A 70,493-nucleotide genomic window follows, 5' to 3' on the forward strand; every position below is an offset into this window, starting at 1 on the left:
ACCCAGTTAGAGCTGACGGGAGTCAGGACCTGCCGAGTCGGGGTGGCAAGCACCCCCCTGAATCTGAGGGACCCGGGATCAGAGGGAGAGCACAGACACGGGATGCTCTCCCACAGGCAGGAGTGAGCACTCACAGGGCTGGGGCTGGGGTGAATCTCGTGGGCTGGTGCGTGAAGGGGGTGCATGGCAAGTTCTGAGAAGTTGGAACTGGGGGAGTCCACACGTCCCCTCTCTGCTGGTAGTGTGGCTGCGTGGCAGGGGTGAAGGAGAGCTGAGCATTTGGGTGCCAGAGACCCCTGATTCATCAGTGCGGTGGCTCTCGGGCTGCAGCCCGGGAAATGCCGGCGGGGGGGGCCTGCGGGGGACAGTGTGGCTTTGTCCTGACGTCGTCTGTGCTCGGGGGACGCTGCTGCCCACTGAGCCTCGTGATCTAAGCCGAGCCTTATGATCTAAGCGATATACTTACCTGGCAGGAAGCGGCCAGGGTGGTGGAGAGTTCAGAGTTTGTGCAGGGGAGGGAGGGCTGGGGACCAGGAAGGACCCTCGAGGAAGAGAAGCTATGCTCACAGTGCACGGCCTTCAAGGACAGGACTGCCCACCGGGTGGAGATTGCGGGGAGCAGTTGGGCTGGGGGAGGACCTTCTAAGGAAGGAGCGTCCTTAAACTGGAACGGGGGGGCTTCAAAAGGCCCAGCCACGGAGGTGCCAGGCAGCCCCAGGGAGCCCACGCTGGGGGTGTTCTGGGGGCGTGCGGGCAGCGGGCACGGGTGGGGCGGGCAGGGGGCCGCCAGGGGCCCAGGGCTGCTGAGCAATGACACCGTCCGTGCTTGTCTATGGTGCTGCCTCGCGTGTTCGGCCGCGCAGGGCTGGCACCTGCACACTGGGCCACAGGGGATCCGTCGGGAGAAGACCAAGTGTCCCGGGAGCCGGAGTGGCCTCGGTGCCGGGCTGGACGGCAGAGAAGGGGATTTGGGATTGATCTGGGCTCAGGAGTGACTGGTTCTGTAGGAAAAGGAGGGGCTGGAGGCCTGTCCAGGGGGAAGAACGAAGGCAGAGGTTCGCATGGGCCGCGTGCTGCTAACCGGGCAGAGGGCGCACCGCTGGCCCCGGAATCTGTCTCTGGAGGTCGTGTGCGGCCGAAACGCACAGGCCCTGAGCCCCAGGTGAGGCCCCGAAGGGCGACAGGAGCACGGACGGGGTGAGCTGTGGCCGAGTCAGTGAGATCACAGAGGGCGGGAGGGTGTGAACGGGTTTGAGAGCTCTTGTGATGGCTTTACCAACGTACAACTTGCCGACCATAAAACCCGGCGTTTTCACCGCACCCGCTGAGCCGCGGTCACGCACGTGGGGGTCGTGCACCGTCACCGCAGCTCGGCTTCAGGACATTCGGCTGCAGCAAAAGGACCCCTGCGGTCTAGCCCCACCAGCAGCCCCCAAAGCCACCACTGCTGTCTGTCTCTACCGACTTGCCTTTTCTGGAAGTCCCGATAAACAGAATCGCACCCTAGCTGATCTGGGCCCGGCTTCAGCATGATGCTTTCAGGGTTCCTCTGTGACATGTCACTGGTTTGTTATCTGTCATTGCTGAACAGTGACGGGTTGGATGATGTGCCACATTTCACCTGTCTGTGCACGGGCGTTTGCATGTTTCCCGTCTGGGGTGATTGTGAACACCGGGGCCGTGAACGTTCGTGTACAAGTCCGTGTGCACATATGTAGGAGCGTGTAAACTGGGCTTCGATGAGCAAAGGGCATTAGAGGGGGAGAGGGTCTATGGCGGGGGGGCTTGGGGCAGCGTGAGGACACTGTGGTCGGGTGGTCGAGGGACTCGGACGTGGCCAGGTATCTGGTGGCCCCAGGGAACCGAGATGGGGAGCGTCGGCTGGCGTCGGGGGAGGCTGCTGAAAGGGTGTGGGCGGTGAGCGTGGTCCCTGGACACGAGGGACAGGCCACGGGAGACAGGGACAGCTTTGTGTCCAGGACCGAGTGGGCACGACAAAGGTTCCAGTCTGGCACTGGGTCTGAGACAGGAAAAGAAGAGAGAGATCCTGCTCCGTGGAAAACCTCTCGGGGAGCTACGGCTAAAATTAGAAAACATTAAAATTGAATTAGCGGTAACTCAGTGGCTTATCCTAACTAAAATTAGTCCTGATGCCTGTGCATGGGCACTCTTTATCTCTTTAAAATTTTCTTTTTACATATTACACTTGAATACTCAGAAGTAACTATAAAATGCAAAATACAATCAACCTGCAAGATTGAACAGAATGAAATTCGCAAGGGGCCCTGATCCTGACACCTAGATAGTAAAGGACTAAACATTCTAAATGAGCCCAGAAAAACGCCTGTCACGTCAAATCCATTAATTCCAACAGTCTAATATATATACTTAATTGAAAGAGTGAAGCCATCTGTCCAAAAGGCTTCTTGGTGACACTTCAATTAGATGTCTCAGCTCTGCTGTGCGGAGAGCCAGATCCTAGAGTTGAGGTCCTCGTAGCAGATTTGGAAACTAGGAAAGTGAGACAAACACATTTCCTGCGGTGTCTTTGAGAGGAGAAAGGGGGTCAGTGTGCCTCCGTGTGGGAGGTCACAGCAGCCCCCGCAGGAGGACAAGGGGGCTGCAGACGTGACCGTGCACACCTGTGCGTGCAGGTGCCAACATTTAAGGAACAGGTTTTCTTTTAAAAATTATTTTAGGGGCCCCTGGTGGCTCAGCCAGTTGGGTGTCCGACTTTGGCTCAGGTCATGATCTCACAGCTCATGAGTTCAAGCCCTGCGTCGGGTTCTGTGCTGACCGCTCGGAGCCTGGAGCCTACTTCCGATTCTGTTCCTCCTCTCTCTCTACTCCTCCCCCGATCGTGCTCTGTCTCTCGAAAATAAATAAACATTAAAAAATTTTTAAAAATATTTTAATTGTGCTAAAAAACACATAATATGAAATTTTCCATCTTAACCATCGTTAAGTGTAGAGCCCATTCATGTTAAGTACATTCACAGTGTTGTGCAACCGCCTCCAGAATTTTTCATCTCACAAAGCTAAAACTCTGTCCCCAGGACCGAACAACTCCCCGTCCCCCTCCCCAGCCCCCGCACCCACCCTCCACTCTCTGCCTCTATGATCCGGGACACCCCAGATGCTTCATGCAAGTGGAATCATACTGTAGTTGTCCTTTTGTGACTGTCTTTTTTTTTAAATTTTTAAATATTTATTTCTGAGAGAGAGGGAGAGAGAGACAGAGTGTGAGCAGGGGAGGGGCAAAGAGAGAGGGAGGGAGACACAAGATCCGAAGCAGCCTCCAGGCTCTGAGTTGTCAGCACAGAGCCCTATGTGGGACGAACTCACGAACTGAGAGATCATGACCTGAGCCGAGATCAAGAGTCGGACGTTTAACGGACTGAGCCACCCACGTGCCATGTAGTAGATTTTAAATCACGTAATAACCTATATCAAGACAGACCCCTAAAATTAAACTCTCATTCAGAACAAGTTTTTTAAAGCCACTGAAGTGAGCCAAACTCTCTATTTCTCTTGCTTATAAAATACAATTGAGATAGAGTGGTAAAATGGGAGAAATGATGCTCTCGGGCTTTGGAGGTTCTCCTCTCGGTTTCCACACTCTCTCGCGGCAGAACTGGGGCTAAAGCAGTTTACCTTTTTGAGCTCAGTTTCCTCATCTGTAGAAAGGAAGCGTTTGGAACAGGGAGCATTTGGAGCCCTATTCAGCTGCACACATAGCATGGGAATCACTTCCAATCAGATGAATGAATGAACAATGTCGAACTTGTACGTTGCGGATGATTACGAGTTATTCAGAACTACTGAAAAAAAGCTAGGCACAGTCGGAACTTGGCTGTTCGGGAGAGCAGAAGGCAAACGTGGGACGGGAAAAAGGACTCTGTCACGTAGGCCACCTCCCTGCGACCATCTCCGTGAGTCCTGGTGTGATGTGCAGCCTTGCAGGGGAAGCCCCAGCGTGAGCGGGGGCCGGAAATCGGAGTCCCCGTGAGAGAGTGGGTGATGCCTGAGCAACGCTCCTGACATTCTATGAAGTTATATAGTTCTAGACCAAATTGGTACTCAAGGAGTATTTTCCTTCCCAAGCTTGGCGTTGGAAAATTCTACCGGCCAGTTGCGCTGTTCCATTTGTGCAAATAATCCATTTGCCTTTCGCCAGGGGCATTGACGTCCATTTTGTTTTCGGTCATTTGTTGGACTATTTATCATCCTTTGGGTTTGGGATGGTGGCAATAGCTCACAACTGTTCTCCATCCAGTATATCAAGATGACGTAGTTGTCCAACAGCACAGGCCCGGCGTGGGCTGGGAATGAGTGATAAGAGGCGGCGGACGGGAGCTGAGCTAGTCCAATGTTGGATAATCAACCCACCATACCATACTTACGTAATATCTTGTTTCTGAAAAACTGAGCAGAAAGAAAAAAAAAAATCTGTGATAGGTCAGCTATTTTGAGCAAAGTCCTTTTTTATTTTTCATGGATCTAAAATAATCTGTTTTCCCATTTTGCTGGAAATGAATTTGCCTTTGACATGATTGCCTGACTAATGAATACAGAATGAAAGTCCCGAGGACGTTCTGTGGAATTAGGCTAAAAAGATTAACTTCCTACATGACGTCTGGGTCTGTATTCTTCCTTATTAGAAATTAATTACAGTCGCTTTTTGTTTTTTAGGATGCTGGAGGCAGTAACTGAATATAAATAAGGAAAACAAAAGGGAAATAAAGCAAAAACAAAGAGAAAAAAAGCAGATGATCATTTAATATGCAGACTGAATTTAAGCAAATTACTGTCTAGTCACAGATTTTCTGTATGGATAGATTTATGGGGAATATAATTAACTGAGTGAACAGACACATAACGTCTCCATTTATTTCTCAAATACCAGGCTGAATGTGAATCGGCAACGTACCAACTTACTCTTGACATCCAAACAATTTGGAAGTAATTGACTCTTTGGATAATAAGGTCCTTTGGGGTTTTTCTGTTTCCCCAAAGATGTCTTAATAAACATCAATTAGCATTGCATACATAGGTCTACAGCTGTAGATGAAAATAATCTTTATTAGTTCTTCTGTTTGTTGGAATTTGGGGTAAATTGAGTTGGCTGCACCCATGGCGTAAGCAAACACAGGTGTGCCCTCTCCTAATGGGACTTGTTATATTTTAATTATGTTGGCCTCTCCCAGTTAAAAATAAGTCTCATCACAAATTTTACCTTCTCCAATGAGGTTTCCTAGCTAATCCTGCTCACGCTACCAGCTTTTCCTGTGGACTGCTCACAACGCTTGTTAGTCTCATGTGGGTCTCTTGTGCTGCCCTAAAGTCGTGCCCTAAAGGTTTCGTGTAAGGTTGATCTCACCAGCAAAGGCTAAGTCCCTTCTCGGGGCCCTCACGTTCCAGGCAGGTGGTAAGTGCTGAGTAGCACGCTTCCTGAGTTTATAAAAACTCAGCCTCCTCAGGCGGCCTCGCTTGGTGTGCCCTCCCCCAGCAGTCAGGGCAGCGGGCTGGCCTCTCTCACGAGGAGACCCCGGCACATGGCGACGACGGGGTTCCTGGGGCAAGGCCAGATCGAGAATTCCCAGGCTTCAGAGTCCCCAGTAATCTCCCGCCCTTTGACCGGGTTGCTTTGTAGGGAAATGGATTGTAGCAAGTTCCTCATTTTCTGGCAAGAATTGATAATGTTGATGTTGTTGGTTTTGTGCCTCAGGTGTAGAGCTTGAACTTGTTGTGCCCTTCAGTCCACACTTCAGGCACACTGTCATGTTGACCTGCCCAGGGCCCCGCTCTTATCCCTCTATCTGCTTCTATCTCTCTCTCTCTCTATTATCTATCATCTATCTCGATCATGTATCTATCATGTATCTATCTATCATCTGTTTATTATCTATTTACTATCTATTTATCTATCATCTAACCCTATCTATCTATCTATCTATCTATCTCCAAGATCTATCTGTCTATCTAGCTATATCGATCAAGTATCTCCTCTTAGTTTCCTGGCCTCACATCTGTCCCCTGCTCCCCACGTGAGGAATATTTATGTTTACTTTGAAGGAACCTACTTCTTTTGCAATCCTTGTTCCAGAAGGCGGATCTTTTCATATTTACTGAAAGCTTCCCAGAAAGGCTTGCATGTTTACAATGATTTTATGCTGCGTTTACCTTATGCAGGAGCTTAGGTGCCGACTTCACCCCCAGGTCGGGTGCAGAGCGTGTGGAGGGGGTGAGTGCTCACCCGCGACCGGCCGGGGGCACTGGTCTTGAGGAGGCTGTATGGAGAGCAAGCTGTCTGCTTCCCCTGTTCCAGGGACAAGGTCTGCTGGGCCATCTGGGGGTCACGATCACTTTGTAATCGTTCCGTCTTTCTGCCCCTGTCCCAGCCCTTTCCAAATCTCTCTGGTTCCTGAACTTCTCCGCATAGACTCTCCCAGTTATTTCCTTGGAGAACTAACGTGTTGAGGAAAGACACCATGTGGTCTGGCGGCCGTCCGGGGGCCCGGGGGGCCACGGGCCTTGTAGCAGCCCTCCCCTCTCCTGGCTGTGCAGATCATCCGCAGAGAGGCTTTTCACAAAGGTTTTAATCGCAGTTTTATTTAACTCAACATATCAAGGATATTATCACGCTAAAATGTGTTCAACGTAATAATTATTGAGATGGTTTATATATATTCTTTCCCAGCACTAAGTCAGGTTTGGGTTGGGTCCCCGCTCGCTCTGTTCCCACTGCGACCCGTGTCTGTCCTTCTTCCATCATTCTGCGTTCTTCTGGAGATCAGGGACTCCCCTCTTCCCATGTCCCTCATGCACAGCCCAGCGTAGACAGTAGGCACTCAACACATACTTGCTGCATGAGGAAGAGGTGCTACGGCCTGAGATACAAGCCGTCATACAGAGCAGAGGAAAACAGCGTGTCCTCGGTGTCCTCAGAATGACGAAGGAGAAGACTGAACACAGCACAGCAGGAAGGCAGAGCGAGGGTGCGGTCTTAGAAGTGGGTGGCTCACCGGAAAGATAGTAACGTTGCAACACGACAGTCGTGACATCTCGGCATCCAGGTTGCCAAGTCGGAGGTGGAAGGGACCGGGGCACAGGTGTCTGCCACGCCTTGTGGGGGAGGGGGCAGGAGGGACAGATTCCCGCTTCACCGTCCTGGGCTACTCTGCATTTAAATGCTTCTTTGCTGCCTTGCTTGGGGTGACGGCATGCATCAAGCGTCCACTGCCCAAGGCCACCTTGGCCCACAGACAGCGTTGGGTGTCTGGATGCCTGAGTCCCACTCCTAGGGACCCAGACTCAGAACATCTGGGGTGGGGCTCTCAGGCGATTCTGATGCCAAGCTCAGGTGGAGACGTGATGTGCAGTGTCCTAAGGAGGGCCTGGGAGAAAGTGAGCCCCGGTTCCTAATTACATATGTGTGCCTGGACTTAAGGCTAAAAATAAAACCCAGAGCCAGATGCACAAGAAAATCTCCCTCGCTGCCTAGGCATCTGCTCAAACTCATCAGCCGTCTTGCTCGTCACATCATCTGAATCTTTCTTGACAGTTTGAAAACCAGGTTTCCTTCGGGGGCCGTACAGCTGCCCTCCCGGCAAATGCAGCCATTCCCGCCTGCGGAGCGCTCCCTGTGGTCAGACGCCTCGCTGCTCAGGTGGTTGTGGCCGTCACCTTGTGACTTGTTTTGCACAGAATCTCAGCCGAGGGCACTACCTGGCAGGTGGAGGGGCTGGGACTCAGGCCAGGTGCACTTTTCCCGGTTTCTCCGGTGGCGGGGGTAGGCTACTGCGGCATTCGAGGCCCCGAGACTCCGGGCCTGGACATCGGGGCGGACACACAGCCTCCTTAGAGAGCGGAGTGAGCCCAGGGCTTGTGTGGATTCATGCTCTTGCCAAGATCATGAAAGCGTCAGCACGTTATTTTGCGGTAAGCGATTTGGCCGCCATTTTTCTACTACTTAGTGTTAATGCCCAGAACACAGTTCCTGGAACCCAACCACCAGCGTCTCCTCTATTATCTGAGACAGAACCAGACGATATGTGCTAAAATCCTTCAATGGGGACCGACCACGGTCTGGGAGTAACCTCAGCACCACCTCTAGTGCATAATAGACACGTGCATTTCCTGGGGGGTTGTGGCTCGTCCCCTCTGTCCTGAAGGCCTCATCACCTGCGTTGGGTCAGGACCGTTTGTGGGGAGGCAAAGGTGTCGCTCCATTCCCCTCCCCCTCCATCCAGTTCCCAAGGACACTTAGGAAAAAGCCTGGCCGGCCTGGACTTTGCCCCATGTGAGGCTTCACCATGGGGCTGTCTCCACAGAAGATGGAAAAATGGACAGTCAGTCCAGCATCCCCAAGACAACCCTGGGCACTGGGAGCAGAGACAGAGGCCTGCTAGGCTCTGGGTCCCTAGAGGGAGGAGATGGGGTGAGTTACCACTTGTCAGTGAGGGCTGATGACAGGTTCATGGGCAGTGCCATCAGCCTCCACAGGAGGGGTGCCGTCCCTGCAGGAGGGATGGATGGAGCCTTGCAGGAGGGACTCAGTCCTTGTAGGAGGGATGCAGTCCTTGCAGCAGGGACTCAGTCCTTGTAGGAGGGACTCAGTCCATGTAGGAGGGACTCAGTCCTTGTAGGAGGGACTCAGTCCTTGCAGGAGGGATGCAGTCCTTGTTGGAAGGATGTGGTCCTTGTAGGAGGGACTCAGTCCTTGTAGGAGGGATGTAGTCCTTGCAAGAGGGACTCAGTCCTTGCAGGAGGGATGCAGTCCTTGTTGGAGGGATGTGGTCCTTGCAGGAGGGACACGGTCCTTGTAAGAGGGACTTGGTCCTTGTGGGAGGGATGTAGTCCTTGCAGGAGAGACTCCGTCTTTGCAGGAGGGACACAGTCCTTGCAGGAGAGGCTCAGTCCTTGTAGGAGGGACTTAGGCCTTGTAGGAGGGACGTGGTCCTTGTAGGAGGGACTTGGTCCTTATAGGAGGGATGCAGTCCTTGCAAGAGAGACTGAGTCCATGTAGGAGGGACTTAGGCCTTGTCGGAGGGACATGGTCCTTGCAGGAGGGACTCGGTCCTTGCAGGAGGGATGCAGTCCTTGTAGGAGGGATGTGGTCCTTGCAGGAGGGACATGGTCCTTGTAAGAGGGACTTGGTCCTTGTGGGAGAGATGTGGTCCTTGCAGGAGAGACTCCGTCTTTGCAGGAGGGACACAGTCCTTGCAGGAGAGACTCGGTCCTTGTAGGAGGGACTTAGGCCTTGTAGGAGGGACGTGGTCCTTGTAGGAGGGACGCGGTCCTTGTAGGAAAGACTCAGTCCTTGCAAGAGAGACTGAGTCCATGTAGGAGGGTATCAGTCCTTGTAGGAAGGACATAATATCCACAGGAGGGACTCAGTCCTTGTAAGTGGGACCCAGTCCTTGTAGGAGGGACACAGTCCCTGTAGGAGGGCCTCAGTCCTTGTAGTAGGGATTCAGTACCCACAGGAGGGACTCAATCCTGGTAGGAGGGAGGCAGTCTTTGCAGGACAGACTCAGTCCTTGTAGGAGGGGCTCAGTCCTTGCAGAAGGATGCCGTCCACGTAGCATCCCGAAGAGGATGTGAAATAACTCGTCCCAAAAGGCAGTGCGGTGATGCAGACAACAAATAAAGGGTGTCTCTCCTGGGGGAGTAAGTTTGGTTGGTGAGTCAGGCAGGGCAGCAGAAGGGGACAGAGACATGCGGACCCAGAGCAGAGGAATCAGAAGTGGATCATGCAGATGTTGGTCTGAGTTGCTTCCATTGCGTGTGTGCCGCCCTCTAGAAAAGATGGGCTGCGGAGAGGGGGCCTTCCGGGGTGCTGTCAGGGTCCCAGTGTGTGGCCCTTGCCTCCAGTCATCCTTTGGGTACGGTTGGCATGCTCCCCACCCACCCGGAGTGTGCTCGGGTAGTTTCTCTCTCCACCATTGTGCTCTCGTCCCCCAGCCACAGCCCAGGGACACGCCAGGGGCAGCCTGCTGGAGGGGAGGCATGCGAGGCAGGGCTGAGCCTCCGGGTCATCCTTCTGGCACATCCCCTCGTGGCCATCCGCCAGCCAACCCCAACCTAGTCAACAGAAGCCCCTGAGCCACCCCAGTAGGTGAGTTCAGCTCGACCTTGAGACCCATAAGCTGAAGCAAAGTTTCTCATTGCATTTAGCCCTTGATTTTGTGGTGCCAAATTATTGCAGCAAAGGCTACCTGATGCAAAGGGGCCTCCTTCTCTGTCTGGAATTTCAATCCTGGAGACTCTAAGTGTTTTTAAGTATGTTTTCTTTTTTTAGAGGGAGAGAGAGAGAGAGCAGGGAGAGGGACAGAAGGGGAGAGAGAGAGAGAGAGCAGGGAGAGGGACAGAGGGGGAGAGAGAGAGAGAGAGCAGGGAGAGGGACAGAGCGGGGGAAAGAGAGAGAATCCCAAGGAGGCTCCATGCTCAACAAGGAGCCTGACCCGGGGCTCGAACTCATGACCCTGAGATCATGACCTGAGCTGAAATCAAGAGTCAGATACTCAACCACCCAGGTGCCCCTACGTGTTTTTAAGTATTAAAATCCCTGGTGTCTGGATGGGGCAAAATGTCCTTCCCTCCTTAATGGGCACCGTCATTTTCTTGCGTCTGTAACCCACCAGCACATCCCAGCTGCAAGAAGCATCTTTTGGGGAAGCTGGATTGGGCAGAGGCAGCGCTTGGAAAGGGCACAGGACGGGGGTGTGGGGACAAGTCTCAGGTGCAGCTTGCTGTCTTGTTTTGGCTTGTGTTCATTCCCGGAAACAGGGGGCTGGTCTATATGACCACGAGGTCTCAGCAGCAGTAGAGAGGGGCCTTGAAAAGTTAATTTTCGGTTCTTTCAAAGGATCGATGCTGTTACACATCAACAACATCCTGCCGCAATGGACGAGACGCACAGACCTCTGCAGATGCGCTTAGAGTCTCGAGAAATGTGGCCTGACCCTCGGGGTATCCCCGTGCCCCTAGTTCTCCAACAGAATACGATTGGGAGCAGGAATCTGTGAATTGCCCCAAATCTAGGCTTGGGTAGCACTTAGCCCGGTGCCCGGCACGTAAGGGGGTGTGGAGCGAGCGCTGACCGCACGCGTACCTGCCCTGCTCTCGTTCTTCCTTGTCACCCTTCGGCCTGAAGTGTGGCTTGACAGTGGGTTCCATGGTCTGTGCCCTGCGGTCATTGGAATTTTGTTTTGTGGCAGAATGCGTTTATCCACTCCAGGCACTTACGGAGCGCCGGGCCATTGCTTGTCCCTGGGAATGCCACGTGGCCAGGTAGGGCCCCGCGTGGGGAGCCGGGTCTGGTGGACGAGAGACGGGGAGACAGAGGCTCACCTTACCGCGGGGCTCGGGCTGTGAGGACAGTGTCCACCATGCACCCCACGGGTGCATGGGAGCCATCAGCGATCCGGGGACTCGGGGCTCCCAAGGCACGGCGTCTATGGGGGTCTCGAGGGATGAGGCTGAGTCGGGGAGCTTGGGGAGGGCAAGCTTCACGTGGGGGAGGGAGGGGACGGCCAGGAACGGCCGGGCGAGTTGGTCCAGATGGTGAAGTTCTCCCTACCGTGTCGACAAGTTTGGTCTCCGTCCAGCCCTCATGGAGCAAGAGTGTCTACACGAGAGAGCGATTAACTGACGGGATGGCTTTTGGGGGGTCTTTACCCACAAGGGACCTTTGTGCTTTCGTGTGTCCTGGGCCTCTGGTCACCGGAGAACAGGGACTGACCAGGTCTTCCAGGAACAAGCTGCCGCCGGAAGCCGAGAAGGGGCGTGGGGCTGCTGCGGAGGCAGAGGAGAGGGCAGGAGACGCGGGGCCAGGCACGCGTGGGGGGCTCGAGGGAAGCTGGGGAACCCGGGGCTGCAGAAGAGGGGGCCGCCCACAGCAGGTCCGCTTGGTACGGTCTCTTCTCGGAGAAGCCTCCTCCCGGTGAGTTTAGCGGGAAGAACACCTCTCCAAATCCGAAGCGAGGAGAATGGTCCTAGGTCCACACTGTTGGAGATGCCAGAGGCATTTGGGAGCAGGGAAAGCGCACGGGGCGTCCCGTTGACTTTTCCACAAAACCCACCAAGTGGGGGCCTGGGCCAGAGGTCTCCAGGACTCAGCGTGCCCCCCACCTCCCCTTTGGGGGGGTTTCCTCCTTCCAGAATGTCAGTGATCACCCATCACGCCTTCGGTAACGAGAACATCGCTCCCCCTCAGACGATCTGCTTATTCATTTAGGGTCTGTCCTTGTTACGAAAACCCTCTGTAGGATTCAAATTGATTATCTAGTTCTAATAGATCATGGGCTTCCCGGAACCAATAGAGATGTTGTTTGTGACTACCAATAATTATTTTCTTATTAGTGTAATTAAAGATCTCATTCTTTCCTATCTAGTAGCGAGGGGAAGTAAACCTTCCAATTATCTACACTTTTGAGCTCTTTTTTTTTTCCCTTCAAAATATCTCTAATTATCACTCTTGCTACAAGTATAATCAACTTGCATAAATGAGATTCTATTCTTAGCCGTGGGTTAGCTATCCCCATCTTTTTTCTAGCACTTTGTATGTTATGGTGACAAATCCTAAGCTAACACATCTATCCGACATGCAGCCCGAACTGGAAGGACCGCAGAATTCGACACGGGTCTAAACACGGGAGAGCAAAGAGGAGTTACTCTGCCACGTGCCCGGCCCTGCTCCCCTGTCCGGCTACTACTGGCCTTATGCTGATTATCCGGACGCGGCCGTGTTTCTCCGTCTGCTCCTTGCCCATCCCAGCGATTGTCCTGTTTGAGAACCTGGAACTTGTCATCTGTCCCTCCAATTCACCCAACGCCAAGCGTGTGCTGGGCTCTGTCTCCGGGGTCTTGGGTGCTGGAAAGGGGGGGGTGGTGGATGGTCTTCCCTCTCACTCACAGGGGCTTATGAGAGAAAGCGTCTGTCCAAACACGGGCCGTGCAGAACCGAGTGCTTAGGAATCACGGATGGAAACGGGCTGCCGGGGCTGGGGAGGATCTGGGGGGCTAGGCTGGGCGGGGCCACGGGAGGAGGAATGATCTCGGTCCCCGGCACACGTGGGCCCCCTCCGTCCCTCCCGACACTTGCAGCCCTGGGTCCCAGCTCATCCCCAACACCACCGACCACGACCGCAGGGTGTTTGCCGAGTTCATGGCTCTTCCTTCTGCACGAGAGGAGAACTAAACCCGAGCAGCCTAGAAGTCCTCTAGCACTAGAAGTTTCAGGACACTGCCACTGGCGTTGTGTGGCCAGGGCTGGTCTGAAGGACGATGGCCAGTCTTCCAAATAGAACTGACGGCCCTCAGCCGCACGGCACCTGCTACGGCCTCTGGGAGTTTCTGCCTTCTTGTCACCTTGTAGGGGAGACCCCTTCCTGTCTGCTTTATGCCCCGGGATGGAGGGCGGTCTGGATCAGGTCCATCCGGTGTGGTGCTGCCGTGGCACAGGCCGTGGCCTGACGCCCGCACCCCTCTTCTCGTGCCGATGGGCGTTCTCTGCTGGAGCAGGGGCACCTCCGACGGTGCAGCCGCGTGGCCTATAATTAGGGGCGGCCTGGGGTCACTGGACCCGCCGGCCAGTCAGGCCTGGGGGAGCGGCACAGCATCAGTCACATCTCAGGCAGGATTCTTGTAGCTGGAAGGCGTTCATCGCCGCTTAAACGGCTGTTGTTAAATCAGGCTCCCGGCAGATCAGTTCCCCCGGCTATTTGAGGGCGCTGAGCTCGGTGACTTCATCATTTTGCCGCGTCCTCAAGTGCGCTGTTACATAAGCACTCAGCTGTCTCTGCCCTGCACCGTGTTTACATTTCAGTCCTGCCCAGGGCCGGGAGGCGGGCGTCTGCCTGGAAACCCCGGAGCTCTGGCCGAGGACCCCCACCTCATCCTTCGCCCGGGCCGGGAGTCTGGTTTCCATGGTGACCATCTCCGTGCAGCCCTGAGTTCTCGCCTCCCTCACGTCTCCCTGCGGTGGGAGGACAGTGTTCCTGGGGGGACGAGGCCGCAGGGGGGCAGTTCAGCGCCGCATCCTGGCCGAGGTTCCTGGGGCTTGGACCCGGGGCGCCACCAGCGACGGACACGGACTTTGCCTTCGGCTCGGTGCCCCAGGCCGGGGGTCTGGGCTCCGGGTGTCGAGGCTGGTTCCTCCTGAGGCTGGGGAGGGGGGTCACTGGGCTCTGGGCGCCCTCCTCGGCGGGCTGGTGGCCCTCATCGTCCCCTCGTGGCTCTCTCCCTGCACACCTCTGTGTCCAAAGCTCCCTTCTGAACACGGATGCTGTTGTGTTGGGTTAAGACGGCGCTGATGGCCCTGTCTTGAGTGGCAGCGCCTGCACAACCCTCTTTCCGAAGGGGCCGCGCTCTGAGGGGGGAGGGGCCACGGACCTGGGGAGACACAGTGCCTGCTGGCTGGGGGAACATTCCGAGGGATAGACCTCCAGTCACCACTCCTGTGGCCGCGCCTCTAACCTCAGACGATCTCCGCCCTTCCTGGGGTGGCTACTTAGGCGCGTGACCCGGCCCCGACATTTCCTCTGCTGGGACCCGGACGAGACTCGGCTCACCTGCTTTTCACCTGGTCCTCACAGGACACGTGCCACTCGCTGTCTCCCTGCCATCCACCTGGCGTCCTGGGCTCTCCCTCCACATCCGGCCTCTGTTTTCTTTTACCAGCCTGCTGGGACCTGCCCTGGGCATCCCTCTGGGTCTGTGTCTGTCTGTGTCTGTGTCTCTGTCTGTGTCTGTCTCTCTGTCCCCACATTCGTGCGGTCAGCGCATCTGAGCTCGCCTCTGACTCAGTTGAACCCCTTGTCCCTCCACACGCCCCACCGGGTCTCTGCTGCAGCAGCCGCGGCCCCCACCCTCCCCTGTCTTCCGCATCCCCACCCCTCGGCCAGACTGCGCTCGAAGGCGTGTCTGTGCATCTTTCTTCTTGGCCTGTGCTCCCCCCGGGGCCCCTGCTATTGCACCCTCTACCTGCCCGCTGCCCGAAGACCTCCGGGGCCTGCCGCCCCAGCCACCCACTTCCCAGAGCCCACCTTCTGCCCCTGCGCCCCACCCCTGCGAGCCCAGCTTCAGCCGGCTTTGTCCGCTTGCTGACTGACATCCGGGGGACCGTGAGCTCCTTGAGGGCCAGAACAGACCCTATTGGGCTCGTGCATCCCAGCCTCTGAACAGAGCATGCTGGCATCCTCCATAGGACTGAACACAAATGGGGCTTCTTGTCTGGCTCGTGGCGTCAGGCCTGGCCCAGCCCAACACGGTACCCAAAAGAACACGCTAAGAATCAGACCAGGGCCGTCTGGGTCTATTTCTGCTGCCTGAAAGGTCTGTGGAGGATGTGGCGAGGGCAGAAAACGCCCACAGCATCTGGCCAGACGCTCGGGGCGGGCTGAGCTGGCTGGCTTCCGAGCCGGCTGCCCCGGGCACGGGTTCGGGCTCAGGGACGCTCTCTGTGACCTGTGCGAGGACGTGCTCTCTGCCTCAGGTCCTGCACTTGCAAAGTGGGGACGATGTCGGGAGCGGCTGCGTGGTGCCCCCAGGAGGAATGAGCTGAGCACGTGCCACACCTGGGGGACCGGCCCTGGGCCCCCACACGGCAGCCGCTCTCGGAGACGCCACTCTCCGGGGGGGGCGGGGTGGAGGTCCACGTTCCGCATGCTTCCCTCGCAGAGCCGTGGACACCCGTGGATCGGGACACGGTGTCGCGGTGTTGACTCAGCCTCCTGATACCGCGTCTCCCTTGGTTTGCGAAACCTGCTGTGGCTGTTCCCTTTCCAAAAGGCTGGAAGGACTTTGTCCTCGTGTGTTTCTAAGCCGTACTTGAAGGCGCTGCTCGGTGTGACCACAGAACTCTGGCCACCACTCCTCCGGGCAAGTTATCGTTCTGTTTTGTCTTGTTCTGTGTCTTGAGAGAAATCTGCAAGTTGTCGTTTTGTTAGAAGATGTACATTATGCTCCTGGGCAAGCTTTCTGTTTTGCCTTTGCTACCGGGAAGCTCAAGGCCCGGCTGCAAAGAGAGCGGGCCTCCCCTGGTGTTGCTGCCAGGATCCACGTTCTCGAGGTGGCTTGTCTTGTGCCCTGGGAAGCGTTAAGAAGGGAATTATCCAGGCTAACGGGCTAGATCCCCCCTCGTCTCAAACAGGAAGAGGTTTCTTTCAGGCCTCCCCTGCAACGAACGGTCTAATCTCAAACCTTCACAAGTCCCTTCTAACTTTTATCAGACTCAACAGAACTGGACAATCCTTTGTAAATACGAAACTGGCTTAGTATGTTTCGGCTTTACAATGCAACATTTGAAAAAAAAATCGGTAAGATCCAGGGCTTAGACATTTAAATCCTATGCAAATAATTATGGCGAACGTATGAATCAGAAAAATGCGCTTTGAGTTGGGCTGGCCGCTCCTTTCAATATTGCCTTTTATTTGAAAATAGGCAAACAGAAAAGGAATTATATCTATTTGCTTTTTCTGTTGAATATTTTAATGGTTTGTTCTGTCTGAGAAAACCTGATGTTTAGCTAAAGTTGACAGAAACCACAAGTGGACGTGTCAAAACAAGCCAGAGAAAGTTACTTTTGATGTGTTTTATTGAGATATCCATGGTACTTTCCAGTCATTTTATGCCAAGAAAGGTAGTTCTTCAGAAAAAAAAAATGATTTCTTTTGAAAACCGCGAGTGTAACTTGTCAAACCTTAAGCGGCATTTAAATCTGTCGCGGGGAAGGTTCTGGAGCGGGCCTCTCTGCCCCCGGCAGGGAAAAGAGAGCCAAGGACCCGACCCCGCGGAACGGAATCACGCGCGCACGAGGCTGTCTATCCACACGCGGAGGGGGTGTGGAAAGTGCGGCTTCTCGGTCGGCGTCTGGAGAGGAGTCTGCGTCCTAAACAGCCCTGCTCCCTCCACCCTGCTGCTCAGCAGCCATGAGCTCTGTCCTGCAGAAGCCCGCAGCTCCCGGGGCCGGGCAGTGGGTGCTCCGTGGGCCCCCGGCTCCCGGGACCGGGCAGTGAGTGCTCCGTGGGCTCCCTGCCCCGGGCGGGTGTGGTGCAGGAGGACGGCAAGGCCCAGCCTGCACCAGGCCCTGGGTCGCAGCACAGACTCCGGGGTTCGTCTGCCAGGACCTGAGCCTCCCAGGACCCGTTCGTCTTCCAGGTCCCCGGGCCGGGTGGACTTGACGTGAGGCAGCGCACACGGAGTGTGGGAACGCGCTTTGCACCCTGACGCGGAGGGCTGTGACAGGTCATGGCCCTGAGAGGGGCCTGGTCTCCACTCCTGCCCCGCCCCCACCAGCGAGCCTGGCAGAGGGAATCCTGCATAGACACACTGACCGCACACACATGAAATATGTACTTTCCTAGGCACCGGGGTTTTCAAAAGGTGACTTCAGAAACAGTCCACAAATACAAAGACAATGGGGAGGGAGGTGTTTTCAGATTAGACAGAAACCACATGAAAGTGGCCCCAGGAATTGGGACGAGGTTTGAACTTGACTCAGCAGTGGGTGGGGGCTGATCCGAGAGGGAGAGCCGGATCCGAGGGCAGCCAGGAAGCAGGGGTGGGCGGCGCCCAGAGGGGAGAGCCCGGAAGCCCCCTCCCCACGGCCCCGTCCCCCACCTGGGCCTGTCTCCCCCGGGATGGTGGGCAAAGCGTGTCTCCGTGGGCCTGTGCGGGTCTTGCCACCAGGGGCTTCGAGGACTCGGGGCGCATTGCCCTAGAAAGCACGCATGGGAAGGAGGGAGGCAGGCCCAGCGGGCTGACACTGTGCCCAGGTCACAGGAGGGGAGTCTGGCTCCTTCCTTCGGGGCTTTGGTGGCCCCTGAATTCGGCCATCAAGGGTCTCTAAGGGACAATGGCACGAGGGCGGTGAGAGCAGGGAGGACGACCTCCTCTGGGCAAATGTGTCATCCACGCACACAACGGAACAGCGACCCCACGTGCGTGTGCAGGTCCCGAATGTCTGGCACGTGACACACAGGGCCCACACGCAGGCCAGCCCCGGCCGGAGCGACGTTCTCCCCGCTGGGGTCGCCCGGGCCCTCGTTCGGTGCTGGTGGGTCTGACACACTGGACGTGGGCAGTGTGAACACGTGACGTCACTCCGTGTCCCGTGTGAGGTCAGAACGTCAGCGGAACCCAGCTGACCGTCCGTCCGTCCCTCCCGCGAGACGTTAGTGTGCACTTGCTCGGCTGGGGACCAGACAGCGCCTTGCAGGTTCCGTCCTGTCTGTAGCTCCCCATTGTGCCCCCACGAGAGGAGGAAGTCCCGGATCCGGGGACCGTCCGCGGAGTCTTTGCTGGTCCCCAGGGCGGGCAGGCTGGCCGTGGGGGCCCCAGCTTCTGCCCTCGTCACTCATGCTTTCTCCCGGGGAGACTCGAGGCAGGCTGTCCCCCAAGGCTGGTCTCTGCTGGGGGGCCGGCTCCTTCACGGCTTCGGGACCTTCCAGGCCAGGCTGTGTGGCATCTGGGCCGAAGGAACAAAGGACACCCAGATGTGACTGTGTTCTCCCCGCCCGTGCGGGACGCGCAGAACGGCTGGAAATCGGGGCGAGGGGGGTTTGGAGCCTCCAGGAGCTACCCCTCCGGGAGAGCGGTACTCTCAGAGACGCCTGGGAAGGGACCCCCCCAAGGGGCTGGAGGGAAGGGAGGCCGGCGGGTGGACGCGTGAGCCCTCAGCCGGTGTCGCCGAGAGAATCGGGCTGCCACCGGGCCACAAGTCGGGATCTGTGGACGCTGAGCCTGGGGCAGGCTGGGTCACCCTAAAGAAATGTGCCGTGTGAGATTTTGTTATTTCTCTAGTTTGCTCTTTTCAGCCGGACTTGGGGTCCTGAGGATTTCCTCACGGCTAAGGAACGACGCGCTGCGGCGAAGGAGGGGGCGGAGAACAGCGTCCCGTCCTGTCCTCCGCCTCGTGACTGACACTTGCAGACAGGCCCTCAGCCGCGGGGGAGGCTGGCTGGCTGTGCTGGACTCGGATCGGCCTCCCCGAGCCGGCGCCCTGCGTCGGCCCCGCAGGAGGAGGGGAGACGGAGCGCGTCCTGGGTCCCGCACGTGGCCAAGAAGAGCTAGTGGGTTTTGCAGTTTCGCCTGTGCTTCTCTTTTGGGATTTCGTTAGTGTCTACTGATCACAGACACAGTGTGCCGCAGAGGGTCCCCCGGTGCGGGGTGGGGGGCATTCTCGGGGCCTCTGCCTTCGATCTGGGGACACTGCTTTGTGGCACTGACACCACCGGTGGGCTCCTGACTGGGCCTCCCTCGTCGGTCGGCCGCATGCTTGCTCTTGGTCCTGGGTGCCCCTCGTGCCCGCTCCATGCCGCTCCCACGGGGGGTGCCCTGCCACGGCTCCCGGGGCCTCCCTGCCGGGCCCTGACCGCTGTTCACAGGCTCCCACCAGACGCCCCACCCGGAAGCCCCACGGGCCCCTCCGAGTGGTGACGGGACAGGACCCCTTCCTTCACGCCGTCTCGCCCCCACCGTCCTGCCCTCTGCTCGGACCGTTGTCCGCCCAGCTGGGCCCACCAGCCGTGGCGTCAACCCTGATGCTTCCCGTCCACCAGGCGTCAAGGATGGAATGGGTCCTGCCTCCAGTGCCTCCTGCGTCCAGGCTACTGCACGGACCCTGCTTCCCTCATCTTCCTCAGGTGGCCTCTTACTGACTCGTTCAGAGCACTGGAACAGCCCAGAATGGTGTTAGCCACGCACCTCTCCTGGGGACTGTGGACAGGGATCCCGGCTCACCTCCCCGCACCACAGGGCCGTGCCTGGGGCCCGGCACACGTCCCACGTAAAAGTCCGGGGTGGCCATCCAGCTGGGGCGAATTCTCCAGGGGGGTCCTCGGCCCTGAAGGCGGTGTTGGGGGCCACCCCTGCGTGCCGATGCGCGGGCACACGCCCCTCCAACAGGGCCTTCCCAAGCTCTTTCCAGGCCACGGTGCATGAGGACATCAAGATATCCGTGCCACGGGAGGCAGTAAATGGTGAGGTCACTTCTGTTGGAGCCCCTGGCACGGCCGTGCCTCATTCCCAGCGCTCCTGGGTCCCCCTCCCCAGCCCCCCGCAGAGCACAGGGAGGGGTTTCTCTAGCGGGGCTGGTCTGGGGAGGAAACCGGCCACATGTCACACCGGGAGCCCCGGGGGCGTCAGATCTGACAGCCAGGAGAGCCGGATGCGGGGACACCCGTCTGCACCCCCGACCCCCCGGGCGGGGAGTCCTGGGGGCTCGGGCAGCTCCACAAGCTCTCCACTTCCTCTGAAGGACGAGGGGGGCCGGATCCTCGCAGACGCCCCGCCCTGCCCTCCACCCTCTCTGCCCTCTCTTCCTCCTCATTCCAGCGGGACATGACCTGTCGCCCTCTGCTTCCCGGGGAGGCGAGGGTGCACGCTCCCGTGTCCCCGCGGCCGCTGCCTGCACCCGTCCACCTGTGTCTCCATGGCTCTGTCCCTATTTGTCCCCGTGATTTCCACCTGGGAGGCGGCTCAGCGGGTTGACTCTCCAACCAGCTTTCAGCCTTTGCAGTTAACGCTGCTACCCTGGATTGAGGGCTCAGACTCCTTTCACACCATCACATGTGAAAGTGCGTTTTTGCCTAAATGACACTGTGGGGCTCTCACCAGGCGCCTGGTACTTTCTGCTAAGTCGAGCGGCCGGCGCCCTGCCCCGCGGCTCCCTGAGGGCGGCTGTGTGTACACGGGCCTGCCCGCCAGCCGGGCCCCTCTCTGAAAAACCCAGCCTCGCACCCTGCTTGCATGAGGGTGTGTCACATGTGTGTGCGGGGCTGAGCCTGGAATGATTAACACGTGTGCGATGACTTGTGTGGGGTCGGGGCGAGGCCCACGGCAGCCGGACATGGAATCAAGTTTGCATCTGCCGGTGTGCTGGCGTGTGACCCCCGGTCACGGCTTTGAGGACACGCAGGGCCCGCGTGGCTGTGGAGGGTCGGTAAGCGCCATCAGGCAGGGGGGAGGTGGGAGCCCAGAGCGGCCCCCGCTGTGCCCCTGGCCTGTCAACAGTCCCGCGGGTCACAGGGAGACCTCACTCGAGTCCACAGCTGGTGGGGACCAGGAGTCACCGAGGCCCCGAGGGGAGCCCTGCGGGTATCTCACTGAGAACCGGGCCCTCCTCCCACCCGTCTGTTCCACAGCTGAACACAGAGGGAGGGGCCCTTTCCCTCATTTCCAGAAACGTCCAGCAGTTTCCTACTGGCTTTACCTGGGCTGGAGTCAGCCCTGTGCAGAGGGAGGGCCATGGATGGGAAGGCGGGGCCGAGGCCTGGTGCCAGGGCTGTGGTATCCCTCAGCCTGCGGGCGCTGCCCTGTCCCCAACGTGGATCCGCGGCTGGGACTTCCAAGGTCACCACCTGGTGGAGAAGAGTCTGACCCGCCCGCCTCGGGAGCCCCCTGCGTGGGGACACTGGCGTGTCGGGCTGAGCCGGGGACCCACCTGCCCCCCGCCCTCCCCGAGCACCGCGCCCTCCCCAGGAAAGGGGAGGGCACCTCTCCAATGGCCACGTTCAGGATCACCCTCGGGCCTGAAGATCCTCACGCACGCGGGATCACACTCAGGTGTGAAAACCTTTTTGGGCTCATCTTAGGTTTGCACACGGCTGGAAGCCGTCACGTGGAATGACGGACCGCAGGGCCCTGGGCAGCCTCACCAGCAGGAGCAGGTGCACGGGGCAGCCCCTGTCACACCCGCCCCACGGGTCGCGCCCTCTGTGGGATGGCACGTGTATCCCTCCCAGGATACAGGGAGGGACCAGGAGCCCCCTCCCCTTACTGCTGAGCGGGGCTCCGTGGGCTTGGACCACGGCCTGGTTAACTGAGGACGTCTTGGCCACTCCCGGTTGGGGCCAAACTGCCCTGAACACTCGCCTGCCGCTTTGTATGTGAACGGCATGCGCATGTTTTCAAGGACGTGAAATGCTAGAAAAATCCCTAAGTAAGTCATGATCAACACAGGGCCAAGCTCACCAGCGCAGCACCGGGTGAAGGCCGCCGTTCCTTGGGCTCCCACAGACCTGCTTTGTTCTTGCTGGATGAGGAGCTCACTACCCCGAGCCTGGACTTCTCTTCTGTGAAAGAGGGGCAGTGACAACAGGGGCTTTGCAGCTGCTTGTTCAGATTAAGTGGGCCAGTTTGTGTCAGTGCTTAGCGCGTGTCCCGGGAAGTGGGGGCCAGTGTCATCATCACCCAGAATGTCGATGGGGCTCACCCCTCCCGCCTGCTCCAGGCGGCTCTGGTCCTGTCCACGCCCACCTGACTTCCTGCCCCCTGACCGCCCCCTCACCAGCGAGCCCCCCTTCGCGCCTCCCAGATGACCTCCCGCCGGAGATTCCTGAGCTTAGAAAACGTGTTCTTACTCATTTTATGAATGTTCTTATCAAAAAGCATCACCCATTCAACTTGACTTTATGAGCAGGATTATTTCCTTTTTCTTCCTAAAGAAAAGACGCCACCTTGCCAAGGTAGGGACGTTTTTATGGTTCATTCAAACCCAGATGTATCGTTTTAGATTTATAGGAAGCACGCCCCGTGCCAAACCCTTATGGCGTGTGTACGAAACAAGGGGGTCAGGCTCAGCAGCAAACCCTTCCCAGCCCTGGGCCCTCGGTGCCTGTCTTCCCGCGCGTGGCAGAGAAGGGGCTGCTGGGAGAAGGTCCTGGGGGAAGGTCGGTCCGGCTGCTTAGGCCGTGAGGCGCCAAGGGCCTGCCGGAGGCTGCAGGCTGTGAGGAGGGCACCCGGGTAGTGACTGCTAGGGAACGGGGTGCACCCGGCCCTGCAGACAGCCGGCCCCGTGCAATTGTTCTCTCCGGTGCCGCCCCCGGAACGCAGCCCTTCCTGTACCCTGGAGAGGAGGCCTGGGGCCTCTGTGCGGGGCAGAGAACAGGGGCACCAGGAGCCGTGTCTCTAATTACGGTCGGAGGCTCCCCAGCGACGGTGAGGCCAGGCCGGTCTCCCGCTCCTCTTTAACAAGACTCTGAAGCCGAAACTGCCCGTTGGCCAAATTGAGGTGGTTGTTCCAAAGGACACATTTGCGAGGGAATGGGGGAAGTCAGAGGGTCTTGAGCTGCCCCCTGGTACTTTTCTATTTTAGCATCTTTTTACAGTAACGTTGGCAAAGTGCGACAGCGACTCGGGTCAGTGCAGTTGCGTAGGGAGGGCCTAGAAACTTCTGCCCCGGCACTGGCTAGCAGCTGCAGAGTCAACTCCCTGCGGAGGGGCGGGGGTCCAGAACGGGACGCTGCAGCCTGCAGGGCGGATAGACCGAAGGACTGGATGGAGGGGCCGCCAGTGAGGTGTGTCCCCGCCCCGCCTCCCCGTGCTCATCCCTCTTCGTCAGCTCTCCGTTAGGGAAGACGGTGGGTGGCCTGGTTCTTTGCACACCTTCAGCTGGCCTCTGGGGGCGAGAGCTCAGGGGACCCGTGTCTAACACAGGCCCTGAGAAGCCATTTCCTGCAGCCCCTTCTTTTTGCAGATGGAGAATCTTCCAGCCCAGCGCCAGAACATAAGCCTGCGAGCCACGTTCCCAGGTTGGGCTGCTCGACGGGGCTCCCCCGGCCCAGGCATCCACCTTCGTGGAATTCCAACAGTCCCCGGGAGTGCCGGCCCCTTGGGGGCGTGGCTGTCACGGTCCCCTCGGCGTGGGTTCCTCTTCCCTGACGAGGGAGGGAGCGATGAATCGCTTCCTGCATACCTTGTGCTCTGTGCTTCCAACAAGGACGACTGGGGGCACGAGGAAGGTAGACGGGGCAGAGGGCCAGCTCGGTGACAGACCGGGGCAAGCATAGTGGTGAGTCAACCCCTGTTGTCTGTGCTCCACCGGATCTGTCGTCCCCGTGTGACGACCAGGGAAACTGAGGCACAGTAGTTAAATAACCTGCCGAGTCAGGGCACCTGCGGGTGTCCACAGGGAGCATCCTGGGGGGTGGGGGTGGGGGAGGCTGCTGCCGCCTCCTGGTGTCGGTGGGACACGTGTAGGTGGACAGTGCATGTCCTCGGCGAGACAGTGGCACGTCCCTCCCAAGAGCGCTGTCTGTGGTGGGTTTGGAAACACCCTTGCTCGCCGCCGTGCTCAGGAGACAGCCTTGGACGGCCAGCGCGCTGCCCCTGTCAAGCACAGAGCCCTTCGGGACTTCCTCCCGTGGCCAGGGATGCTGTCCCCACCTCACTGCGCCAGCTCGGCCTCTGCGGGGCCGCCCTTCTGTTCCAGTCCCTACGTCTGTCCTGAGGCTTCCTCTCTCATCTGTGGCCCCGCGAGTCCAGAGGAAGCCTGGCCCCACTGCCGCCAGCCTGCCCCCTGTGTGCTTCCCCTCCCGTCTCCCCTGCCTGTGCCTCGTGGGAATGAGGGCTCTCACTGCGTGCCTCCGCCAGTCCCTAGCTCCCCAGCAGTTGCACCGAGGAGGACGCCGTCCCCTCGGAAACACTGTGTCCGGTCAGTCACCCGCTCTTCCTGAACGCTCTGTCTTCAGGGACACCTGTCCCTCCTCCTGCTCCACCAGCTTTGCTGGCTGTCCTGCTGACTCAGTAGTTTTCACACATCGTTTTGAACAGGACCCTTGGCACTCCTAAAAATGATTGAGGACCCCAAAGAGTTTTTGCTTATTCCATCCGAAATTGAACATGAAAAAAATTTAAAAACACTTATCGGTTCATTTAAAAATAAGAGTCATAACAAGTTTATAGTTTTGGCTTTTACGGTGGTGCGTCCCATCTGTTTTGAGCGAATTTCTGATTATGGGTGAGGTAGGGGTTCGGGGTCATTCTTTCGCATGTGGCTGTCCCACTGCCTCGGCACAGTTTGTTGGAAATCGGCCATTCCCTATGGAATTGTGTCAGGATCCTGCTGAAGATCTGCCGACCACAGATATGAGGTCCAGTGCTGGACTCTCAGTTCAATTTCGCTGATCTATACGCGTTGAGCGGGTACCACACTATCTTGGTTACGGTAGCTTTGAAGTAGCTGTTAAGTCAGGAAGTGTGAATTTTTCGACTTCCTTCTTTTTCAGGACTGTCTAGACTATTATGGGTCTTTTTCATTTCCAAATGAATTTCAGGAGCAGCATGTCAATTTCTCTAGAAAAAGGCATCTGCGGTATTTACAGGAATTGTGTCGAGTTTGTATATCAACCCGGGGAGCTTTGCTATCTTCACAAAGTGAGGTCTCCCCATCCATGACCATGGATGGCCTTTCTTTTATTTAGGACCTTAATTTCTGTTGACAATGTCTTATAGTTTGGGGGTGGAAGTTATGTGCTTCCTTTGTTACATTTCTAACATTTATTCTGAGTATTGTATGCGTTTCAATGCTCTCATAAGCAGAACTGCTTTCCTAATTTCTTAATTTCCCATTGGCCATTGCAAGTGTATAGAAGCATAATAGATTTTTGCATATTGATTTTGTATCCTACAACTGTGCTAAACCCACTTATTACTAGTATTTTTTAATTTTTAATAATCAAAAATTTTAATTAGAGTTAAGGCAATAGAAAAATGTTTCATAACCCACTACATATATTAATTGCCATGTTAATTATCTATATAGGTACTATTAAAATTTATTTATTTTTGTTGATTACTTTTAATACTTTATGTAGTGGATTCATTAAGATTTTCTATATACAAGATCACGTCATCTGTGACAAGAGATAGTTCTTTTCCAAACTATTCTAAAAGAAAAATTCTAATCCTTTTCTTCCTTCTTTCTTCCCTCCCTCTCTCCCTCCCTCTGTTCCTTCCTCCCTTCCTTCCTTCCTTCCTTCCTTCCTTCCTTCCTTCCTTCCTTCCCTTTCTTCCTTCCCTCCCTCCCTTACCTCTTCCTTCCTTCTTTCCTTCCTCCCTCCCTTTCTCCCTTCCTTCCTTCCTTCCTTCCTTCTTTTCTTCCTTCCACCTGTAATTTTGTTTTCTGTGATTTCTTTTTCTGATTCAGTATCAGGGTGATATTAGCCACACAGAACAAACTTTTGAAATAGATTTTGAAACAATATTTGTAGAATAGTTTGTGAATAATTGATATGAATTCTTTAAGAAATATTCAATACAATTCACTAGTGAAACCATCTGGTCCTGGGCTTTTCTTTGCCGGATGTTTTAAAATTACTAATCATATCTCTTTACTTGTTGTAGGTCTGTTCAGAGTTTTCGTTTCTTCTTGAGGAAGTGTTGATAATTTCTACCTTTCTAGCAATTTGTCCACTTTGTCTAAATTATCTAATTTGTTAGCATGCAGTTGTTCATAGCACTATCGTATAATACTTTCTACTTCCACAAGATTGGGGTAGGGATGTCTCTCTTTCATTCCTGATTTTAGTAATTTGAGTCTTCTAGCTAACAGTTTGTCCATTTTATTGATCTTCACAAAAAGTTAACTCTATTATTTTTTTTACTCCTTATGTATTTCTGGTAAGTCCCTACTATTTCTTTCTCTATTTGCTTCAGATTTAGTTTTCTCTTCTTTTTCTAGGATCCTACCATGAAAAGTTATGTTATCAGTTTGAGATCTTCTCTGTTTGTCAAATTTATTGATTTATTTTTAGAGAGAGAGACAGAAAGTGCGAGTGGGGGGGGGCGAGGGAGGGGCAGAGAGAGAGGGAGGGAGAGAATCCCAAGCAGTCTCCCCATTGTCAGCACAGAGTCTGACATGGGGCTTGATCCCATGAACCATGAGATCATGACCTGAGGTGAAATCAAGAGTCAGACACCTAACTGATTGAGCCACCCAGATGCCCCTGAGATCTTCAGTTTTAATATAAGTAGCTATAGCATTAAATTTCCCTCTAAGTACTGCTTTAGCTGCATTTTGGTAGCCTACATTTTGGTAGGCTATCTTTTTTACTTCCAGTCATATCAAAGTAGTTTCTAATTTCCCTTGGGATTTCTTCTTTGACTCATTTGTTATTTAGAATATGTTGTTTAATATCCACATAATTTTTAATTTACCAAATTTCTTTCTGTTATTGATTTTTAATTTCATTCCATTGATATTGGAGAGCATACTTTGTATGATTTATATCCTTTAACATGTACCTGAGCTTGCTTATGGTTTTGGATGTCATCTATCTTGGAGAATGTATTGTATGTGCCTGAAAAGAATGTGTATTCTGGTGTTGTTGAGCATTCCATAGACATCTGTTAGGGCCACTTGATTTACACTGTTGTTTAAATCTTCTATTTGCCTGTTGATCTGCCTTGTTGTTCTATCATTCTTGAAGGTGGAAGTCAAAGTTTCCAACTATTATTGTGGAATTTTCTATTTCTTGCTTCAATTCTGTTAGTTTTTATTTCCCATGTTCTTAGGTGCATACAAGTTGATGATTCTTATATTACCAGATGCATTGACCCTTTCATCATTATAAAATGTCCCCCTTTGTGTCTAGTAACATTTTAAAATTTTAATTTATTTGACCTGATGTTAGTAAGGCCACCCCAGATTTTTATGATTATTGTTTGCATAAGAAATATTTTTCCATCCTTTTTTCTTTTAACCTAGTTGAATGTTTGAATCTATGTGTAGCTCCTGTGGGAAGAATAGTTAGATCTTTGTTTTTAAATCCAGTTTGACAAGCTGTCTTTTGATTAAATTGTTAATCCATTCACATTTAGTGTTAGTATCGATATGGTTATGTCTACCATTTATGGCTACCATTTAATTTTTTCTCTATGAGCGTGTTCTCCTTACTTCTCTGTTTCTCCTTTGCACTAAGTGATATTTTCTAGTATAACATTATAATTTCTGTAATGAGTTTCACCATATATTTTAAACTTATTTTCTCAGTGGTAGCTGTAGTGCTCATAATATACACCTTAAGTTAGAATCAACTCCAGATTTATACTAAAAGTTCTGGGAGATATTGGGATGTTACTCCTATATAGTCCCCTTGTTATACATATTGCATCTATATGTGTTACAAAAATAACGATGCATTGTTATAATTATCACCTTATATAATTGTATATTTTTTCAAAGAAACCGGAAGAAGAAAGGACAGCAAATATGTATTTTTGATGTTCATTATATTAATCTTCTTATCATTTCTTGTTCTCTTAATTTATTCCTGCAGATTCAAGTTACCATCTGGTGTTATTTTCTTACTTCAATATAGCTTTGCTACCACTCACCTCCTGTGTGTATTGTCAGATATATTACATAGCCATGTTACAGTCCCAACAATACAATTATATCATGTTATTTTATATAATTGCTTTTTAAATTGGCTATGAGAAAAAGGAGAAGATATATGTAATTATACTGTCTTTTATAATTACTAACATAATTACTTTTACCAGCACTCGTGTGTGTGCGTGTGCGTGTGCGTGTGTGTGTGTGTGTGTGTGTGTGTGTATGAATTCAAATTACCATCTGGTGTTACTTGCTTCCAGTCTGAAGAACTTCTTTTAGCCTTTTTTTGTAAGGTGGGTCTACTAGCAACAAATCCATCTGTTTTTGTTTATCTGGAAATGTCTATTTCACCTTCCTTTTTCCAAGATAGTCTTTCTAGATATAAGAGCCTTGGTTGATAGTTTTTTCTTTCAGCACCTTGATTATGCCATCCACTGCCTTCTGGCCTCCATTGCTTCTAATAAGAAGTTAGCTGTAAATCTTACTGGAGTTCTTTGCAAGTGACAAGTTGATTTTTGGTTGCAGATTTCAAGATTTTCTTTGTCTTTCAACATTTTTACTACGATGTGTCTGTTTGTGGCTCTCTTTGCATGCATCCTACTTGAGATTGATGCGTTCCTTAGATTGTGTAGGTTAATATTTTTCACTGATTTGGGGAAGTTTTCAGCCACTATTTCTACGGATATTCCTTGGTGTCACTTCTTTCCTTCCGGTGCCCCCATCACACACGTGTTGGCATGCCATGTGTATTCCACATTTCTCTATGGCCCCATTGCTCTTTCTTCCTTCTTTTCTCTTGAGATTGCATGTGTCTTCCTTCACGTTCACTGATTCTTTCTTCTGCAAGCTGAGATCTACCATTGAGCCCTTCCAGTGAATTCTTCACTGAGCTTATTATATAATTTTCCATTCCAGAATTTCCCTTTGGCTGTTTTTTTTAATAATTTAAATTTCTTTATTGAAATTCTCTACCTGATGAGACATTGTCATTATACCTTCTTTTACTTCCCTAAACACAGTTTCCTTTCGTTCTTTGAACATATAACAGCTGCTCTGAAGTCTTTGTTGAGTCTAACAGCTAAGCCCTTTCAAAAACAGTTTTTGTTGCCCGATTTTCTTTATATGGGTCACGCTGTTTCTTTGCACGTCTCATAATTTTTTGTTGAACACTGGACATATTAGATAATATATTTTAGCAACTCCGAGTACTGAGTCTTTGGTCTGCAGGGCTTGTTAGTATTTGCTTGTTTATTTGTTTGGGGACCTGGCTCACAGTGTGCAACCTCTGATGTCACTCCCCAGAGGGCACAGTCTTGGGCTTGTGTTCAGCCACCCTGGGACGACAGTGGCTTTAGCAGGGCTCTCTCTGACTGTCTCTTTCCCTGTTCTCTCTGTTAAGTTGTCTTCCTCTGTTGGTATCACACTCAGCTCTTAGCCTCCACTGATGCTGACGCATTGCTCTATTGTTTTTGACAAGGCCCCTGGGCATAAACTGCCACAGTCAGGTTCAATTAAATTCAGGCCCCTTTGTGGGGTATTTGGGGCCTGTCTTTGAGCCTTGCTCCAGTCCCAGAAAGGCTCTTAGCTGTCTCTTTCGCTGGCTCTCTCTGGTAAACGACTAGCTAGTCTGTAGTTCACCTTGTACTCATGAAGTGACCGGCCTCTTCTTAATTTCTTACTACCAAAATCTCTGTCATTTCTGACAGCACCTGTAGTTGAACTTCCTCCTGCTCTGTTCCAAATAAAGTCAGTTTCCTTGGAAAGAGCTACAGAGCTCTCTGTTCCTAAGGCCTATCCCTGCCTCCTGGGAAAAAAAAAAACCTCTGCCTCTGCTCTCTAGAACTAAGGGAGGGCACAGTGGCCTGCCTCTTTTGGATGACACCCCTGCTTTACAAGCAGGAAACCGGTGGGGGTGTTGGCCGCTGGTCGTCTTGGCTCGTGTCTCTTGGAATGGAATCTCTGCCTTCCAAGCATGCTGGGGTGAGGGTGATCAGGGCCCATGGCCTTGGTGTGCCACACCTGAGTCACAGGTTTTGAACCATGAGTGGGTCCTTGGTGGAAGAAGAGATCCTCAGACCTCCGAGCTGCTCTTGCCTGGAATATAGCTTTTGCAACACAGAGCTGGGAGAAATCAGAAATGCTAGTGGCTTGGGCCTCGCAGAGAAAACTACAGCCTTAGCCTGACTTCTGGAATATGTATATATGTATATATCTAGCCACATGTTATGCTCGTTGAGTGCGTGTCATAGATGATTAATAAATATTTTCCGAAGGAAAAGTGTCAATGAGTGGGATGAAGAGAAGATCACGAGGGCTCCAGTTTGGGGGTATTTTATGTAGAGTCCAGCAGGTTATCTAATGGGGTGGTATCCTGGCTGAGAGGTTGGGCTGGGTGGACTTCAAGGTGCTTTCGGATGATGAAATTTCATGATTCTAACTATAAACGTGAAACCCATCTGAGCCGCACATTTGAGCAGGCGACTCTACAGCCTGGTCCTGGGCACTGAACAGAAGACGTTCCCCTTGGACCGCCTGCCTGTCTCGGCGTATCCATGTGGGGTTTTCTTACCAGTGGGGGCCACGCTGGGGTTTTGAAACAGCACTCGGGCAGTTATCGAAAGTCTTCGCCTCTGAAGTAATGCTTAATGCTGACATACCACAACGCGTGTGACAGTGACCCGGTGGCACCTCTCCCTGGCCCGCTCCCACAAAAGCTCCTCCTTGGTCACACCAGCACACACTTCACCGGACTTCTTGCACTCTGAGCTGCATTCTCCACCCCCCACGGTGCTTTGTCGCCACATTCACGGAAAGCATGAACCCTGGGAGAAGTGAGCAGCCACTATTTGGTGTGATCGGGGAGGACCCAACAGAGCCCGTTAACAAATGGCCCCTGTTGTCTCAGGGCTGCCAGAAAGACATGTGTTTGTTCACATGCCTTGTTGCTGCTGAGATTAATTCTCTCTGTAAGAGAGGTGTTCCGTCTTGGTTATAGTGAAATGCACAAAAAAATTGCCTTTGAATGGGCAAATGTGTTTTTGTATCTCAGACATCGCATCAAAACAGACTGTGGGTCCTCAAAGATCATCTCATGCGCTCTAGCCCGGGCCTAATGAGTATAGAAAACCACAAATGAGGCTCCGCAAATAAATACGTCTTCACATGGTTCTGCCTCTTTGTTCTTTCCTGGCTGCAGCCAGAAAGAACAGTGAGAAAATTCAGGGCTCTTGTTTATGGCTCCGTTGTGAAACAGAACTGTTATCTCCCGTTAGATCTCCTGCCTTGATGGAGAGCGTCAATATCTAGTAGCACTCGCCCACAACCGTCGTCCATGAAATGAAAAGCGGGATATGTGGAATCCAAGCACATGACCTTCCAGTAACAGGCACTAATGAAATAAGAACAGCTTTCTTGAAACGAATGATCGCGGTGATTAATATGTGTGTCTTGTATCCTAATGAATGAATCAGCTAATTAGTCACCAGCCACCTACACTAATACGGCAGAGGTGTGATGTGGGTTTGGGCAGGGAGGATCTTTGGTTTCTTTATAGATTTCAGGATGCTAGAATATAATGGCGTTTGGAGTCCCGTACTGGAGCCTGGAACAGAATGAGGACATTAGGGAGAAAACAAGTGAATCTAAAAAGAGCCTGTTACTAGAACGGCACTGGTGTCAACGTCTAGTTTTGACCCGTGTATCATGGGTCACACTGGGGGAAGCTGGGTGAGGGGTACACGGGAACTTGCTGGACTAGTTTTGCAACTTTTTCTGTAAATCTAAAAGGATTCCAAAATGAAGAGTTTATTTAAAATATATAACGGCTCTAAAATTCCGCTGGAGGGTACAGTTAATATGATCCCTTCTTCAGTGCGCTCAAGAGTGGAGCAGAACTATCACGTGAACCCGGGGGGTGCAGTCAACAGTCAGGGTCCTCACAGGCTCTGCTTACCGGTCAGGTGGCCGCGGGCAGGTCAGCTTTCCCTGTGGCCTCAGTAGTCTCATCTAGAAAGTGAGACATCGGACTCAGGGTCATCTCTGGAGTTGTCTCCGCTGGACACTCTGTGATTGAATGTGCAACTCACGTATATCTGGGGAGGGGGGCAAAAACCTCTGAAAGGTCACTGTCTTCTGCGGGAATCCAGCTGGTTCCCTTTAAGTGGCAGGAAAAATTAAGATGCTCCAAACCTGCTTGATAGCAGGGAAGAGTGCAAATTAATCCGTTTGAATTGCTAATTGGGGATTTAGTTGGCTGCACCGAGGGCTATGGGATGAAGCCCGGGGTTTCGCTGTCTTCCAAAGGCAGGGAAAAGATTCTCTCTCGGGGGACCCTGATGTCCTCTTATGTGAAATGCAGAAACTGAGAAGAAAGCCAGGAAAGCACTTCGGTTTAGCCCCTCAAAGGGCCGTATCCCAGGCCTGTCCTCCTGTCCTCCAGCGCAGCTCAAATGCTCCCTCACCTTCCATCTACAGGAAGGGTCTGTGATGCGGGTGTTATTTGGGTTAGAGCTGCTACAGCTTTGACCTAGACATCAGCGTAAGGACGGAGCCAGACGCAAGAGCACACGTGCCCCTGGATGCTGGCAGCTGCAGAAGAGCCTCGCAGGCATGGCGAGCTTGGTGGAAAAGTGTAGGCGGCTGTCAGGTGACTCAGGTGTGTCCAGAGAAGATTCTCTCTGCAAAACATCCCCCGCACCGGTCTGCCGAGTGCCCAAGAAGTTCCTTCTTGCTGCTACACTTCTATGGATAAAGGGATTAGTCTCTACTAGGATATCCTTAGGAACCAGAATTTATGAAGTTATCATTTGTCACATGCATTCCGATGTGAATTGATTAGTTCCTTTTCAACACGTGGGCTAGCCAGGAAGATAGTTTGATTGGGAAGGAGGAGGAGGGGGAGGAGGAGGAAAGAAATAATACCTGAGCAACCTGTGCTCCCAGAAGAGGGGGTCGTGGGAGAAGAAGGAGGGTGGCAGGAGCTGGAGGCAGACATCGTGTCCCAGTTGCCGAGGGGGACAGTGCCTCCCTGTGCCCCCACCAGCCTTGCTGGCTGCGGAAGGGGTTCGCATCGGTGTGGATCCAGATCTTAGAAATGTGGGGCGAAGGGTCCTGTGCCGGGGATGTTGGGGAAGCCCTGAGCCACCTGTGCTCTCAGCAATTTCAGGTAGGAAAATATGAATTAAAGTAGGAAGGGACCTTTAATACCTTACAAGTGTTAGTGATGTAATGCCGCCCGTGATCGTCACGGTACAGAGCCCAGTACCTTGGTGCCCTAGTCAGATAAGGGGACAGCAAGCGGGCGAAGAATGGCCCTGGGCACAGTTGAGATGCTGATGAAATTAGTCACGTCCCTTTCCAGCCTCTGTTGGAACCTTCAGGTCCCATTTTGTGTGGTGGTCCAGTACCTTCCCACAAACCGCCAGGGCCCTTGAGCTCCCTTCTGCCCACCGTACAGCCCTGCCTGAACCTCTCCTCCTCACACGGCCTACGAAGCTAACCCATCTCTCGCTCCTTGAGACTTAGCCACCTCCCGTCTCAGCCCTTAAAAACCCGACCTCTGTGCGAGTGAATTTGTCGGACTCATTTAGGTTGCTGTGCTTAGGGCCTTCCAGGCTCCCCCTGTTGGGTTCACCATACAACATTTTAACTTTGTAAAGCATTTTACATCTTTTGTGTTGTTGGAGTTTCACGATATCTCAGTAACTTGCCCAATTGTTGGCAGTAAGAGTGGAGTTCGGTTCAGGGCTCCTGAACTCTGGTGCCCGCCTCTGTCTACAGACCACGTGGTTTCTGCACGTCGAAAAATTCACATATTTGCGTCCTATGAAGGTCCAGTGAGTGATCTTACCCTGGCGCCCTGCGAGATGTTTTGGGGCGGTCAGCGCAGCCTTGGAGAGCCTGGGTCCTTGAAATCATAGCCGGAAGTCAGCTGGCCGTTCTGCCTGCACATTCGGTACTTCCTTCTGCTTCCCCATCTCCAAAGTTGGGCCTCCAGATGGCTTTCGCCACCCTGCCTTCCCTGTGGATTTCACGTCTTGTTTTGCCCATGAGTGGCTTCAGGGTCAGTGCTTTATTTCCCCAAAGAGTGTGCAAGACCACGGAGGGTGAGTGGCCCCTCTTCTGGCTGCACAACCCCAGGGCTGGCTCAGGGCAGGCGCTCGGCCAAACTTGTTGAGCTGAATGGGGTACATGCTGCTGGACGGGTCAGATGAAGACATGCTCCTCCAAAATACAGGGGTGGGGAGAGGTCAATGATGTCCTGGGACTGACTTTTTAACTGACACAGAAATTACCCTCAAAATGGATACTGTGTGTTTTACGGAATCTCTTGGGTAAGCCGTCTGCTGACCCCGTGTTTTAGCAAGTGGGCAAAATTGACCCTTGGAATGCCTCTTTGGGGATGGACTTTGGAATTTCTTTGGATTAGCCTCAACATTGGTGAGTCTCCATCTTCTGAAGGTATACTTGGATTCTGGAAACGGTTAAGTCATTTGGAGCAAATTCTTAGGGGAAAAAAGGTTAATAATTAAGCAGGATGGTGCCATTTTTGAATATATAAACAAACAAGAAATTAACTGACTTTAAAGCAACTAATTGGACATTTCAATATACTTTGTATATTATTTCTTAAAGGAAGGAGGTTCAGTCAGATGTGTCTTTCTTGAAAGGCCAAGTGCTGTGCTGCACTGAGTCACCCAGACATCAATTTGGATGGGCCTCCAAGTATTTGAGGACAAGGGTTTTATCTTTTCACTTGTATCCTTCTCTTGGGGCTCATGGTCAGTGTCCAATAAAAGATTTTTCAACAAATGAATAAATGAATGACCTTGGGTATGTTATTAAAAAATGAGTACAATTATTTTACACCAGTGTGTGTGTGTGTGTGTGTGTGTGTGTGTGTGTGTGTGTGTTCCTTCTTGCCTAATGCTGCATGGTCACAAAAACTTAATGGCTTAAAATAGCAATCAACATTTTTTACCTCTCACTGTCTGTCTCAGTCAGATATTTGGGAAGGACCTGATGGGGCATTTCTCACTTAAGATCTCTCATGGAGTATCAGCCAGGTGCTGGTCAGGCCTCAGGCTCATCTGAAGGTTGGACTGGGGCTGGGTGGCTCACTCCCCAGGCGGTGCCCTCACACAGCTGCCAGGCTGGTGCTCAGACCCTCCTTGCATGGCCTTCCCCATGGGGCTGGTTGAGTGTCTCTGCTGCATGTTGCTGCTTCCCATGGTGAGCCACCCAGGAGACCCAGGCAGGGGCCACAATGCTTTTTATGACCTAGCTTTGATGGTCTCACTCCATCGCGCCTGCCATGTTCTGTTGGTCAAGCAGGGCCAGTCCTGCTTCAGAATAGGAGGCTGCCGCTCTCTCTCCTACTACACCCCATAGGTATCCATTCATTCGACACATGTGTATTTGAAACAAATGTTTTTGATGTTTGTTTACGTTTGAGAGAGAGAGAGAGGGAGGGACAGAGCGTGAGTGGGGGAGGGGCAGAGAGAGACACACACACAGAATCCAAAACGGGCTCCAGGCTCCGAGCTGTCAGCACAAAGCCCGACACAGGGCTGGAACTCACGAACCATGAGATCAAGACCTGAGCTGGAGCCGGACGCTCAACCCACTGAGCCACCCAGGTGCCCCATCAACACGTGTTTATTTAGCCTCTACTATGTGTGTGCTAAAGTTTGGTGCGGAGGATATAAGAGTGAGTAGGTCATGGCCCTGTGCTGCAGGAGCACACTGCCTAGGAGGAGGAGAGGTCAGCCAGCATCACCTGCCCACAGTGTGTGAAAGGCCATGGCTGGGTACCCATAGGGACCCAGAGGAAACACAGCTAAGTCGATCTGGGGGTTCACCACGACCCGAGGGACCAACATGAATTACTTGGACAAAGATGAAAGGGAAGGTGCCCCAGGAGAAGGAATTGTCTGGGCAGGAGGCACAGAGTCATGTGTAAAGACTATGTGTTTACACAACTGCAGAAGTCTGACGTGATCCAGCCAAGAGGCACATGAGGGCAACGGTGGGAGATGTGGGAAAGGTCAGTGGGGCAGACCCTGTGAAAGCCTTCGAGCTCGATAGGGACAGCACAGGGTCTATGTTTTGGGAAGATCACTCGGTACCAGGTGGAGACTGGTGGGTCTATAGCAAGAATCCAGGCCAGAGCTGACGAAGGCTCAAAGCAAAACAGTGGGAGTGGTGGCCGTCGAACAAGGGTGGCGAACTTGAGCGGCATTAATGGACAGAATCCCCGAGAGCTGGAAGGATTGGATGTGAAGGTGAGTGGGTAGGCAGAGTCCGGATGGCACCCAGGGCATGGGCTCGTGGGACCGGGGACCGGGTGGGTAAGGGAGGTAAACGGTGCTGGCCGATGGCAGAAAAGTACGATTTAAAATGCACATATGCTTTGTTGTCTGTAGAGTGAATAGTATTTTCTATTTCCACAAAACTATTTTGTTTCTATTTTCAGATCGTTGCTTTTCTCCATGTTGAAGAAGGGAGTACTTTAAATAAAGATATTTACACTTTAAGGTTTTCTTAGTACTTCCAAAGAGAGACATATGTGTAAATGCTAAACAGAAGTTTCCAATCAGACCTTCTTGCCTTTTCAGTGTTCCTCGTTGTGGGGGGCAGACGGGGAGGGGGACTCACTGTGGCGTTTTTGCCTTCTTGTCCCACCTCAAACAGGAGCTTTCTGGGGTCTAGACTAAATGTACACATGTTGTTTAGGTCATGGGATTAGAAAATAAAAATGTAAGATACCCAGTTAAATTTGAACTTCAGATAGATAATGAATTCTTTTTTTAGTGTAAGTGTTCCCAGTGCAACAGTTGGGAAGTGTTAAAAATTTATCTCTTATTTATCTGAAATTAATTGGGTGTCGTCTATTTTATCTGAAAACCTAGATGTGGCACATTTCTTTCGATGACTTCTGGACATTTCTTATAACAAAAGATCACTTAGGACCATCTAAAAATCAAAATGGAAATGGTGCCTTGCATGGTGCCGGCCATATAGCAAGTTCTTGAATAATTACTGGGAGTTTTGAGAAACTGATTTCCCGTTTTTAGACAGTTCAGCTGCTGCCACTACTTGAACTCATTTACACCCTTTACGACCAACATAAAGGGTCCTTCCCAAGGGCCACTCCCTCGTGGCAGCTTCAATACCTGTAAGTTATTTTTGCTGCGTCCGGCACAAGCCCGAGTAAACAGATGAGACCTGTTCTTTGCCCTGAATGTCAAGGAAGCTGGGGGCTCTGCTGGCCACGGCCGACCCCCAGCAGGGCAGGGTTCTGTTTTCCGGTGGGGACACTCCAGTGTCAGCCCCAGGATTTTTACCTTGGGCTCGAGGGGTCTCGAAGGAGGTGAGGACACAAAGAAGGCATGGAGCCTTGTGGGTTAGAACTGGCTTCCTGCCGTGTACTCTGAGGTATGCTGACCTCTGGAGTAACCGGTCCTCCATCAGCACGAGCCACTGAAGGTGTCCTGGTGGCTTAAGCTGGGCTCTGGCCCCTGAGACGAGGCTGCCCACCTGCCCCTGGACACATTATGGAGCTCTGACCATGACGATGAGCTGGTGCACCCTCACCTGTAGCCTGTCCCCAAACGTCCCTTCCGAGGGACGGCTGGTAGGGACCGTTTTGGAGCAGAGCCGATCAGGGAAGTTTGAGCACACGACCTTGGCCTCATTTCTCTAATCAACTGAAGCAAATTGTCTCAAAAGGCACAAAATGACTGTCCGTGACCCAAACTGAATGCCCCAGTAACTGCATTGTCTTGTGTTTCGACCCCTCCTAGCCCGCAGTGTGGTCCCCGGGCCAGCAGCCACAGCCTCACCTGAGAGCTTCTTAGAAATGCAGTCTCAGGGCGCCTGGGTGGCTCAGCTAGTTGAGCTTCTGACTCCCGATTTGGGCTCAGGTCACGACCTCACGGTTCGTGGGATCGAGCCCCGAGTCCGGCTCTGTGCCAACAGATTAAAATTGTCGCCGCCCCTCCCCTGTTTGCACTCGCCTGTGCCCACATACTCTCTCTCCCTCGCTTAAAATAAATAAACATTATAAAAAATAAAATAATTCTTATTAAAAACACGGAAATGCAGAGTCTCGGGCCCCACCTAGACCTGCTGGATTGGACTTCACACTTGAACGGGACCCCACATGTGCACAAGGACTGCGTTCCGGGATGTAACTGTGACCGATCGTCACTGGTGGGCAGCTGGGGTGCCTACTTCTCCACCCTCTTTGCAGGGGCTGCCCGGAAGGCCACAGCTGTTGGGGGGCTCGGGGAGCCCAGGGTCAGTACGTGCGCACATGTGCGAAGGCTCTTCTCTATGCGACTGTGCCAGTCACGGCCCTAGTCGATCAGGCCACCCCAGCCGTAGTTTAAGCTCCTGGTTTTATAAATGAGAAAATGGTGGCCACGAGGGGCAAGTCACCCTGCCTCAGGTCAAGCAGCTGTCTGAAATTTGTCCAAAAGTCACATAACAGTGGCAGATCTGAGGCCAGAATGCAGATTTCCTGACCCTCATTCCAATTTTCTTGACACTTCATCGAGAAAAAAGGAAATAACAAGAATGCTGTGTCTTCCTGGTGCCATCAAAGGGCCTTTACCAGCGCATTGAACAAAGAACAGAGCCTCCATGGTATGTTTTGTGTGTTATTCAGAGAAAATAAATATAACACTTGGGCCCCAAGGCTCCCGCCTCGGCCACTGTTGACCAAGCAAACTCCCTCACTTGAATGTGAAATAGCCAAGTCAGGGGACTGTACATGAGTTTCTACCACGGCCTTGTTCTCGCAAAGGGGCATGGAAAAGTCTTCTTCTATTAAAGACACTACCACTGTTCTTCCCTAAAGCAGAGACGCAACTGTAAAGAGAATTCGTGGCCCATGATTTTCCGCAGAAGAGCCGCCTCGTAGTGTGGATTTCCTGCCATTGAGGATAACGTAGGACTGAAAGGGAAGAGGAGGGCGGGAGTTTGGGGTGGGAATCAATAGTGCTCGAGCCCCAAGGACTTCTCGGAGGCCTCTGTGAACCCCACGGCTGCCTCCCCATCGGGGCAGACAAGAAAACACATGCTCACGGGGGGTTATGGGGGGGTTATGGCTTGTGCCCCCCTGAGCCACGAGGCCTGTCTTGACCGACGGCTTTGAGGAAGATTCCAAACAGTTTCGGAGGCCATCAGACGGGTGTCAGCACTCGGAAAGCCGCTCACCCCTGTTGACGCTCGTCCTCAGAACTCACCCCTCCTCGCTCAGGTGACCACAGGGCAAACCTGTCTGGGCCGGGGCTCAGCAGCTCCTCTCCTCGCTCACCCTGGCGTTCCCTCCTCACGCCCTCAGCGCGCTCGCTGCCAGCTGGGGAGGCCCCTGCTTCTCACCTCCTCCGTGGGACTCACCAGGGCTCCTATCCTCCCTGTGAAACGGAGGAATAAGGCCCATCTTGGGGTTTCCTTGCACGGCGGGCGAGCAGCCCTTTCAAAGCCCTTGGGGAAGCGTTCAGTGGATGATTGGAGGCAGGACGGAGGAGCTCGCTCGTGTGCTTCTGGGCTTAGCAGGTGTCTTGGGCTTGATCCTTCACAGACGTTTCCCTGCAGTCATAGAAGCTCAGTGCGTCAGGCTTTGCCTATGAAAACTGCCTGCCTAATGGGACAAACGTACTGACCATGGGACCCGCGTCCTAAATCTTGCCAGAGGACTTTATTCTGTTAACAAGAAACAGCTTTGTCTTGACCGTGGTGTCCTGTATCCTATCGTTGATCAACGGGGCACCTTCATGGCACCTTCAGGACGGTCTGCAAGGGGGTTAGGGCCAGCTCCCTGACCTGCCATCTGTTAGGTTACCCGTGGGCTCCAGCTCCGAGGTCCGTGTTTACCCCCACGCAGGTGCCGGGCCCTGGACAAATGCCTGTTTATGAACACGTGAAAACTCACTGTGTGTTCATCACTTATGCAAGTGCGGTGTTAGGGGCCGTGAACGTCCCGCTGTGAAGCAAGAGTAACGTCAGGAGCTCGTCAACTGTTTGCGGCGGAAAGAAACACACCATATGACAGGTGCGCGCGTAGAGCCCCTGCTGACGCGTCAAATTGTGGGGTACGGGTTACGAAGCCGCATCTGGGTCGGTCCTGGACACATGGCACACATCAGCTACATCAGGGGTCGGAAAACTTTTGTGTGCGTGTGAAGGACCAACAGTAAATATTCTAGGCTCTGCGGGCGAGACCGTCTCTGTCGCGACCACCCAACTCCGCCGTTGCCGGGCGAAAGCAGCCGCAGATGACCCATGAGGGAATGCCTGTGGCTGTGTGCCAATAAAACTTTATTTAAAAAACAGAATGCAGGTTAGATTCCGGCCCAGGTAGGGTGGCCAGCCTTAACGAATAGAAATCCAGAGTGCCGGCTGAGTTTGAATGTCAGATAAACAACGAATACGCTTTTTAGTATGCCCTGACTATTGTTTTGGATGCACTTACGCAGGATGTTTTGTGTTTTATCTGGCAACCTTGTGGTCTGCAGATCCCAGCTTTGAACCAGTGGCTGTTTGGACGGAGCCCGTGAATGCATTCGGCCTTCTATCCTATTACGTCAAGTTGGGGGAAGAGATTTCTCAGATGGGAAAACCGGGTCCCAGAGGTGGGAAGGATTTGCCCGAAGTCACAACGGTGGTCGACACCCCGGGCCCGGGCTGATCTGCTGCCGGGGCCGGAGGAGCCCCGGGGGTCAGACCCCAGCTGGGTCGGGGGCCCCCGCTGCAAGTCACCTTGCCCGTTGTCCTTGGTGTCCCTACCGCCCGCATGACAGAGGACCTTCGGGGGTGGGTTTTCCTGGCAGCTCTGTGAGTCAGCATGCTCGAGCTTGATATTCTCAAGGACAAAAGCAGGTCATTTCTTGGTAACCAGCCAATCGCTCATTCTGGCTGGCGTCATTTGGTGGCACGGTTCCCAGAGAATTACAGACGTGGGGACCCAGACCCGATGCTACTGACCACTCGTATTTCCGAGAGGCTATACTCGGCCTCTTATACACGAGCATACAAATGTGTGCACATATACAATTTCAACATATTTAATTTAACATCTAGCTATACCCATAAGGTTTAGACCAGCCCGTATCCTCAGATGCTGTCACGATGCAGAACATTCACTGGGGCTGCAGTTAGTCTTTCGCTTCAATCTGAACGAACCCGTGACCTGGGACGGGGGCCCTGTGGGCTCTGATACAGAATCCTGGGTTCTAGTCCCCGCACCAGCGTTTACCCGCTGCCCGAACTGTCTTCGAATTTCCATTTCATCTTCTCCAAAACCGGATTCAGGACACGTTCCTCACGAGTGTGTAGAGAATTGCCAGCACGCAGCCAGGCACGTGCACCGGGTACGAGCGCGTGTCCCCCTTCTCCCTTGGGGCGCCTGGCGGGAGTCGATCCCTCGTGGGTGTGGTGGCGCCAGTGACCCACGGGTGGAGTTCTGTGCGACGCACGCGTGTCGGAAGCGGCACATTCGGCAGAGGGTCAGGAAGCAGCGCCCGGATGGGGACTGGGCTCAGTAAACACCTCCCAGGGGCCTGGCTGCACGCACAGTGTTCTGTCCATCAAACCTCCTTTACGAAGAAGGAAATACAAGCGTTAAGCCATCGGGGCGGAGTCACAGTGGATGGGTTAAAGAAAAGCACCTCGATGTTTCCTTTCGCCTTCAATATTTATAACAAGGTCTCTGGGTTTTCCGTTGAGACTTTAAGCCGGGCTTGGGTGAGCGGCAGGAACACGGTGTTTTCCGTACGCGGTGACTGTGGGCTGTCAGCATCTCAGGGTGCCTCACGGTCCCACTTTTCCATTATTGTTCAAAAACAATTCCCAGGGCTTTGTCTGCTCGGGAGATAGTAACTCTGGGGAATGCAAAATATTTGGACCTCCTTGTTTGATTTTCTGCTTTTTGCCAACTCTTCTCTGTCTCTGACATTCTTTAAAGGATAAAGGATAAAGGGCACATTAACAAGCCCTTCACTGATAGTGACAATTAGAGGTAATTTGTGAGCTCAGATTTGCCAATTGCCTTCGTTACTTTGGAATTGGTTTGCTTTTCATTCTTCCTTAAACCGGCGCTCCACTTAAAGCCAGCCGTCCCGCCGGATGTGGGGATTTTCTGAATTGGATTCATCTTCTACACAGGGAGCCGCGACTTGGTCGCTGCTGTCAGAGCAGGAGAAGGAGTCCCCCAGGGATTCAGACATTTTGACAATCTGCCTCCAGAAGTGAATTATAGCCACACCCGTGATCTTTCGGTAACTTTCGTCTGGCGCGGAGATTAACCGCCAAACCACCAAGATGGGAGGGGAAGGACCGGGAGATGGTGGGTGCTGGTCCCAACTGACTGGCCAACTGGAGCACTCCGCGGACTCGCGGGTGCATTTATTTGCTTCTTCTTTTTTTTTTTTTTTTATTTAACGTTTTTTATTTATTTTTGGGACAGAGAGAGACAGAGCATGAAGGGGGGAGGGGCAGAGAGAGAGGGAGACACAGAATCGGAAACAGGCTCCAGGCTCCGAGCCATCAGCCCAGAGCCTGACGCGGGGCTCGAACTCACGGACCGCGAGATCGCGACCTGGCTGAAGTCGGACGCTTAACCGACTGCGCCACCCAGGTGCCCCTATTTGCTTCTTGATGACGGGGACAGCACAGCTGGGTGAGTGATCAGGACGACCGGGATTTGAGGGGCACCGTCCCTCCTCCCCACCCCGCAGCGACCCCCAGCGTGACCCCCAGCATCTCCTTGGGCTGCGCCGTACAAGGACGTGCTTGTCTCTCGACGGGGCGACAGGCCGGCTTTGGTTGATCTGTTCTTCGTGCGACTTCTCGCCCTGGCTCCGGGGCCTGACCCCTCTTGTCGTCGCATTTATTTTATGGCATCCATAATCGGCTCAAAGCTCTCTGTTAATCGGGTGGGACCCTACCTTTCAGGGTGTTTTGGTTCTGAGCAGTCTCCGACTTAAGCACACTTAAGTCCCCTCTGAGGCCCCCTCTCACTGACGACACGAGATCAAATAACCAGCTAATTAACACGGATGTCCACTGTCCATTGAAGTCGTCGTTCCCCCCACCCCCACCCCCCGGAGGAGGTCATTTCCGAGCTCGCCTTCCCTGGGGAGTGTGTTTCCTCCTCAGCTCATGTGAGTGGGAAAATGTGGATCCGAGATTCCCGCTTCCTTTCCGTGTCGAACGAAATGGTTCTCACTGCACATTTGCACCCTCGGCTCTGCGACCCGCAGACCCGCAGGCTCGTAGCGGCCCACTAAGTTCTGCTCTGCGTGTCTGTGTTGGAGGCTCACGTGTTCGTGGGCGTGAAGGCGTTCCGGAAAATGGTCAATACTCCTCTGTTGTGGGGACGCCCTAATACTGCAGACAAAATCTCCTGTGGAGTTGGGGTGTGTGCATGAGTGTGTGTGTGTGCATGTGGGAGTATCGGCTATGGGGGTTGAGCGTGCGTGTGCGTGGGCACAGATCTGCAGCAGGAGGACACAGCGGAGGACCCCCGGCCACTGTAGACCTGAAGCATTAGCTCCTCAGCAGTGCTCAGTGTCCCCACTTTCCCAGAGAACATCCCTTTGGGGCATAAAGACACGATTTTGTAACACTGCTCTCTGGGAAGGGCTTGGCACATTCACGTTTGCCCTTTAGAAGGAGGCCTCCTCCTCTGCTAGATGCTCCCTACTGTACCACCCCAGCCTCCCCAGTCGGTTGAGTGTCCGACTTCAGCTCAGGTCATGATCTCACAGCTCGTGGGTTCGAGCCGCGCGTCGGGCTCTGTGCGGACAGCTCGGAGCCTGGAACCCGCTTCGGATCCTGTGTCTCCCTCTCTCTCTGCTCCTCCCCTGCTCACGCTGTCTCTCTCTGTCTCTCAAAAATAAATAAATGTAAAAAAAAAATTTAAATAACAAAAAAGTATACAGCTCATGTTTGTTGTTAGTTGTCAGAACACAGAGAAAAGGGTGAAGAAAATCCGTAAACCTGCCATCTGGAGAAAACCAGAAGTAAGTAACATTTTAAGTTGTATAAAATTAAACACAGGACCTTCAAATAGTTATTTGCCATTTTCCGAATACCCTCCTCTATGTCTTGTCAAAAAGTGAAAATAACATTCTCTTCACTCAGGCTGCCTTCAATATACGTACGTGCTCCGTATGAAGTCCCCACTCCTTCAGTAAATCAAAGGAGTGACCCACTTTACGTCCCGGAGTAAAAGCAGATTTGTATGGCTTTTAATTTTTTTAATGTTTATTTATCATTTTGAGAGCGAGTGCAAGCAGGGAAGGGGCAGAGAGAGAGAGAATCTCAAGCAGGCTCTGAACTGTCAGCACAGAGCCCGACGCAGGGCTCGAACCCACGAACCGTGAGATCACTACCTGAGCCAAAGGCAAGAGTCAGATGCTGAACGGACTGAGCCTCCCAGGTGCCCCTGCCTTTAATTTCTTAACCACTGTGCTCAGCTCCCACTGTGGCTCCTGGGAGACCAGTGACATTTCTCTCGGGACCCAGTTCCTTCCCAGCTCCCCACGACATGTGCGCTGAGTTTGGGCTCTGCTCATCATTACCCTCCCCTCCTTGCCTAGGCAAACGCTGACCCCCACTTCAGGTTCAGGTAACGGAAGGGGGTGTCACATTAGTTTGCTTCCCGCGGCAAGCTGGCGTTTCCTGTCGCTCCTCAGGGTCCGGGCAGTCTCGGGGATCTCGCGGGGTCACGCGCAGCGTCCGGCCGTCATCATCACTAGTCCCACCTCCTTGCCAATTGAAGGAATGACTCCGTCTCTATCCTCCTGGACTTTGCAAAGTCAAATAGAGCATCAGGGTTACTCCACGAGGAGCAAACTACAGGAAAAGAAATGTTCGGTGATGCAAACATGGAGTCTAAGGTTTGCCTTGGCTTTCTGAGAAAATCGCTTTCTTCCGATAACGTTTGAACGTTGAACGCAATAAATGCTCGAAAGAGCAACAGCCATCTTAAATCCGCGCCCTTAAAGAACGGCACCTGGGGGTGTGCCACCGAAGGAGCGGGGCATTCCAGCTCCTGCGACGCGGAGCCAACGTCGTCCGCCACAACGCTGCCCCACCACCCAGACACGCACGCTCGTCTGCGGGAAGCTGCCATTTCTTGGAACAAATTCACGATGAAATTAAATAGTTTCTAGAGTTTGCAATTCATTGGCATGAGCGACGAGTGGGTGGTGGCGGTAACCTTAAAAGCCAGAGGAATGTGCCCGCAAGAGGTGGAGGGGGTTGAGCGCCTTCCTGGGCTCCACGGTCTTCCTTGGCCCGGAAAGTACACTCTTGCCCCCGACGAACGGAGCTGGTGGGACACTGGTCAGTTTGCTTCTCATGCCCCCTCGGGAGAGCATCATACGAGCCCTCCAGAAATGTGATATCCTGAAACTTCCCGGTGGGTTTCCTTGGGTCAGGTGTCTTGACCTTGTCCCCTCTACCTGCAACCCACTGCCCCAGCCATGACTGGTGGCAGAAGGAGGAGGCGTCTGACAAGTTCCCTAAACATTCCAGAAGGATTCCTTTGGTTTCTCCTGCAGGAAAACACACACTCTGCCTTAGAAAGACCAACAGGAAGAGTATAACAAAAAGAAATTTCGGGGGGCGCCTGGGTGGCTCAGTCGGTGAAGCGTCTGACTTCGGCCCAGGTCATGATCTCGCGGTTCATGGGTTCGAGCTCCTCGTCGGGCTCTGTGCAGACGGCTCAGAGCCTGGAGCCTGCTTTGGATTCTGTGTCTCCCCCTCTCTCTGCCCCTCCCCTGCTCACACTCTGTTTCTCTCTCTTTCAAAAATAAATAAACATTAAAAAAATTTTTTTAAAAAGGAAATTTCTGCTTATTTGAAGAATAATTTCCCATCCTCTAACCATTTCACTTGAGAATTTTAAAATAAACCATGTCTCGTCCCCGAGGAATAGTTACAGTAATATCACTTTGGAAGAGAAGGGTTGGAGAAAAGTCACCCCGGTCTCAAAAGCAACCTGTTTAAGCTGTGGGTGTTCCCTCCCAGTCTCTTTTGCTCCCCAGAGGTTTAAAAGATGCCATTGCCGTCAGGAGCACATCCGATTCCTTCGCTCACGTTCCTAACGCTCGCACGCCCCTGTGTTCGCGCGGCCTTTGCGAGTGTATCATGGTCATCGGGCGCATGGGGCCGAGTTTACTGTCGGTTAACTGAGTAGTTATTTTTGTTCTTACTGTACATGAGATGGCTCTTAGCTTAGAGAAACAGCCCTTATGTAATGGCCTGGCAGCCTCCCATGTCTGTTCCCTGCCAGCAGAGCTGATTGGAGGCTCCACCGTGGACGCCTCCGCACGCCAGCCTTTGGTTCCAGCCCGGCCGGAACAGCAGTGTGGACAGCGCCCCACTCAGAGGGCTTGGCCTCTCTCCTGGCTCCCGTGCGGGACCCGCCTGCCTCTGTGTCCCTGAGCCCGCCTCCCTCCTACACACCGGCACCTGGCTCTTGTCCTCTGCTGCCGGGACTCGGTGACCACATTCGACCCTTCCCCCAGGGGCGGTTTCCTGCCAGGGACTCCAGCCACACAGCCGGGGACTCTGCCTCTGTCTCTTGGTGATGAGCCCCAGGGCCCACTATTTAGCTGGAGCTGAACTTCTGCTTAGTGCCGGCTGTGGGTGGGATCGTGTCCCCCCAGGAGATATGTCAAAGCCTCAGTCCCACCTCTACGAATATGACACATACAGCCAGGATGAGGTCGCCCTGGAGGAGGCGGGGCCCTGATCCAGTATGACTGGCATTGTGGTAAGAAGAGGAGAGACACAGAGACAGAGGTGCCCTGGGATGGCCAGGGGAGGGTGGAAGCAGAGATAGGAGGGAGGGGCCTACAAGCCAAGGACACCAAGGACGGCCCACAGCACCAGGAGCTGGAAGAGGCAGGAAGGATCCTTCCCCAGACCCTTCCCGGGAGGCAGGCCCCGCCCACACCTTGGATTCTGGCCTCCAGAGCCTGAGAAGATACGTTTCTGCAGCCTCATCAGTCACGGGACAGTCGGATGCTGCCCCAGCAGAGGAGGGTCACTCTGTCGGCCCGTGTGCGGTGGGTACGGAGATGTTCATCTCCGACCGTATCCCTTCACCCTACAGGAGTCCTGAGAGCTTTGGTTGATTTCACTGAGCCCCTCGGAGCCTCGATTTTCCCATCTCCCAGATGGGGACGCAGCGCCCATTTCTTCCACAAGGGGCTGCCGTGCTGTGCGCCCCCCGACCCCTCTCTGGGTTACATCTCCTGGGCTCCTCGTGACAGACTGGCCCGTCCTGGCCCCTGGGGCTGTCGCTTGCCTGGACGGAGCCCCCAGTCTTGGATGTGGCCCCCAGTCCACCCGGACCCGGCCTCTCCCTCCGAGAGACTCCTCTGCGCCCGGCCGGAACCCCTGCTGCTGCCTACTTATGTCGGCGGGACCCACACTCGAGCCGCATCCGTTGGTCCTCTGGAGCTGGGCTCGGGGCGCCTCCCTCAGCCAGGTGCACCTCTGACCCCGCACAGGCGGGCAGGCTGGAGACCGGTGGCATCACTTAGTGCTGGGACCTCACGTGAGTGCGGACGGAAGGGGCTGAGAAATCCATCTGGCTTCCCCTCACCCCACAAATGGCAACGGCCGGACCCAGGGAAGGGAGTTAGCTTCCCCAGGTCCATCCTCTGGGCCGGCCCGTCCTCGCGTCTGTGCTCCAGGAGAATGGGAAGAGCGGGAAGCGGGAAAGCCAGGCCACGGCGGGCGGGCGGGGGCAGATGAGGGGCCACCGGCCCCGAGGAGACGCGCGGGGCCGACCCCAGGGAGGAAGGCACTGGAGGCTTGGCGAGGATGATCCACAGAAGAGAGGCTGTGGCCCGTTTGTACCCAGTGAGCTGGGCTCCCAGTGCTTGTGAGCCAAGGCCCTGCTGTTACCTGGGGGCCGGCCTGGGGCTGCTCCACAGAGGCCTCGTCTGGTTACAGGACGGCCTCCCACGGGCTCCCTGGTCCGGGTCCCACCGTCAGGTCCCACCCTGCGTGCGCACAGAATCCCGAACTATCCAGACTGAAAACACTGAAAGGAAAATGAATGTTTTATAGTTTTCCGAAAGCACCTTAGGTCGAGATGTTAGCAAGCAAAAAGAAGGTCTCCCCGTGCTGCGCGTGAAATGAGCAGCGGGATGGCAGGCGTCTGCCGGCTTTGCTTCCCGCGTATGGAGCTCACGAGCCTGCTGGGGGCGGGATTCACGGAGCCAGTGGCTGGGTTGGTGCCCGCACTGGGCAACTGGACCCGGTTACTGGGGCAGAGGCGAGGGACGCTAGGCGAGCAGATGGCTGTCCTCCCGGGACAGGTCCCCTCTCCCTCCGGCCCCACCGGGCCTCCGCTGCCCTCGCCCACACCCCTCCTCAGCCGTCTGCCTGACGCTGCTGGGATCCCGGATTCTTTCTGGGCGCCCGGCCTTCCGGAACCGTGAGGGGAGGGCCGCCCACAGAGATGTTGCGGAGTGCGGCCCGCTGGCGCCCTGACGGTGTGGGTTTCCCTGGCCGGTAAGTTCCGGAAGCGGGAGAGGAGAGGCTTGGGTGGGCCTGTGTGGAGGGTCCTCGTGCACAGCATGCTTTGGCAAAGGAAGGACAGTGGGCCTGGAGTGAGGAAATTGTGTCCCCACGTAGGATGCCGCTTTGAAAATCTGGAGTGCGCTGCCTTGCCCACAGTTTGCAGACAGGCACGTATTTTGACCGCGGTGACTTTGTTTTGGGGGTTGGGGGTGTTCTTTTTTCCTTTTTTTCATTTCTAAAAACCGTCTTAAGTTTATTTATTTACGTTTGAGAGACAGAAAAAGAGAGAGCGAGCGAGAATCCCGAGCAGGCCGTGTGATGTCAGCGCAGAGCCCGATGCGGGGCTTGAACTCACCAACCGTGAGATCATGACCTGAGCCAAAAACCGAGAGTCGAGCACTTAACCGACGGAGCCACCCAGACGCCCCTTTTTCCTTTCTTTAAATTACATCAATTATGCTTCTTCCTGGGGGTAGAAAGAGTAAACCCTTAATGCATCTTCAGGTGATTACTTTGATTTGGGGGAATGGAACTGTCTTGCGTTGTTAGAGTTTCTTTCTCCCCGCAAAGGAACACAGATTTGGGTCTGGTGCCGCCTTCTGTCAGTGCTGGGCTCGTGGGCGTCCGGCACCGGGGCTGACGGGAGGGGAAACGGTGGAAAGAAACGGGAAGCTGAGGTTCGGGTTTAGACGGTCCTCTTTGTTAGTGGTGTAAAAACTCAGTGCCCGTAGAAGAGATTATTGCCATCACGGTTGGTGATGGACGAGCCCGGTGGACACATGGGGCGTTTATCCCGGATCCTGGGGAACCGTGTGCCCTTCACGCGCAGGGATCTCTGGCCTGTCCTCAGTGACTGGCTTTGCAGTGAGTCCCTCCACCCTGCCCTGCTCCATGGGAAGTCAGGCCCCAAGGTCCCTCAGCTCAGAGCTAGGGACACGGCCCAGGAGGCGGGGACCTGGGGGCTCTGGGGTCTCCCCGCCCTCTTCTCCAGTCACCTTTCCCCACAGCCCCGGGACTTGGGAGCTCCTTCTGCTGACGGCCTTCAAAGCACGCTTTCTGGGTGTAGGGACGGGCAACCTGCCCCCTGGGTGGGGGGCATCTCATCAGCCCTCGGGGAAATCTGGGGACAGCAGCCTCAGGGCAAGCCCCCCACTTTCAGGGCCCTCCCGCCTCTTTTCAGATCTCTGCCTGTGAAAACGCTCTTCTCTCCTGATTGTTTCTGGAAAAGCCCCTCTACAGTAACTGGGGGGGAGCCCCCCTCTGAGTCCCAAGCCAAAACCTCAGGTACTCAGGGTGGCTGTGCCCCAGGGGCTCAGTTGTTGGGTTCCGAAGTCAGGGTGGGGGTGCAGTGAGCCCTGGGGCTGGCCAAATTTTGACCGGTGGCCAGAGTGACCGTTGCCTGCGGGTGGGACCTCGACGGCCCTCCCTCCGAAAGCGGCCCGGTGAAGGAGAACATCCCCCGTGCTTTACGCCTGACCCCAGTGCATGCGGGTGGAGTGGGCACTGGACCGGAGGCTGGAGCAAGACCATGGGGCAGGTTTGACCTCTGAGTACAACGAAGGCACAGGCCAGAGGCAGGGTTCCACGTGGCCTCACTGTGGCTCTTCTGGAACCCTTGGTGTGCCCTCAGTAGTCTTGTCCGGGGCCTTAGCGGGCTCTCCACAGACCTAAGCTGAACGGGGGTGTTCTGCCCAAAGCATTTATTTCTGAGAAGTGCGCATTTGTGGACATTTATCTTATTTTTTCTCCTGGAAGGTGGGAGTGTGGGAACAGAGAAGCGTCTGCGGGAACTACCTGTATCTCAGGGTTTATGTCCGTGTTGGTGTGAGGCAGTCCGGCCTCCACACTGACACGAACCTCTTGCTGCAGGTAAACGTTGAGGCCACGTCACAGCCCCGGGCGAGCCCCATCGCGGGACTGGGTTCATCTGGACTCGGTCTTCTTGGCCTTGACTCTCCCTGCCCTGGACTGGAGACTGATGGTCTCAACCTAGCCGCAGAGAAGCTGCTGGAAGGAATCGCCTTCCTCCGATGGCTGTCCTGCTAGACGAGACAGCTGCCGACAGGCAGGCGGGACTCTGGGTCAATAATAAAGGAGTATCAGACGCTGATGGCTGCCCAGGCCAGCGTCGGTCCCGGAACATCAGTGGTTTTATTCTAGAAGGAAGGCACGTGGCCTGTGTGTCCAGAGGGCCGGAGTTCAGTGCAGACCCTAACCCTTCTGATGTGAGCCCCTTGGTCTGCAGGCTCTCAAGAAACTGTCTTAAGAAGCGGAAAGCTGGGGGCAGGGGGTGATCAGGGCACTGATTTCTAGTCTCTGAAGTTTAGAGGAGACACAGGCCATAAGGCTGGTTGGCGGCCAAGAGGCGGTCTCGTGCACCTGCCTCATGGCGTGCCTTCTGAGGCCTGGGTCTCTGGGCTGAAAGGAGAGAAAACGCCAGAAATGGACACGCAGGAGAAGGTGCCCCCCCCCCCAGGGGGCAGAGGTGGTGGGGGGCTGCCCAGTGCAAACCAGCCCAGCCCATCCTCACAACCACTCCGCGAGCTGGGTGTGCTCGGCACTCTCGCCTCTAGACGCAGACGAGGCGGCAAAGCCACGCGGCCACGTCACGTGTAATCGGCAGCGCTGGATGCTCGACCCCCACGTCCTGCCTTCCGTCTGTGTCCCCGGTCCCCCGGGAGGAGACGTGGCCAGCAGGTGTGGGTCAGGCCCAGCCAGAATCTCCTCCTGAGTTTTAGGGTCTCGGATCTGGCTGTGGGAAGAACTGAGAGAGGACTGTAGAGAATTCTCTTCTCCCGCATCCTCTGTGCGAGGCCGTGTGGCGTGGGCACAACTCACGTCATCAGAAGAGGCCGCCGGGTCTCAGGGTAGCTTGTCTGGATCCGGCCAGCATGCCCCTGCTTGTGGATTCAAACGCACACGTCACAGGGCACCTGGGTGGCTCAGTTGGTTAAGCGTCATGATCTCACGATCTGTGGGTTTGAGCCCCACATCGGGCTCTGTGCTGACGGCTCAGAGCCTGGAACCTGCTTCGGATTTTGTGTCCCCCTCTCTCTCTGCCCCTCCCCTGCTCACACTCTGTCTCTCTCTCCCTCAAAAATAAATATTAAAAATTTTCTTTTTTAAAAATTCAAAATGCACATGTGAAAGCTTGGAATCAGACAGATTTTTGTTCATATTTTGCTTCCTCTGTGCTGTTTGAGCGACTTGTTTGACTTGCCAGAGTCTCAGGTTCCTCATCGATGGCATGTAAATTATGAAATCCATCTGTCGGTGTTCCTGAGGGTTACATAAGATATCACACACACAGTGCTTAGCTCGGTGCTTCGCACTTGGTGGTTACTTAATAAAAGCTGTCTGTTGACCTCAGTATAATTTTTTGTTATTTTTATTCACGGGATTGATATTACGTTCAAAAGTCCTAACAGTGACGTTGTTGTATTCCCAACTGGCCGTCACCCGGGATGTTGGGGACGGTCTCAGTGACTGTCACACCCCGTCTGGCATTAGCACGACTCTCCTTATCCAGCTTCTTGGCTTCAGCTTAGCCAGTGAAGTCAGAATTAATAAGAAACAGCAGCACTTTCTCTCTCTGAGTATTGATGGTTTTGAGAAAGGGTCGAACTGTTCTTGCATTTAATAATTAGGTGCGACATGTTCATTTATATTTCAAGGAAACTCCGAGTCCTCCGTCCATAATTAAGACGATCGCATTGCGGGCGAGACAGGACCCGCAGGTAGGACGGGCTGGCCCCCTGCAAAGGTGTGTGGCCGTGCAGGGCTCGTGCTCACGGGGAAGCGCTGTGCCCCGCTCGCTGCGTGATTACCACCTGATTTATTCCTCCTAGCTCTCATTTCCAGCCTAATAGATTTTACCGGTTATTAGTTTCTGCCACGCTGCCAGCCAGCTGGGGTTGGACGTGTTGTCCCGCTCTTGTGTTCGCGATGATGCCTGAGAGCCGAGGTCTTCATCCGACGGGATGACGTTTGGAGGCTGAGTCTGCCTCCCCGGCTCTCGGAGCCGGTCCGCTTACTGGAACTAGGGTGACCGCTGACCCGTGTGCCCGATTAGGATGACACTAACCAGCGCTTGCAAAGAACTCGAAATCTCAGCAGCTTGACACGATGGAAAGTTTTTGTGTTTTTTTTTTCCCCAGCTTTGTCAAGAGAAATTGACACTTAAAAATGACGTAGGGACCGAGGAAGCCTGAGCGAGCAGGGGGCCAGCTCTGCTAGGAGAGAGTATTTCCTCTGGGAGGGAACGTCCCCGCAGAGACAGCTCCAAATGTCCTGAGTGGAGCTCGTATGCACACGACAGCCTCCTTCAGGGGCCAGAGAAGAGCAACCTCAAAATGGCAGAGCTTTGGGGCCACGGCTTAAAACAAAATCTACGTGTGGTGGAGACGCACAGCGGGTGATTTGACATATGTGTACGTTGTGAAATATTTGCCACAAAGCCTGATTAACATACCCACCACCTCACTTAGTTACCATTCTCTTTTCTGTTGTGGTGGCCGCCACGAAGCTTTACCCTCTCAGCCGATTTCCAGGACACGATACGACATTGTTAACTGTACCTTCTTCACGCTGTGCGACTGAGACTCTGTATTCCTTGACCAACATCTCCCCGCGATGGAAATTTATTGCATGGACGGACGGATGGACACATGGAGAAAAGTAAGACGGTTTCACGGTGGAAAAGTTAGCCATTTAAAATTAAATCAAAACTAATCAAATAAGAAGAAAGTAAAGACAACCTGTGATCCACGATGAAGGAGCAGACTTTATTTATTTATTTTTGAGAGAGAGAGAGAGCAGGGGTAGGGGCAGAGAGGGAGGGGGAGAGAGAGAATCCCAAGCAGTTGGTGTGGAATCCGCACTGTTAGTGTGGAGCCCGATTCGGGGCTCGAACTCACAAAGGGTGCGATCTGAACCGAAATCAAGAGTCAGATGCTTACCCGACTGAGCCCCCCAGTCGCCCCTGAAGAAACATACCTTAAATACTTTTTCATCTCTCCTTTGGATTATGCACATGGTAGGAATTTTATTGGTAAATGAGACCCTCGTGCAATCTTGTGATTCATTTTCCCACCCACATTCCGCATATTATCAAGTGTCCTAGATCACTGCAAACCTTCTTAGCAGTGCAGGGCCACACGCGTGACAAGTGACCCGTCCCTTTTCCCATCATCGAGTGGCATTTTCAGCGTCCCACCGTGGTTGCCAAGGCTGCAGTCGACGTCGTTGGCCCCATGACTCTGACCGTTTGTTTATGACCCAAGATGAATTCCTGCAGGGACCCGTCCAGCCATTGGAAATGAATATTTTGAGTATTTTATGCATGCGGTCAGTTGACCTCCAGAACGTGAATAAAAATTAGTCACCTCGTTCTCCCCATCCTTCCCCACATTGGGATTTTATGTTTCTAAAATGCTCTGCCGGCTTTGTAAGTGAACATCGCTCCCTGCGGCCACGTGATTTTTCATGTCGGGAACTCTGTGGTTTCTCAGGATGTTCAGGGTGGCATCACAGCGATACTCACCGACTGCGTGTATGGCAGCCTGAAGCTTGCTGTGACCGCCAGCCTCCTTGGTTCTGTGGACACTCCAGGCACTTCTCAGGGTGTGGGGACTGCTGCTGAGAGCAGGGGCAGCTGGGTGGGGGTCCTGGTTCACTGCCCGCCAGCCAACTTCCGCTCCTTATCTGTCAAATGGGTCAGCGGGCCATGAGACGGTGCGTGTGTAACACTGGGTACAGTTCCTCCCTCCCCGGGGTGAGGGCTTAGGGCCACTGAATTCTCTGGATGACACTGAGATTTAGCAAAGACCCTTCTTGCCTCAGTTTCCCAAGCGGTTGTGGGCACCTGCGGTGGGTAAGTTATCGTGTGCCCGTGGGGTCTGTCCCCACAGAATGACTGTGGTGCCCTCTACACACACAACTGGTGGCAGATAAGAGGGGTCCCCGGGGGCTGTGGGGGGGCAAGTCTTTTCGCAGGGAGAGGTGGGGAGGGGAAGGCTGGCCGCGTCAAGGAGGACGGCTCGGCTGGCCTGGACAGTGATCGCAGACAGACAGACAGCCGCTGATCCTGCGGGGACTGGGCAGGAGGGACCCCCACCCTCAGGTTCGGAGCCACTAACTCTAGATGGTTCTGATTCTCCACCGCCCCCGTCTTGCTTTTCGAACGATTTTCTTCTGGGGCTTCTCCTGCCAGCCTGTCCCCGCGCCCTGCCCGTGCTCTGTCCTGTGGGGCTGGACTGCAGTCATGACGAATACGCCTCTTCCCATAAACGAGTGCGTGCGGGCCGCGTGTTCCGCAGGGCAAGGACTTCAGCGCCACTCACTTATCGAAGGACAGCCATTTCCAGGCCCCGTGGTGAATCGCTGTGAGCAGGACGTTCTGAACGATTATTTTGATAAGAAAAGATTACGCAAGGAAAGTTTTTTTTTTTTAATATTAAAATGCTTTTATTCGGGGGCGCCTGAGTGGCTCAGTCGGGTAAGTGTCCGACTTGGGCTCAGGTCATGATCTCACGGTCAGTGGGTTCAAGCCCCGCGTCGGTCTCTGTGCTGATGGCTCGGAGCCTGGAGCCTGCTTCAGATTCTGTGTCTCCCTCTCTCTGACCCTCCCCCATTCATGCTCTGTCTCTCCCTGCCTCAAAAATAAATAAAACATTAAAAAAAATTTTTTTAATGCTTTTATTGGGATTTTAGAATCATAATAGGATTTTCCTTGTAAGAGAAAGACCCCAAGGGCAAGTTTTCAAGACTTGAAGCTTTTTTTTTTCAGTTTTTAATTTTATTCAATGTTCATTAATTAATTTATTTATTTTAATTTATTAATTTCTTGAAATTTACATCCAAATTAGCTAGTATATAGTGCAACAATGATTTCAGGAGCAGATTCCTTAATGCCCCTTCCCCATTTAGCCCATCCCCCCCTCCCACAGCCCCTCCATCAACCCTCTGTTTGTTCTCCATATTTATGAGTCTTTTCTGTTTTGTCCCCCTCCCTGTTGTTACATTATTTTTGTTTCCCTTCCCTTATGTTCATCTGTTTTGTCTCTTGTCCTATGATTTTTGTCTTTCTCAAATTTCACTTAGCATAACACCCTCCAGTTCCATCCACGTGGCTGCAAGCGGCAGGATTTCCTTCTTTTTGATCCCCGAGTGATACTCCATCGTGTATATGCCACGTCTTCTTCGTCCACTTGCCCGTCCTCACACATGTCCTCGCGCTTCCGATTCTGAGCGTAAGCGGCTCTGAGCCCCACCTCCTGATGCTCAGCCTGTCCAGAAGGGCCCGCCCCCCCGCCCCCCCCCCCCCAGAGAATCCTCTGGCACAGGCTGCTCCTTATCAGCATCCCAGCCGGGCCCCAAGTGACCTGGGAGGTGTGGGTGGGGACAGAGAAGCGGTCGGAGGGGGGGCGACGTGCCCGAACCCCACACACAGGGGGCAGGAGGTGGGGGCCCGAATCCCACACACGGGGAGCAGGTGGTGGAGGCCCGAACCTCACACACGGGGGGCAGGAGGTGGGGGCCCAAGCCCCATACACGGGGGGCAGAGGTGCGAGGCCAGAGCCAGGCCTCCCCACTCTGAGGGCCACGTGCCATCCGGCAGCCACACTGGAATGGAGGGCGGAGGGCGCCGTTCATCCTCTGGAGGCTGGGTTCACGGGACTTTCAGAGGACAGAGGACGCGGCTCCCTAAAGGGGGCCACATCCTCCCCCAGCTGTGAGGCCTGCCCGAGTTCAGAGTTGTGCTGTGGACAACGTGTGTGTCGTTCTGTTCCCCGCACCTGTCTGCCCAGCCCCCCCACCGGGGTCACCCCAGGGCCCTGTAAGCCCCGGCCTTTGGGGCTGGCTGACCCGGGGCTCTCACCTCGGGCTGGGGAGGCTCGCCACCGGCCCCCGATCTGCCGGCTGAGCCCTGCCAGGGCGCTGGCCCCGAGGGACAGGCAATCCTGGGCTCACAAAACCAGCTGAGCAGGGAGCTGAGCCCTGCGGCAGGCCGGGCCAATGACGCTCCGCGAGGCTTGTGGGGCCCCCGGAGGACGTGAGCCCAGAGCACACTGGACACAGACCGAGTCCCCACACCTAGCATGTGGTCCAACCTCAGCAAGAGCAGGACTTCTATTCCTGGAGGTGACGTGGTGACGGGTGATGGGACACAAAGAAAAGGTCTCTGAGAGAACCAGTCAGGAGCCTGGGGGCCGGGATGGGGCACCCAGGAAGGTCCGTCCACGAATGCGTGAACGGGCCAATGACGGTGGTGCCCCAGCCTCCCTGGGATGGCTTCTCCTCGGTCACCTTGTGTCCCTGTGGCCCTGTGACGGGCCACGGCCCGGTGGCCCCTGAGGAAGCCTGGAGCTGCCCCGGGGAACCCCCGTCTCCCCCGGAGTTTCCCCAGCAGCCCCCTGCCCCGGGGCCTCACACTCCCGGGAAATCCCGGTGTGCCAGGCCCTTTGAAGCTGGAGCGCACCCCCCCTCCCCCTGCCAGGCCTGCAGGGCTCCCCACCTCGGCTGCAAAGGCGGGAGAAGCAGCCACTCGGGGCCGTGGGCCGCAGGCCGTGGGTGCGGGAGACCCGGGGGGAACCGGGGGGGAGCCTGGCGTTGAGGGGAGGCGGATCGGGTCCTCATCGCCCCCCACCATCGCTCCACGATCTGCCCACTGGTCCGGCACCTACTGTGCGCCCCACGCCGGGCGGGAGGGCTCTGGCCGAGCGGGGCATCTCCCCATCCCACAGATGCCTCGCCTCCTCGACCTTGTCCCCGACCCCGAGGGTCCTTCTCCCCATCGGCCCTTCTTCCAGAACCACCTCCTGAGGCTGGGCGCGGCCACACGAGGAGGGTCCCCTGCAGTGTTCTCTCCTGGGGGGTGTGAGTCGCAGCCAGCCTCCAGGATGACGGGCAGCGGCCCCTAGCGCCCGGCCCCGCGTCCCATCCCGTGGGGACGTCGTCACCTGTGCCTGGACACAAAGCATGGGCCGGAGGGACCGCTGTCCCTGGAGCGTCTACAGGGTCACGGCGGGCCCCCGTGCACCGGGCTCTCAGGCCACGTCCCTTCTCGTCCCTCCCGTCCTCTCTGCTTCAGAGATGAGACCCGAGGGATGGCGATGCGACCCACCCACTCACGGCCGTGTCTCCCAACGCTCGCTATCACCACCACAAGGGCTGCGATCTTCCTCTTCTACACCCCGATAGTACTGCTTTTGTGGCTGGGGACCGTTGACATGGCCGGTCAGGAGCCGCGATTGCATAAAAAGCGGAAGCGAACAAGGTGGCCAAGGCTAGGGGGCGTCACAGAGTGAGGGGGAGCGTCGCCCGGGGATGGTTGGGAACGCTGGCTTTTCAATGATTTTAATGTGCGGACCGCCCCTAGCGTCAGCGGACTACTTAGGCATCTCGCTAGATCTGGAGACTAGTTTCCCGCTAGGTGGTGGAGAGGTTTTCACCGACACATTCACCAATTCGCTGTGTCGCCACTTGGGAGGCAACCAGTGGGTTCACTTTACCAGTCTAAGGGCAAACAGAGGAAGATTCTCCCTCTCTTTCTCTCTCTCTTTTTTTTTTTTTGCAAATTCTACGATGAACATCCCCAAAGCCTCTATTCTCACTCATGCATTGGTATTTTTATTTTTTATCTTATTTTTTTATTATTTAAAAATTTCAAATGTTTATTTATTTTGGGGGAGAGAGAGAGAGAGAGAGAGGCAGAGTGTGAGCAGGGGAGGGACAGAGAGGGAGACACAGAATCCGAAGCAGGCTCCAGGCTCCGAGCTGTCAGCACAGAGCCCGACACGGGGCTCGAACTCACGAACAGTGAGATCATGACCTGAGCCGAAGTCAGATGTCCAACCGACTGAGCCGCCCAGGTGCCCCTGCGCTGGTAGTTTTAAAAATAATACTCAGAGTTATGTTTTCTTAGTTTCTAAGAACAAGTCACAGATGCCCTGCTCGCTGGATCTTTCCCACCTCCAAGGGTCCCCTCTGGATCATCTCCAATTCATGGTGTTTTTCTCTTTCCTTTCCATCCTCCAAATAAGAGGAAACAGCAGGGACCCTTTGCTAAATACCTTTTATTTCATGCTAGTAAAGTCTTAGAATAACTTCCGTTTCTGGATGCTTTGATTTCAGCCCCGGTACAAGTTCACGTCTAAAAACACAAAGCTTCCTGGCTCTGGGTGTTGCCGTGTCCCTATCTGCCTTGATGATACTCGAGCCTCTTGGGGTGCCTTTGCCGGGCTAAGGTGGGCATCCCGCGTGGGAAAGTTGGAAGAACTTTACCTCAATACGTTTCCCAGTGCGAATCTCCGCTTCAGTTGGGGCGAGCAGTGACTCTACTGGGAAATGACATCTGTGCGGTCCTCCTGAGACAGCCAGAGGCAGTGACCCGTGAGCTCAGGCCCACGGCCACCTGTGACCGAGCAGTGGCTGCCTCTGGGTTTGTGGTGTGGCCTCCTGCTCTTTTCAGCCCACAAGTCCACGCACTTGGCCTCCTCCGTGGCCCCAGGTTCCGCCGCAGCACGCACACGCCCTTAAGACGTTGCGACGGCTCGCCAGGTAAGAAGTCGGCCTGGGAGTGGGTCAGGACGACCCGTGGTGGCCCTAAGCTGCCCGCCGCGCTGCCCCGCATGGCAGCGAGAAGGATGAGCCCCCGGCTCCCCCGTCCTGTTGCCAGCCGGACACAGCAGGGGAGAGGCCCCCGCCGTGAGTGCCCGTGCTGGCAGGGTGCCCCTTGCTGCGGTGCGGCTGGAAGGTCATCCGAAAGCTGCTGCTCCTGGAAGCACACGAGACACTGATGTCACCTCCCAGGTCACCTGCCGCCTGCTCTCCGAATATCCTCGGCCACGCTGTCGCCTTCAGAGTCGTGGGGATGCATTGCACGACTTGGGCCCCTCTGCACGTCAGACCCGTGTTTTAAATCAGTCCACGGTGCCGTTAGCCCACGTCCCTTCATCACCCAGCCCGGCCTCTGACTTCCAGGTTATTTTCTCCCAGCCTGTAGACTTGCTTGTCGTCTACAGGTCAATAAATACATTGACCCTCGAATGACTTGGCTTTAACCTGCACGTCCACTTACACGGAATTGTTTACGTGACAGGACGGTAAATGTGTTTTCTCTCTTATGATTTTCTTAATGATATTTTCTTTTCTCTAGCTTACTTTACTGCAGGAACGCAGTATATAACCCACATAACATGCACAGTATGTGTTGTTTACGTTATTGGTAAGGCTTCTAGTCGACAGTAGGCTATTGGACGTTAAGCTTTGGGGGTTCAAAAGTTACACGTGGATTCTCGGCTGCACAGGGGTCAGCCCCCAACCCCCACGCTGCTCTCACGTCAACTGTATTAATTAAGGGAGGGGGTCTCTCCCTGCAGGGGGCTCTGAGCGCTCGTACAGAAGACGTTCCTTAAGGCTGGGGCACTGGTACGGCCTTCCGAGGCGCGGGGGATGGTGAGGCCTGAGGCCCTTAGGTCCCGGAGTCATGGTGCCTGCAGGGCGTGGGGGGCTCAGTCTGCAAACCTGATTTTACGGGAGGTATTGCGGATTTTTATTGCCTATGAGTAACCCGACTTCTGGATCTGAATCCCCATAAGAGCCAACGTTCATTTAGAGCTCACTCTGTGCCAGGCTGAGGCCACTATTGTCAGCACATTTTATAGGTGGGGAAACTGAGGCACGGGGCATGCGAGCGAGTTTGTCAGGACCACCTAGCTTGTAGGCGTCAGGACTGGGGATCTCACACCAGACTGTGTGTTCTTTACCACCTGGTGCAAATCCAACTCAGATGGGACCAAGAGGCCACGAGCGGGGGAAACAAGGGGCTCCCCAGGGCATCACATTCCCCCCGGGGGGTGCTGGTGAGGCGCTCCCGGCTTCCTCCTGCAGCCTCCCTCAGGGGGTGGAGTTTGCTTCCTGCTTCTGTGGGGCCCCCCGGGCCGCGGGCAGAGGCCATCAGGGGAGCCACGGGACCGGCGCCCACACATTGTTTGCCTCTTCCTAAGTTTGCAAGGTTTGCAAGGGGCAGGAGAAAATAACGTGACCAAAGCAAAAAATAAGTAAGCTTCAAATATCGTGCTAGCCCTCACAAGAAACCCCTCAAGTGTTCTGGAGCCAGATGAACTCTGCTGACAGATCTTCAATGTCAATGCCTCCTTCTCCCTGCAGCCAAACCCAGAGCTTGTGCTGAAAGGGTCGGGGAAGGGGAGACTGGCTGCACCCACCTCCAAGGGAGAGCAGAGGATGACCCCACCCAACCACCCCCCGCACTGAGCCATCAGGATTGCTAAGGAAGAGACAGGGAGGGGCAAGGAGCCAGTCACTGGGGCATTCGAGAAGAAACATCCTCGACTTCTGTAGGCAAAGGCCAGAAGGGAGAGACGCTATCTCCTCTCTGTGGGAGGAAGCATGAGGAAGGGAGGGAGCCCGAGCCAGGAGGGGTCTTGGGGTGTAGCCTGAGGAGGCCCGCCAGAGTCCAAGCGCTGAGACCCAGCCTGGTCAAGCCACAACTGTCTGGAGACTTCTCAAGTATGCAAAAACGATAAATGGCCTTTGAGTTGGGGGTGGGTCACTCATGGGACCAGGAGTTGTAACAGGTGCAGTGGGTTCTAGCTCCAGCTAGAAGGGAATTGTTAAATTCCCAGCTCGGAAGTCGTGATTCCCTGAAAATCCCCGTCACGCCTGAAATCTGTCCTCGTGGGCTTCTTGTCCAAATACTTTGAGCTCAAACCCTATTTCTTCTAAGGTTCACACTTGGGTTTGACCAAGTGAGCTGATGAAAGGAGCTAAATGTTAGAAAGTCAGAGATCACGTTCTCTACGTGGAATCGTTGTAAAGCATATAAAAAAATCGGGAATATTAAAAACCAGTCCAAGCGAGCTAAACCAAACAATACGCATATTAGCAAAATCAAGGTGAGGTCCACACTTTCTATGGGAAATGAAAAAAAAAAAAAAAAAAAGAATTAACCCCCGAGGTGATCATTAACCAGATTTCTTGTTTCGTTTTTTTCAGTTTGCGATGCTCGATTCTTTGCGTTTTCCTGATTTCCTACCAGAAATAGTGATTTCTGTGTTATCTGTGTGTGAGCGTCACATGAGAGCATTCCCAGTAGTTAAGGACGGCACGTGCTGGGCCTTTCCTTCAGAGGATGTCCTGTGGTGTCTTCATCTAGAACTTCCAACACCAGGGATCTTTCCCTTCTCTCCACCACAATCAATTTCTCCTTCTTAAAGAAATGTAGTGGCACCATCCCTCAAGGTCCCCGTCACCATGGCTCCTATCCCCAGCGGTCGGTTAATTCAGATCCCATCATCACTTCGTGACTAATTAGCACCATGGCTAACCCCAGAAACTCCCACGTTCCAGACGTGGCTTGTGTCCTCCTGCTTTGGGTGTTTAGTGGCGCTCCCGGGCGGGCCCCCGTGGGTACGGTTTGGGGGCCCGCCTCCCCTCCTAATTCTCCCTGTGCCCAGAGTGGCACTGAGTGGGCCTGGGCAGCGAGGGAGTCCGGTTCCCAGGAGAACAGAGCAGGTGGGGGCGGGGAAGGAAACCAGGTTTTGGTTCAGCAGCGACGGCTTTAGGACCCGTGCCCTGCGGGACCCAACTTCACCTAATGCCACCACCCGACGGGGATCCCGGCCGTTTCCAAGTGCGTCCAATTCAGGCACGTCCAGTGATTTCCGTGTTGATGCTTGCTATCAGTAAGTGTGTAGATGAGCCCGGTGACGCTTTCAGAGATTTGTCATTTCACGTCTTCTCCACGGTTCCCGCTCTTAATTGGTAGAGATTTCCAAGTATAAAGTGGGTTCGGTGGAGTTTATGCAACGAGCAACATGTTTATTTCACACGAATTCCAGCCGATCTTGGCGAAAGGTGAAAAGGGAACCCCGATAATCCAAGCTGGTTATGTTTTCCTTTCCTTATTAAATCTGCTAAAATTATCTTCGTCCTTCTAAGGCAGGCGCTGAAGGGTCTAGGAGGGCACGCGTGTGGAGGCCCCCCTCGCCTGGCGCTCCCAGGGAGGCGGAGATCACCGGAGCGCTGTAGTTTTGTGATGTCATAGAGCAGGGGGGCCTCCTGGGGCTTGTGGAGTTTGGTTCTAAAATCAGACATGGGAAGACAGGGGTGTGATACGGGACACCCAGGCCCTGGAATTTCCCTGCTGGGGCCTCCCCATCCTGGGCCCGGTCCACAGACCCCTCCTCGGTCATCCTTTCTATCAGTAATGTGACCGGATGGCGGCTGCCACCGTCAGCAGAGCTCTCACTGTGTTGTAGCTACTGTGACTTTACCGGTCCCCTCAGCCCCGAAAGGCGGTTCCTGCTATGCCCACATCGTAGGCACGGTGGCCCGGGTACCCAGAGGCTCGGGGAGGTGTGCGGAGTGGTGTCATTAGTGAAGGCCGATGCCCCAGGGCGGCCTGGGCCCGGTGCATCGTCCTGCTCTGACCGCCCACCTCCTGCCGCCTGGGCTCCCTGGGGGTCTGGACCCAGAGGCCCCTGACTCTGGCTGAGTGCTGTTGAAACCGTATTTCCTCCTTCCTGGAAACGGGGCACTAAACCAGCTCAGGCTTGCAGGCCAAGACCCTCAGACAGACAAAAGCTGTGTGGCCCTAAGGATTCTGGATGTTCCGGGACCTGCCGGCCACCTCCCCCTGCCCTGAGCATCCCACCCCATCCGTGTGGCTGGCCTGTCCCGGGTTCGCTGCGCATCAGCGAAGCCGTTAGATTCGAGTTCTGTGATTCTCTGTGTGGCCACAAGCCAGTCCTAGGAAGAGCTCGTACTGGGCTGGGGGTGTGGTCACGGTGCTGGGTGGGGTGTGTGCACATCTGTGCGTGTGTGTGTGTGTGTGTGCGCGTGTGCACGTGCGTGAGGTGCTGCGGGGTGGGGCTGTGGTGGAGGCCTGGCGGTCGCGGTCCCGTCTCTGCCAACAACCCTGATGCGGGGGCAGAGGCCATCGGGCTGCGGTGTGACATGTGCCATTGGCACGGGGTTGGGACGGCCAGGGGACCTCTGGAGGAACACCAGCAGCGGAGGGCGATGTCCTAGGTCTAGGCCTCGGCAGGTGCCCGGCTCCCCGTGGCAGGTGTGCCGTGGGGTAACGCTGCTGCCCTGCCCGCCTCACCCACAGCCCGCGCTCCCCCCGCGCAGGGGCTCCCTCACCGGACGTCCTGACCGCCGGCCCCGGCCACCCATCCTTTCTCCTCTACACTGCAGTCTGCTCGGGCTGTTTCCTCTCGGTCTCCCTCCTCCCTGGCGCTGGAGGCCGCCGGGTCCTGGGCGCTGGCAGAGCAGGAGACCCGCAGCTCCCTGGACACTTGTGTGTTCCAGGCCCTTCCTCCCTGTGCCGGTCTGTCTGGGCATCTGCTGTCCTGTTCCCAGGGCCCGTCCACAGCCGTCCTGTCCCGCGTGCTCCCGCCTTCTCTTCCTCCCTGCACGACGCCGTCGTGCTCGCCTGCCAGGCGGGCACCTTGGGCCCGGAGGACGTGTTGACTCGGGTGCAGCGGCAGAAGCCCCGTCCGCCGTGAGCCTCTGCCTCGAGAACACCCTTGGGAGACGGCGTCTTTCTGGGCCAAGCGGCGGCCACAGCCCTCTCAGTGCCCGGCGAGGGGCTGTGTTTCGGGGCCTCAAAACCAGCAGCGTGCCACCGTGCTGCTGTGGGCGCCGGGCCGGGCCTTGGGCTCACTCGCGGGTCCCTGCGGGCTCGAGACAGCTCCGTGGGTGCCCGCTCCTACGCGAGCGGCAGCTCCGGTCCACGGAAGAGGAGGCTTCACGCACACAGCACGGAGCCGCTCGTACTGCACCTACCGCCCCGATCCCTCCTTGCAGAATTCAAATCTCAAAGTCCCCACAAAGGCGACCCAGTTTCAGGGCTGACATCCTGTGCTATTTTCCCCACTTAAAGATGGATTATTTCTTTGCCCCTCGGAATTGACGGTAATAGGGTTTCGCCGTACATATTCATAATTCTCTGGGCAAGGCGCGTGGCCATATGGATTTTCTAGAGCGGCGTTTCTCAGACTTTAATGTGCAGGGTGTCACCTGGGAATTTTATTAAAATGAAAATCAGGATCCAGCAGGTCTGGGGCGGAGTCTGAGGCTCCACGTTTCCAGTGAGCTCCAGGCGGCGCGGGCGCTGAGCTGCATGGAGCTCTGCAGGGTCGGGCTGTGGGAGGCGCCGAGGCACCCCAGGCCTGTCATTCTGGCCTCGGGGCGTCTTCTCCCCACTTGCACACAACGGAGGAGAGGGCTCTATCCGCCCAGAACGTGGGCGCGCGTGGTTCTGGAGTAACTCTGTCCCTTCCCCGCCCGGGCACTGCCCGCTGAGGACACGACACCTGGACCCCGTCCTTGGCTTGTTCGGCCCGGGGACGGACAACAGGGTGGTTCGCGTTGCGAGATGTGTGAACGCAGGGCCCGCCGGAGAGAGGCCCCGGCCCGTGCTGGGGTGTCCTCCCCTCCCAGAGGCGTGATCCTGGGGGCCTGCTCCCCCCCTCCCTTTCTCCTGACCTTCTAGGCACCTGCTGGCTGCAGCACCACTCTGGAGACCCTCGGTCCCACCCGGCCATCTCACGAGGGTGCGGATCTCCGGGTGACTTCCAGAGACAGGGTGTTGGAAGCTCGCTGGGCCACTGTAGGGAAGGAGGAGCCTTCGAGGCATCGGCAGGTCTGCTGTCAGCTGGCTGCAGGCACGTCAGGGTCCAGGGGCTCCCGCGGCCTTTGTAGCGCTCTGCCCCTTGGCTCGGCCTTCTCCCACTTTGGCTTTGTTTTCGGGCTGCAGTTCTCTCTTTACGGTGTGAAATTATGGCCGGACTCGTTCGGTCCTCACACCCCCCACCAAGCTGTACGTTTCAGTCTGTGAGAAGGACTGACCTTTCCCAGGTCAGCCCTGGCCAACCCGTCCCCACGTCCAGGGGACAGAGCAACAAGCACTGACTGTCCCGGATCGTGTGCCCCCCTCAGGGCGCCACCCCACGAGGAGAGGTGGAGGAAGGGTGCAGGTGCCATGGAGGGGGCACACAGCCCAGGTTCCACTCGAACCCCGAACTTTGCTCATCCCCCCGCGGCGCTCCCTGCTGGGTGACGGAGACGTGATCATCTCCCGATTCAATCATTGCTCCTGATTCCCTAATTTTAATAATACTGTCCCTCTTGCCTTCTAAACCAGTGGCTCTCAATCTTGGCTATGTGTTCAGCTTTTCAAAAATCCCAGGGCCTACGACTCACCCAGAATATCTGCTGGGCACCCGAGCAGGGGTTTGTGGGTTTGTTTGTTCTTTAAAAAGTTCTCCCCCCGCCCCCACCTGGGAGAGAGCAGCCAGGATCAAAACCCACCCTGGAGCCAGGAGTTGACTTATCTGGTGGGAAAGAATTTTAAATGTGAGGGCCACAGGGCATCTCGGAACCTGGCTGGCTTCCCCCTTTCATTTCATGGCTAAAGTCACTTGCCCAAAGCCACAGAGTGAGTGGTGAGTCTAGAACGCCCCGCACCTGATTTCCAGCCTTGTGTTCTTTTTAGAACACCTGATCTCATACATGTCGAAAGGGAGGCGAGGCGTAATGAAGCAACACAGCCGAGGGCTCAGAAACCTCCCTGGCAAAGCTGAAAAGGAAGAGAAAGTACTTTGAAAACATTAAAGGTTGGTAGCAGGTGTCCAATGAGTGTCCTGGAAATAGCTTTGGTTTTCCAGCACCCCGGGACTGATTTAATTTCTTTAACTGTCTCCGTTCGGTTGAGGGATTCCCGAGACCGCGCTCCTTGCCATTTTAACCTTCTATTAATCACCGGCACGCTAACCTAAACTGGAAATCGCTAAAATTTGTTATACTTCAACTGATCGGGATTCAAGACACTTGATTCTTAACAATTCGTGTGGGATCAAAGATATGGCTGCCCTCCAAAACTTCGGGATGTTTACATCAAAGGTGAGGTTCAATCCCTTTCAACCTCGCTCCTCTCTTTCGCACTTGGATTGAAGTTCGTGTTGAAAACTCTTTAACCAGGCAGTGCGTGCGTGTGCCTGGGCGTGCACGTGCGTGTACGTGCGTGTGCATGCGTGCACGCACGCTTCAGTCAGCAGCGCGAGCCAGGGCTCCAGCTTCTTGGTGCGGGGGGAGTTGGACCGTGGACACGTTTCTGGACCAGCCTGGCTCCCGGCCGGCGGGGTGGGCTTGGAAGGCACACACAGAGGCTTTGATCCCGTCCCAGGGCCCTGTCAGTCTGGGTCCTGCAGTCACAGTGGCTTTGTCACGGAAAGTGCTTCTTCCAGAACAAATGCTGATCACCTGGCCTGCAGGCCGAGACCCAATCTGCTTTTTCATCAGGGAAAAACAACATTCGATTCATTTCTGTCTTTCGTGTGTGATGCTTTTCACCGGGACCCACGGGTTGGGTTTGTCCCCACCTTCCTAGTTCTCGTCCGCACCCCCCCCACCCCCCCGCCACCCACCATGAGTTTCGGGTGATGAGAAAGGCACCGTTTTCCCCTGTGGCTCAGGGAGGCGTGTGGAGCTGGGTGCTTAAAGCAACAAAAGTTAGGGCCGCGGACGCTGTCGCACGGCAAAGAGCACAGCAATCTCTCATGGAGATAATGTTCTCGTCCACCAAGAGCGACAAATCCTTGCCTTCCTTGGAAAAAAAAAAAAGAGAGAAAGAAAGCGTCAGAAGTGAACTTGCTCATAGAATACCTTCATAAATACTTTTATGTCTGACTCACTTAAGCTAGAGTTGTAACTTAACATTACCATGTGCCTTTATATTATTGAAGTTTAAAGGGATTCCTTTCAAAGCCCGATGTTTGGCTCACGATGAAACGGATCCAACAGCTTGTTCTAAGTTACATTCGATAATTACATAAGTAACCCTTTAAATATTAGATATGCAAATAATGCTCCATTCTTTCCGTAATTACTCTGTGTACACAGTTTGGTAAAATCCCGAGGTTGTAATACATGTTTATGGAAAAGATTAGCAAATGCGATTTCTTTCCGAACGGAAGACACGGAATTTGAAGATGTGCAGTCGCCGTGTGCACCGGCTGGCGAGGAAAAGCCTGGAGCTGCCCGTGGAAGGGCCGCGAGGCCCGCCCTGCCCCAGCCGTCCCCGAGTCCCCGATCCCGCAAGCTTCCCGGCTTGAAAGGACAACTCCCCCCCCCCCCCCTCCCCCGGAGATTTGGCATTTTCGACCGGTGGGGCTGGAAACACGGGGTTTCAGAGAGCCCAGTCTTTAGCTTAATCCGGGCGGAGTGGGGGGTGACCTGAGCCCGTGCCCGCTTCCTCACCCCCCAAACTCTGGAGGGGGAAACGGGGCGGTTTGGAGTCGCATCAGCCCTCCTCCCTGGAACATACGTTGCAAAACAAGTTCTTTCAGGTGTAAGCCCCGCTCGCTGTGAAAACAACCAGCGAGGAGAGGCAGGGGCTCGGGCTTCCCTCCACCTTTCCTCACCCCCTTCCCAGGACAGCTTCTGTGAGCCGCTCCGAAGGCATCCTTCCAGAACCTTTGTCCGCTCCACAGGGCACACGTGCACACACGGACGCCCACGGGCCCACGCCGTGGACACTCACTTCATTCCTTCTCGTGGACTTCCCTCCCTTTCATCTCGTTCCGATGGTCGACTGATAATTCTTCCTTCATCCACGCTCATTACATGACATCACTGGTGATAACGGTCCAGATCTGACTACGGGACGTCTCTGGTAATTAACGCCAACAGGTAGCATGTAAGATTCTGTACACATTACTCATTTTGGACACGGGTCCGACCTTTGAGAGCCAAGGAATCTTTAAAACTCCCCGCCAAGCAGTCTTTGACCTGGTGGTACCCTCCTGTGTCCCTTTGTACCTCTTAGACTCTGCTCTCATTTTGTAAAATAGCTATCCCCCCCGCCCCCCCCCCCCCCCCCAGTATCGTCGTAATAGTACATTTCTGGATTGGGGGAATGTCTGCATTTCCCCCTCATGTTTGATTAACGGTTCGGCTACCGAGAGAGCTGTGGGTTCGGAAATGCTGGGGGCCCTGAGGTGCCAGTGCCGCCTGTGGGTCCAGGAAGGCCGGCGTGGAGCCCGCGGTGGTCGGTGGTCTCATTCTGACTGTGTGTCCCTCCGGGAGCGCTCGGGCCGGCATCTTCCACCTACGGTTCTTCTCTTTCCAGGGAGGGAGCCGGGCGTAGAACTTTGCCGAATTCGTGTGTCCAGCCCCCCGTGGCCCCATGTCGGCTGAAGGCCCGGCTTCTCCTTGGGCCCCAGACCCCTCCTGCCCCGTTTTTCCTGGTTCCCTCTTTCCGAAAATGCCCATGGGGTGGATATCAGGCTCCCTGGTCTGTTCTCCCGTCTCTTATGTTTCCTTTCCTATTTTCTATCTGATTCTCCCTCCCTCCCCCCACATGTTCTTAGACGTGTTTCAACTTCATCATCTTTGGCATAAATGAATCCTCTCCATGGTCACTTTCGGCCCGTTCACAGAGTGTTTTATTCAGTAAGCATTTTGCCGTCAAAGAACACTTTTTCACTTCTGTTTCTTTTTGAAGGAGGCACGTTAGGTCGGGGACGCTCTGTTCTCTGTCCTCTCCCCAAGAGCACCAGTTAGACTTTCCCAAAGTTCCTTTCTTATTCCCCGAATTGTCGCCATTTCCTCATGGTGAGTTTCTGTGTTCATTTTGCTCCTCTCTGACGCTTCTGGCTTTGCCCAAATGCCTGGCGACCTTGGTTGTGGGGCTCCTATTACTAGCCAGGGGATCATTTCCTCCAACGTGGGGCCACCATGGGCCTCTCTTACAGAGGTGCACCTTTGCCTTTGGTGAACACGGACGCTGTGTGTTACCCCAGGCGAGGCAGCCCCCCCCTTGTTCCTTCCTGCCGGGTCTTGAGGTGCACAGGCTCTGCTCTGAATTCCCTCTCGGATCACCCTCCACACGCAGATCTCATCCCTTCCTTTGGGAACCGGTCCTTGACTTTAACCAGAGAAAATGAAGCTGCTTCCGGCTAAGAAGAGGGCAACCAAACTCTTCTCAACACAGTGACCAAATAACCCATCTGGATTGCCGTGTGCCATTCCTATTTTTCATGCTCGTTAACTCTTTGTATTTGGATCTTCTGGAGACTTCCTTTGGGCGAAGTGTGTTTTTCTCTGGGGTTTGTGGTTTCCTTTGTTTTCTCCTCGTCAGCCTGGTTGCTCTGGCTTCCTATTTTCAGAAATGTGTCACCAAATTCTGGTCTATAATGGCATCCCCTGCAGTGTCATTTTGGTGTCCACGTTGGAAAGAGGGTGTGGGGATGTGTGTGCTCAGAGGCCACCTTGAACTGCCAGGCGTCCTTTCTCCTTTAGAATGTGAAAGCCTCAGAAGTGTTCCTGTTCAGGGTGAGGGAGAGGGTAGTCCTGGTTCCCCAGCCCCAAACGACATGCGAGGTGTCGTTGAACACCTTGAACAAGCCGTCGAGGTGCTCCGAACCTTGGTTTGCTCGTGGGTGCCATGACCTCTGACCTACGTGCGTGGAGAGGGCTGAATCAGGTATTTTTCTGTGTCTCCCAACTGTAAGTCAAAAGGTTGGTGTCTTGCTGGGATCCAGCCACAAAGGGAAAGGCCACTTTGCTTAAATACTTAAAACTAAACATTGTTTTGGGAGTTTGGTTGCCCTGGTCTTCATGCCACGAAAACGTGGCCATCTCTCGACATTGTCATTTGCTTTCTGAACACGTTAGAAGTGGGCTTCAGCCTGGAGCGGTGTCTGATGTCTGGTGTCAGCGAAGACGTGAGCACGCCCGGCCTGTTTCGCGCCTGCCACTCACTCTCCGTTAGCGAAACGTTTCATGG

At 54.4% G+C, this 70,493-nt stretch overlaps 1 long non-coding RNA gene across 2 annotated transcripts; it reads right to left on the reverse strand.

Moving 5' to 3' along the window:
* Positions 1–17,636: 17,636 nt before the first annotated feature.
* LOC122213602 lies at positions 17,637–35,325 on the reverse strand. Of its 2 annotated transcripts, XR_006199596.1 has the most exons (5): positions 35,103–35,325; positions 33,972–34,626; positions 21,979–22,079; positions 21,218–21,365; positions 17,637–18,472 (listed from the first exon to the last, which is right to left on the reverse strand). It is a non-coding gene; the product is annotated as an uncharacterized LOC122213602 (long non-coding RNA). The 2 variants fall into 2 exon arrangements; XR_006199597.1 differs by lacking the exons at positions 17,637–18,472; positions 21,218–21,365; positions 21,979–22,079 and adding an exon at positions 31,176–31,511 and having other exon boundaries at positions 32,076–34,626.
* Between the last annotated feature and the right edge of the window lie 35,168 nt (positions 35,326–70,493).

The sequence above is a fragment of the Panthera leo genome, chromosome A2 (genome assembly GCF_018350215.1).
Source record: "Panthera leo isolate Ple1 chromosome A2, P.leo_Ple1_pat1.1, whole genome shotgun sequence".
In the NCBI taxonomy this organism is placed as follows: domain Eukaryota; kingdom Metazoa; phylum Chordata; class Mammalia; order Carnivora; family Felidae; genus Panthera; species Panthera leo.